The following is a 61,274-nucleotide window of genomic DNA, read 5'->3' as shown; positions in this document are numbered from 1 at the left end:
TGTATGTACTTATGGAACACACAGTAGAGATAGAGATACACAAAAATGTTTGCGTTACACAGTAAAAGAATGTCCTACGGGCACATCTCAACAACAGCTTTCTTTTCTCAGGTAGGATAGGACAATGTGAGGTGATACTACAACAGCATGGCGGAGCACATCCTGTGGCGTGCGTTTGCATGGACATTCAAGGGTCTGTTATGTACCTGCAGGTTCTTCTGGGTGAGTGTGTGTCCTACAGCCTGGTCACAGATCTGTTTGTGCAACACTTAGCCAAGCACGACAATGACCATAGGAGTTAACTATACAGCACAAACTGATCTAGGACCATGGGCTATGTGTCCTATCTGACAATTATATATTTGACAACCCTCTTGCTCTGGAAATGCTGTTTGACTGTCATTGATTTTTGATGCAGGTGAGCCCATACTACTCAATCAAATACATGCCCAATGAACCTCACAGAACAGGAAAGGATCACAGCCATCAAGTGAAACAAAAAACAGGTAACGATGAGGGTTGTCCTCAGTAAATAATGAAAACAGAACAAAATGTAGGCTACAGTGATACAGACTGGCATAGGATTGGTGTTCTGAAGGACTACTCTAATTATCTCATCTATGTGTGTTGTTGAATATAATAGAATAGCATGCTCTAATTCTGGTCTCTGTATGTGTTGGATGATGGATTTCCAGCCTCTGCGAGTCAGGAAATACCAGGAAGTCATTGTAGCAGTGCCATGCAGAGGAGACTGTCCAAAGCTGAGAGGGAGATTCAGGCCCTCAAGACCCAGATCACCTTTGAGAGGGCAACATGGGAGAGGAAGTTTGTGGAAACGCAGAGGAATCAGCAGGACCTCCGTTATCAGGTGTGTGTGTGTGTGTGTGTGTGTGTGTGTGTGTGTGTGTGTGTGGTGTGTGTGTGTGTGTGTGTGTGTGTGGTGTGTGTGTGTGTGTGTGTGTGTGTGTGTGTGTGTGTGTGTGTGTGTGTGTGTGTGTGTGTGTGTGTGTGTGTGTGTGTGTGTGTGTGTGTGTGTGTGTGTGTGTGTGTGTGTGTGTGTGTGTGTGTGTGTGTTGTGTTTGGTGGGTGCGGCGGTGTGTGTGTGTGTGTGTGTGTGTGTGTGTACCAAGCTTGAGTAAGCTACAGTAAGGAATCTGCTACCCTCCGCAAGCAATGGCGTGCATCACTCAAGGAAGTGCAAACAACCTTGCGTGCTCTGCAGAATGAATGGTAGACGACTAAGGCACAGGAAATCCAAATTTATGCCGACAAAAACGACATGCACAATTTCTCAGCTAAAGCTATCTATGTCCCTAGAAGTCGCTCCATCACCCCCCTGAAACAGCTGATGGTCTGACTCTCTTGAAGGACCAAAACCAGATCCTGATGATCTCCTACAGACCACTCCATCCTGGAAGAAGTGCCTGTCCGTCCACTCATTCAATACGTCAACCATTCACCAACCATCCACAAGGTGTTATTAGCTCTCTGTTCCCTCAAGAACAACAAGGCTCCTGTCACTGACAGCATCCCGGCAGAGCTCCATAAGAAGGGAGGTTACTCTGCACCAGAACGCTCCACCAGTACATCACTGAGGTTGGGACCGAGAGATTGTCCCCCAACAGTGGTGGGATGCAAACATTGTCACCATTTATAAGAACAAGGGTGACAAGTTAATCTGCAGCAACAGCCGAGGGATATCCCACTGGCTGTTACCGGCAAGGTCCTGGCCAAGGTGATGCTGCACAGGCTGATGAACAACATCACAGAGGAACTGTTGCCAGAGTCACAATGCGGCTTCAGAAAGAACAGGAGTACGGTCCACATGATATTCACGGCACGGCAACTCCAGGAGAAGTGCCGTGAAAAACATCAGGACTTTTTCATGGCCTTTGTCGACCTCTTCAAGGCCTTCGACACTGTGAGCAGGGAACTACTATGGGGCATTCTACTCAAATTTGTCTGTCCAGACAAATTTGTCAACATCCTTTGCCAGTTCCATGATCGGATGATGGCTCGGGTTGCCATAGGAGGGCAGGAGTCAGTGCCCTTTGGAGTAAGCATCGGTGTGAGGCAGGGGTGTGTGCTGGCACCTGTACTCTTTAACATCTTCCTCCTATGTGTCACCCAGCTTCTCCACAAGGGGCTTGCGGACTGCAGCGTGGTTGCGGTGGACTTCAGGCTGGATGGAAACCTATTCAACATCAAATCAAATCAAATGTATTTCTAAAGCCTTTCTTACATCAGCTGATATCTCAAAGTGCTGTACAGAAACCCAGCCAAAAACCCAAACAGCAAGCAATGCAGGTGTAGAAGCACAGTGGCTAGGAAAAACTCCCTAGAAAGGCCAGAACCTAGGAAGAAACCTAGAGAGGAACCAGGCTATGAGGGGTAGCCAGTCCTCTTCTGGCTGTGCCGGGTGGAGATTATAACAGAACATGGCCAAGATGTTCAAATGTTCATAGATGACCAGCAGGGTCAAATAATAATAATCACAGTGGTTGTCGAGGGTGCAACAGGTCAGCACCTCAGGAGTAAATGTCAGTTGGCTTTTCATGGCCGATCATTCAGAGTATCTCTACCGCTCCTGCTGTCTCTAGAGAGTTGAAAACAGCAGGTAGGGACAGGTAGCACGTCCGGTGAAAAGGTCAGGTTTCCATAGCCGCAGGCAGAACAGTTGAAACTGGAGCAGCAGCACGGCCAGGTGGACTGGGGACAGCAAGGAGTCATCAGGCCAGGTAGTCCTGAGGCATGGTCCTAGGGCTCAGGTCCTCAGAGAGAGAGAAAGAAAGAGAGAATTAGAGAGAGCATACTTAAATTCACACAGGACACCGGATAAGACAGGAGAAATACTCCAGATATAACAGACTGACCCTAGCCCCCCGACACATAAACTACTGCAGGATAAATACTGGAGGCTAAACATAACATCCTAAACATCAGGAGGCTCCAAGCAACCACCAAGGTTGTGTCGTAGCAGGTTCTTGAGCTGCAGTATGCTAATGACGGTGCTCTTGTGGCCCACACTCCAGAAGACCTTCAGTATGTCCTTGTAGCGGCTGTGAGGGTCTATAGCAGGATGGGACTGTCTATCAACACCACCAAGACAGAGGTGGTCTTCCAATGGAGAACCAGCTCTCCACCCACCATGCCTGTCTTCACCATTGAACACAAATCACTGGCAATAGTCACGTCCTTCAAATACCTGGGCAGCATCCTCTCGGAGGACTGCAGCATCGACCTCGAAATTCAAAATAGGATCAAGCAAACATCATCTGGCTTCGGGAAACTTAGACGCAGGGTCTTCAAAAACAGGGATCTCCACCTCCACATCAAAGTCGCCGTCTATCAAGCCGTCTGCATCACCACACTTCTTTACAGCTGTGAATCCTTGGTCACTTACAGTTGCCACAACAAGCAGCTCGAGCGATGCAGCGCATCCTGAGAATTACCTGGTGTGACCGTGTGCCCCATACAGAAATACTTGCTAAGACCATGCTATGGTCACCCAACACCAACTGCGCTGGCTTGGGCATGTCAATAGAATGTCTCAGGAGCGCTTGCAGCGGAAGATGCTGTATGGCCAGCTACATCTTGGCCGGCGGTCTGCAGGAGGGGCAGATGAAGCCCTACAAGGACCAGCTGAAAATGTTGCTGAAGAAGTGCAACATCAAACCCACAGACCTGGAGGATGCTGCTGCTGACCGTTCCACCTGGMGGCAGCTCTGCCAGAGCGGTGTACAGAGGTGGGARGAGRAGAGCACAAAGAGACAGCAAAAACAGTTCAGGAGACATACAACCATGCCTGCATATGCCGAACATATGCCAAACAGACTGCATATGCCCCACCTGCAATAAAGTTTCTGGATCTCGGATTGGACTCTACAGTCACCAAAGAATTCACCGTTAACTCAGAAGTGGAAGTCATCATCGGATACGATGGACTAACGTAACGTAACGTGTGTCTGAGTGTGTGTGTGTGTGTGTGTGTGTTTTTGCGCGCCTGTATGATTATGTGTGTGTGTGTGTTTCATCATTTAGTCATAATAATAATTTGATGACAACTTTGTTTTATTTTGATCAGCTGATCTCTGAGACTGTAGCCAGGCCTGGAAGTTTACTTCAGGTGGGCAGCTTCGAGGACCTTGGCGAGTCAGAGGTGAAGAACAGACATCCTTACGATGAAAAGGACCAGGACAGCTCAAGTAAATCACATGATCAACAGTACTTGATTTGCTGTAATCATCATATGGGATTTAAAGGGACATTGCACTCCAGCATAAAAGTTAGTCAGATGTTTCCATACATTTGTTGCGTAGATCAAGCTATATGCTTTAATCCCAAATGAATGGAAAAGATAAGCGTTTTCCTCTTTCCAGATTTTAGTTGGTGCTTATCTTTTCCATTCATTTGTGGATAAGGCATATACCTAGATCTACACACTCAAAGTCTTGGTACATGTATTCATCTTACCATTGGACTAGTTTTGAGGTCTGAAAACATCGGACAAATGTTTATTCTGAAGGGTAATCTCCCTTTAATATCTGTGTTTTGAATAGGAAAGAATAATCTTATCCATGACTTAAAATAACAGGCAGCTTGAGCCATTCCAACCAAAGCAGAGGGTCTGAGACGATGTCATCAACAGGCGACACATGCCAAAGCAGCTTGTCTGGCAGTCAGGTCTCATTGAACTCAACATTTGGCTCCAGACGCATTTCTGCTCTGTCTACAGCCACCAGGTAGAGCCATTTCTCTTCATCTGCTCCCAGCTGTGTCAAAAGGCCATTACACTTAAAAATGTTTGTCACTTGTATTCAGACCTTAAAATTGGTCCATGGAATGCAGCATGTACCTTCCAGATTTGCAGTGCTTTATCTTTTCCATTAATTTGGAGTTGAGGCATGTAGCTGTATCTACACAAACAATGACTACTTTTGAGATCTGTAAGGCTGTGTCTACACAGGCAGCCCAATTCTGATATTTTTTCCACTAATTGGTATTTTGACCAACATGAGATCTTTTTCGGAACTGATCTGATTGGTAAAAAGACCAATTAGTGAAACAAAGATCAGAATTGGGCTGCCTGTGTAAACATAGCCAAACAGACCTGGGTTAAAATACATGCGTAGTTTAAGTATTTGTAATTTAAATATTTATTTTATTTATTTGAGTGTTTTAAAATAATGTGTCTAAAATCAACCACTTTGAAGTATTTTAATATATTATTTTTTAAATAATCCTATAAATAGCCTACGATTTGAAACAGTTTTCTAATATTTGTTTACAAATACATAACTTCAAACACCCTTAGGATCAAACAGACCTGGGTTCAAATGCATGGAGTATTTAAATATTTGTATTTGAAAATACACTGCCTGTATATTATTCAAAAGAAAAATATCCAAATCCTTACTTCAAAATGTCTTTGAAAGTAATTGAAAAAACCCTAAATAGTATTTGAACCCAGGTCTGATCTGAAAACTTTGATTTTAGAGTGTAATGTCCCTTGAAATCCTATTCATTTTAAGCCATCTAAAAAGAGCAAACCTTCCGTCCCCCAGTGGGGGCTCCTGGAGGAGCCACATCGGTCCACACCGGGTCTTTGTGCCTCACTCCCCCCTAGACCTGCGGACGGGACACCGGGTTCGAGTCCTGCTGCCCTCGGGACGGATCAGCACAGGCACGGTTCGTTACCTGGGCCACCTGGACGGGGAGCCAGACTTCCAAATGGGAGTGGAGCTGGAAACACTTGAGCACGGGCAGCAAGATGGCACACACAGGGGACAGTGCTACTTTGAATGGTAAGTGCTCTCTTTATTTACCAAGAATTTGTAGCCTTAAATCAGTTATTCTGATTTTTACATTGGTAGAATTGCTATAGTTCTACTGTGGAGTATAAATATATCTCTATTTTTAGAGGTGACAGGAAAAGGTTCAACAGTGCTTCAGTTATAACTGAAGGGTTTATTTACTTTAAATAAGTTATCCACTGAATCCTGTTGTTTACAGTAGTAGGGCCTCCAGGCCCCTCACACACACAAGTAACAATTATGAACTTGAAACAATTGTTTATTGAAAAATATATTTATTTTATAAATGACATTGTGGACGTGGAAAGATGGAAAGTTATTTATTTTTGGAACATTGTTTAGAGCCTATGGTGATGTTTGTACAAATCATATGTATGCACAATTGCTGTCTGCTATATCCCCCCACATGTAAAGCTAAGATGAAGAAAGTAAGGCATAATTTAACTGTATGCCATCCTACTGTAAAAAACTAAAAAGGACACAAAAATCTAAAATCAACTCACTTTGAATTTCCATCACCTATCTGCAATTCCATATAAATTTCAAATGTATTGGGAAGATGTCTTTGACAACCCAATACCATGGAAGCAAGTCCTTAATGTCACATACAAAACACCAATAGATACTCAAGAGCCTTTCAGTTAGGGATTCTCTGGTACTTTTGGATTATTTTTAGCCAGTAGTTCTGAAAGTAGTGCCCACAAGCAAAAAGTGGTCCCCGAAAATTGTGTACAACATCACATATGTGCAGATATTCTCTCTCTCGCTCTGCTGTGTGTGGTTCTTTTTAGCTGTCAACAAAGAAAATGCTGTCCATTTGGTGTATTGAGCAAGACTCTAAATGAAGGTTCTGTAATGAAGAGGAGGAGGACATAACACATCTGTTTTGGTACTGTCAGACAGTGAGCTTGTTTTGGCTACAGGTTCAAGGCTGGCTTTCCCATCACTCCATCAAACTACTATTAACCCCAAACTCATCATCTTGGGTGACCTCAATGTCCATATCCCCTCAATTAATGACACAATACTTCTGCTTGGTAAAATATTAATATTCAAAACACAAAGTTCTACATCTCTAACACCCAACCTGTTTAAACAATTAATTAGCAATTCCCGGGGCCACCCACACATAAAATGAATGCACACATGTCTGTAAGTTGCTTTGGAAAAAAGTGTCTGCAATATTATATTATTTGGGTAGCCTGGCAATATTTATTTGAGAAAGTCCACAACATTGTTATTGAACAATATAAATTAAAATGAACATATGCTACCATAAGGGTAAAATGATCCATATGCAATAGAGTGTAAGCAAACAAAGTTTTTCCTTGTTTATTTTTGTATTAGGCTACTACACCATGGCATTACTGATAACTGTCTTGTCCAAATGTGTTGTATCATGTGTGTTTGTCGGTTTGAGTATCGTCATGTATTGTACATCGTCCTCAGTTTTTATGGTTGTCTTGTCACTGTCATTATCGACTTGTTTGTATTTTGTAAAAAAAAAAGAAGAATATAGCAAATATGGTTCCGTGCTCAAGACACACTTCAACTTGTGCTGCTGACATTGTCATTGGTTGACTTAACATGCAAATATCAACCTGAAATCAAACGTGAGTAGCACGTGTTTGTCAAAAGAGGAGAACAAAATGATATAAAATGCTATTTACAGTAGTATATACTGTACTTGTATACAATGGTATATGTGGGATGAACACTAACACTGTTTTCTTTGTGTTCTGAAATACAATAACAGTCTTGTAGCATCAAATAGTAATGGCTTATTATGCATTTCGATAAAAATACACTATAACATTATATATACAAACGTATGTGGACAGCCCTTCAAATTAGTGGATTCGGCAATTTCAGCCACTGAGAGGAAAATAAAATCGAGCACACAGCAATGCAATCTCCATAGACAAACATTGGCAGTGGAATGGCCTTACTGAAGAGCTTAGTGACTTTCAACGTGGCAATGTCATAGGATGCCACCTTCCAACAAGACAGTTCGTAAAATTTCTGCCCTGCTAAAGCTTCCCTTGTGGAAACGTCTAGGGAGCAACAACGGCTCAGCCGCCAAGTGGTAGCCCACACAAGCTCACAGAACGGGACCGCCGAGTGCTGAAGCACGTAACGTCTAAAAATCGTCTGTCCTCGGATGCAATACTCACTACCAAGTTCCAAACTGCCATTGGAAGCAACTGTTCATCGGGAACTGCTCGCTGCCATTGGACTCTGGAGCAGTGGAAATGCGTTCTCTGGAGTGATTGATCACACTGGGTTTGGTGGATTCCAGGAGAACGCTACCTGCCGCAATGCATAGTGCCAAATGTAAAGTTTGGTGGAGGAGGAATAATGGTCTGGGGCTGTTTTTCATGGCTCGGGCTAGGCCCTTTAGTTCCAGTGAATGGAAAACATAACGCTACATCATACAATGACATTCTAAACGATTCTGTAGTTTGTGGCAACAGTTTGGGGAAGGCCCTTTCTTGTTTCAGCATGACAATGCCCCTGTGCAAAAATCGAGAACCATACATAAATGGTTTGTTGAGATCTGTGTGGAAGAACTTGACTGGCCTGCACAGAGCCCTGACCTCAACCCCATCGAACACCTTTGAGATGAATTGGAATGCCGACTGCGAGCCAGGCCTAATCACCCAACATCAGTGCCCAACCTCACTAATGCTCTTGTGGCTGAATGGAAGCAAGTCCCTATAGCAATGTTCCAACATGAAAAGTGAAAAGCCTTCTCAGAAGAGTGGAGGCTGTTATAGCAGCACATGGGGGACCACTCCATACTAATGCCCATGATTTAGGAATGAGATGTTCAACGAGCATATACTTTTGGTCATGTAATGTATTTCTTTTCTTTATCGGGAAAGTGATATTTTGTAAGGATATTTTTATAACACTGTGTTGTATTACCTAATGGTCTGCCTCGTTTTTACTCTAATGTACTGAAATCTAACTGCCATGTGGTGACTGTCTGTTTCCCTTCCCTTGCAGCAAGGCTGGCCACGGTGCCTTTGTGCCATTCACCAAGCTGTTGATGGCCTGGGAGTGATGACATCACAGTCTCTATGGGGGAGGGTCACATCTGGATGAATCATTTGGACTCTTTGGCATCAATCACGAATGGTCTCTGAAAGCAAACTTACACTACCGGTTAAACGTTTTTGGACACTTTTTATTTATTTGACTATTTTCTACATTGTAGAATGATAGTGAAGACATCAAAACTATGAAATAACATGATGAACTTAACTCTAATGACTCTAATGAACTTATCCTCTGCAGCAGAGGTAACTCTGGGTCTTCCATTCCTGTGGCGGTCCTCATGAGAGCCAGTTTCATCATAGCGCTTGATGGTTTTTTGCGACTGCAGTAGAAGAAACTTTCAAAGTTCTTGAAATTTTACTGTATTGACTGACCTTCATGTCTTAATGTAATGATGGACTGTCGTTTCTCTTTGCTTAATTGAGCTGTTCTTGCCATAATATGAACTTGGTCTTTTACCAAATAGGGCTATCTTCTGTCTACCCCTCCTATCTTGTCACAACACAACTGGCTGGCTCAAATGCATTAAGAAGGAAATAAATTCCACAAATGAATTTTTAACAAGGCACACCTGTTAATTGAAATGCATTCCAGGTGACTACCTCATGAACCTGTTTGAGATAATGCCTAGTTTGTGCAAAGTTGTCATATATTTTGATTTGTTTAACACTTTTTTGGTTTTTACATGATTCCATATGTGTTATTTCATAGTTTTGATGTCTTCACTATCATTCTACAATGTAGATAATAGTAAAAATAAAGAAAAACCCTTGAATGAGTAGGTGTTCTAAAACTTTTGACCGGTAGTGTATATGCAGAAGTTTACTGGGCATATGGCACCCATTCAAAGATCATAGAATTGTCAATATCGGCCCTGTATTAAAGACCAACATTGGCGAAAGAAAAAGAGAACAAAATTATAAGAAATACTATATACAGTAGTATATACTGTACATGTATACAATGGTATATGTGGGATGAGCACTAACACTGTTTTCTTTGTGTTCAGAAATAAAATAACAGTCTTGTAGCCTCAAATAGTAATAGCTTATTATGCATTTCGATTAAAGTACACTATACAGTATATCTTGTTCATGACATGGCCGATAGAACCATTTGGTATTATGGATACCTCCCGGGTGGCGCAGTGGTCTAGGGCACTGCATCGCAGTGCTAGCTGCGCCACCAGAGTCTCTGGGTTCGCGCCCAGGCTGGGCTGGGTTCGCGCCCAGGCTCTGCCGCAACCGGGAGATCCGTGGGGCGACGCACAATTGGCATAGCGTCGTCCGGGTTAGGGAGGGTTTGGCCGGTAGGGATATCCTTGTCTCAGTATGTATAAAATAAAATGTATGCACTCTACTGTAAGTCGCTCTGGATAAGAGCATCTGCTAAATGACTAAAATGTAAATGTAAAAATGGATATGCAATGCACATTTAGAGTCTCTCAATGACTACTTGAACATACAGTGCTGTGAAAAAGTCTTTGCCCCCTTTCTGATTTGATTTGTTTTTGCATATTTTTGATCCTGCATACTATCAGATCTTCAACCAAAAGCTAATGTCAGATAAAGGGAACCTGAGTTTACAAATAACAGAAAAAATGTATACATATTTTATTTATTTAATTAACAATTTTATGGAACACCCAATTCCCCTGTGTGAAAAAGTAATTTCACTCAATAACTGGTTGTGCTACCTTTAGCTGCAATGACTGTAACCAAATGCTTCCTGTAGTTGTTGATCAGTCTCGCACATCGCTGTGGAGGAATTTTGGCCCACTCTTGCCTGCAGAACTGCTCTAACTCAGCAACATTTGTGGGTTTTCAAGCATGAACTGCTCATTTCAAGTCCTGTCACAACATCTCAATTGGGATTACTTTGACTAGGCCATTCGAAAACTTCAAATGTGTTGCTTTTTAGCCATTTTCATGTTGACTTGATTGTGTGTTTTGGATCATTGTCTTGCTGCATAACCCAGCTGCACTTCAGCTTCAGCTCACAGACGGATGGCCTGACATTTACCTGTAGAATTCTTTGATACAGAGCAGCATTCATGGTTCCTTCTATTAAGGCAAGTCGTCCAGGTCCTGAGGCAGCAACGCATCCCCAAACCATCACACTACCACCACCATGCTTGACCGTTAGTATAAGGTTCTTACTGTGGAATGCATTGTTTGGTTTTTGCCAGACATAATGGGACCCATGTCGTCATAGAAGTTATACTTTTGACTCATCTGTCCATATATCCTTCTTCCAAGAGACTTGATAATCATCCAGGTGCATCCAGGCAAACTTGAGTCAACTTTTTGGATAATACGGGTCCCATTATGTCTGGCGAAAACCAAACACATTTACATTTACATTTAAGTCATTTAGCAGACGCTCTTATCCAGAGCGACTTACAAATTGGTGCATTCACCTTATGATATCCAGTGGAACAACCACTTTACAATAGTGCATCTAACTCTTTTAAGGGGGGGGGGTTAAAAGGATTACTTTACCTATCCTAGGTATTCCTTAAAGAGTGGGGTTTCAGGTGTCTCCGGAAGGTGGTGATTGACTCCGCTGACCTGGCGTCGTGAGGGAGTTTGTTCCACCATTGGGGTGCCAGAGCAGCGAACAGTTTTGACTGGGCTGAGCGGGAACTGTACTTCCTCAGAGGTAGGGAGGCGAGCAGCCAGAGGTGGATGAACGCAGTGCCCTTGTTTGGGTGTAGGGCCTGAATCAGAGCCTGAAGGTACGGAGGTGCCGTTCCCCTCACAGCTCCGTAGGCAAGCACCATGGTCTTGTAGCGGATGCGAGCTTCAACTGGAAGCCAGTGGAGAGAGAGGAGGAGCGGGGTGACGTGAGAGGAACTTGGGAAAGTTGAACACCAGACGGGCTGCGGCGTTCTGGATGAGTTGTAGGGGTTTAATGGCACAGGCAGGGAGCCCAGCCAACAGCGAGTTGCAGTAATCCAGACGGGAGATGACAAGTGCCTGGATTAGGACCTGCGCCGCTTCCTGGCGTGAGGCAGGGTCGTACTCTCTGCGAATGTTGTAGAGCATGAACCTACAGGAACGGGTCCCGCCTTGATGTTAGTTGAGAACGACAGGGTGGTTGTCCAGGATCAACGCCAAGGTTCTTAGCACTCTGGAGGAGGACACAATGGAGTTGTCAACCGTGATGGCGAGATCATGGAACGGGCAGTACTTCCCCGGGAGGAAGAGCAGCTCCGTCTTGCCGAGGTTCAGCTTGAGGTGGTGATCCGTCATCCACACTGATATTTCTGCCAGACATGCAGAGATGCGATTCACCACCTGGTTATCAGAGGGGGGAAAGGAGAAGATTAATTGTGTGTCGTCTGCATAGCAATGATAGGAGAGACCATGTGAGGATATGACAGAGCCAAGTGACTTGGTGTATAGCGAGAATAGGAGAGGGCCTAGAACAGAGCCCTGGGGGACACCAGTGGTGAGAGCACGTGGTGCGGAGACAGATTCTCGCACGCCACCTGGTAGGAGCGACCTGTCAGGTAGGACCGCAATCCAAGCGTGGGCCGGGCCGGAGATGCCCAGCTCGGAGAGGGTGGAGAGGAGGATCTGATGGTTCACAGTATCAAAGCAGACCGATAGTCTAGAAGGATGAGAGCAGAGAGAGAGAGTTAGCTTTAGCAGTGCGGAGCGCCTCCGTGACACAGAGAAGAGCAGTCTCAGTTGAATGACTAGTCTTGAAACCTGACTGATTTGGATCAAGAAGGTCATTCTGAGAGAGATAGCAGGAGAGCTGGCCAAGGACGGCACGTTCAAGAGTTTTGAGAGAAAAAGAAAGAAGGGATACTGGTCTGTAGTTGTTGACATCGGAGGGATCGAGTGTAGGTTTTTTCAGAAGGGTGCAACTCTCGCTCTCATTGAAGACGGAAGGGACGTAGCCCAGCGGTCAAGGATGAGTTGATGAGCGAGGTGAGGTAAGGGAGAAGGTCTCCGGAAATGGTCTGGAGAAGAGAGGAGGGGATAGGGTCAAGCGGGCAGGTTGTTGGGGGGCGGCCGGCCGTCACAAGACGCGAGATTTCATCTGGAGAGAGAGGGGAGAAAGAGGTCAAAGCACAGGGTAGGGCAGTGTGAGCAGAACCAGCGGTGTCGTTTGACTTAGCAAACGAGGATCGGATGTCGTCGACCTTCTTTTAAAATGGTTGACGAAGTCATCAGCAGAGAGGGAGGAGGGGGGAGGAGGGGAGGAGGATTCAGGAGGGAGGAGAAGGTGGCAAAGAGCTTCCTAGGGTTAGAGGCAGATGCTTGGAATTTAGAGTGGTAGAAATTGGCTTTAGCAGCAGAGACAGAAGAGGAGAATGTAGAGAGGAGGGAGTGAAAGGATGCCAGGTCCGCAGGGAGGCGAGTTTTCCTCCATTTCCGCTCGGCTGCTGCCGGAGCCCTGTTCTGTGAGCTCGCAATGAGTCGTCGAGCCACGGAGCAGGAGGGGAGGACCGAGCCGGCCTGGAGGATAGGGACATAGAGAGTCAAAGATGCAGAAAGGGAGGAGAGGAGGGTTGAGGAGGCAGAATCAGGAGATAGGTTGGAGAAGGTTGAGCAGAGGGAGGAGATGATAGGATGGAAGAGGAGAGAGTAGCGGGGGAGAGAGAGCGAAGGTTGGGACGGCGCGATACCATCCGAGTAGGGGCAGTGTGGGAAGTGTTGGATGAGAGCGAGAGGGAAAAGGATACAAGGTAGTGGTCGGAGACTTGGAGGGAGTTGCAATGAGATTAGTGGAAGAACAGCATCTAGTAAGATGAGGTCAAGCGTATTGCCTGCCTTGTGAGTAGGGGGGAAGGTGAGAGGGTGAGGTCAAGAGGAGAGGAGTGGAAAGAAGGAGGCAGAGAGGAATGAGTCAAAGGTAGACGTGGGGAGGTTAAAGTCACCCAGAACTGTGAGAGGTGAGCCCATCCTCAGGAAAGGAACTTATCAGGGCGTCAAGCTCATTGATGAACTCTCCAAGGGAACCTGGAGGGCGATAAATGATAAGGATGTTAAGCTTGAAAGGGCTGGTAACTGTGACAGCATGGAATTCAAAGGAGGCGATAGACAGATGGGTCAGGGGAAGAAAGAGAGAATGTCCACTTGGGAGAGATGAGGATCCAGTGCCACCACCCCCGCTGACCAGAAGCTCTCGGGGTGTGCGAGAACACGTGGGCAGACGAGGAGAGAGCAGTAGGAGTAGCAGTGTTATCAGTGGTAATCCATGTTTCCGTCAGTGCCAAGAAGTCGAGGGACTGGAGGGAAGCATAGGCTGAGATGAACTCTGCCTTGTTGGCCGCAGATCGGCAGTTCCAGAGGCTGCCTGAGACCTGGAACTCCACGTGGGTCGTGCGCGCTGGGACCACCAGGTTAGAGTAGCAGCGGCCACGCGGTGTGAAGCGTTTGTATGGTCTGTGCAGAGAGGAGAGAACAGGGATAGACAGACACATAGTTGACAGGCTACAGAAGAGGCTACGCTAATGCAAAGGAGATTGGAATGACAAGTGGACTACACGTCTCGAATGTTCAGAAAGTTAAGCTTACGTTGCAAAAAATCTTATTGACTAAAATGATATAGTCTGCTGGCTGGTGAAATAGGCTAGCTAGCAGTGGCTGCGTTGTTGACTTTGTTTGAAAGTGTAGCTGGCTAGGTAACCTCTAACTGGCTAGGTAACCTCGACAATTACTCTAGACTACACAATTATCTTGGATACAAACGGCTATGTAGCCAGCTAAGATCAAACAAATCAAACTGTTGTACTGTAATGAAATGAAATGTAATACTACCTGTGGAGCAAAGCGGAATGCAACTACTCGCTCCAACCCGGAAGTGCGTATCGTAGAGGGAGAGGCAATAGAAGTGTTGTTTCTTGTATTATTGTCTTTTGTGTCTTTAGAGGACTGCTTCACCTTAATGTCCCTTTCCTTTTCTTCTGTCCTTATTTTGTCCCACTTTTGGTTCCCCTTCTTTGTCCCTTCTTCTCTTCTGCCAACTAGACACTCCTTGTTAGCTAGCTAGCTTCTTCCAGGAATGTCCCTAGCAACTGCCTAGCAACAGGTAAACAACTTAGCTAGCTAAGAAAACGGTATAATTTTATGAAAAATTGTTACTTTTTCAAAAGCCTTTCTTCTTTGTTTGCTGCTTGTTTGGTCTCCTATTCAGTTTGCAGTTTTCTTTTGATTTTTTTTCGATGTACTTTACTCTAAAAAAACATTTAAAGTTCAATATTTGTAGGAGCTCATCTTTTCAGCTGCTGCTGCTTAATTTGGAACTCCGGAACAATGCATTCCACAGTAAGAACCTCATACCAACGGTCAAGCATGGTGGTGGTAGTGTGGGCCAAAATTCCTCAACAGTGATGTGAGAGACTGATCAACTACAGGAAGCATTTGGTTGCAGTCATTGCAGTTAAAAGTGGCACAACCAGTTAATAAGTGTTACTTATTCACACAGGGGAATTGGGTGTTGCATAACTTTGTTAATTAAATAAATAAAACAAGTATACATTTTTGTTATTTGTAAACTCAGGTTCCCTTTATCTAATATTATGCTGTTAATTGATATCAGTTGACCTGTGAATGCTGTACAATGAGAGATTTATACTCATATATTAAAAATCATGATTTATGACACTGTCAAAACTGCTGAATCATGTGATTTGCATTTCTAATTCAGGACCCCAAAATAAAAGCTCACACTCATGAGGTGTCATAACATACATAGATTCTGGAGAAATCCAAGCACTCTCCTTAAAGTGATAATTTACTTTTTTGTTGAAGTTTTCATTTATTTTCGTGAACTATCACTTTAATGCTGATGTCAATGTGAGGACTTGAATGACCAAGATGAGTTTCATCAAGCTGCTGTTATTACTGGATTATTGGTTATTGTACTGTGCATTGTGCAAATGTTTGATAATAGGGATCGCCAAACAGAGTTCCCATGAAGTGTTTACACATGGAACAACAGGTGCAGTACTATAAAGAAGTGTCTCTGAACTAAGTTATGTGGTATGCTATGCATAATGCTCCATCTATTCATACCCAGCTTCCAACTAACTCATCCAACCCTTCTTCCCTGCAACTCTTCCCCAGGTTGTTGCTGCAAACGAGATTCTGGTAAAATAAAGGTAAAATATTTTTTGTTTTCAAAATGTGCATAGTGTGTACAAATTACTCCAATCTTGGGTTGTATTTGGATGAACGATGGGTCATTGCGAAATAAATCCTACCCATTTCCTCAAGCAGAGCATCGTTATGAAAAATAGTTCTCCTCATTTCCTGTAACTAGGTTGTGCAACTATTTATGAACTATCTTTATGAGTCACACCGTACCTTATCAATACTTATCTGTTCATCTTTAGTACCTTCGTAGGAGCATCGTTAAATCTACGAGCTGTTTCCCAAAACCATAATTACTAAACCTGCTCTTAAAAACAATTGTTATTTAATGATTACTTAGCTGTTCTAAGTGCATCTCCAGAGGCTTTTTTTGCCCTTCTGCGTCACCGTATTCACAGATCTACGCTAAACACAAAATCCAGATGTTTATCCGTCTTTCTGTGACCCCGATAACTTCAAAACGAATGTGACTCCTACAATTAAAAGTTTTGAATTTCTTTGCAATCGTTACTAACAAGCGAAGAATATAACGATGCTTCAAATGAGATGACTGTATTAAAAGATAAATACAGTAAAGGCTTTCAAGTTAATTTAATGTTCATTTAATCAAGTTTTATTTCGCTATTTGTATGCTACTGCCTGTAATTTTTGACACACTATATTTCATGATATGTAACCCTAACCTTAGATCCCAACTCTAACACTAATTCTAACCTTAACCCTTAACCTCCTACAAATAGCATTTGACCTTGAAGGGACCAACAAAATGTCCCCAGTTGGTCACATTTTTGTTTGTTTACTATTCTTGTGGTGACTTCTGCTCCCCACATGTAAAGTTAAACACGTCCCCCCACACACACACACACACACACAAACCCCATAGCTTTCCAGGGCTCCGATAGTTCCCCAGCTGATCTGAAGGCTCAGTAAAGTAGGCTGACTTTGATCCCAGACAAGTGAACACATTCAACTGTAAACAGTGGAGAGCTGTTCAGGTGTATAACATTAGTCCTCACATAAATGACGAGTCATAATGACTGTATTAATAATGCAGGAGTGAGACAGTAGAAGGACAATAGCACAGATAACATCGAGATAATATGAAATATGCCATTTAACAGACACTTTTATCCAAAGGGACTTACAGTTGTGCTTGTATACATTTTCACATGGATGGCCCCTGTGGGAATTGAACCCACAATCCTGGCATGTTGCGCTGCAGGAAGTGAGCCATTTTTTAATATTTCACATTCTATACATGTACAGTTGAAGTCGGAAGTTTACATACACCTTAGCCAAATACATTTAAACTCACTTTTTTCACAATTCCTGACATTTAATCCTAGTAAAAATTCCCTGTCCTAGGTCAGTTAGGATCACCACTTTATTTTAAGAATGTGAAATGTCAGAATAATAGTTGAGAGAATGATTTATTTCAGCATATATTTCTTTCAGCACATTCCCAGTGGGTAAGAAGTTTACATACACTCAATTAGTATTTGGTAGCATTGCCTTTAAATTGTTTAACTTAGGTCAAATGTTTTGGGTAGCCTTCCACAAGCTTTCCACAATAAGTTGGGTGAATTTTGGCCCATTCCTCCTGACAGAGCTGGTGTAACTGAGTCAGGTTTGTAAGGCCTCCTTGCTCGCACACGCTTTTTCAGTTCTGCCCACACATTTTCTATAGGATTGAGGTCAGGGCTTTGTGAAGGCCACTCCAATACCTTGACTTTGTTGTCCTTCGGCCATTTTTCCTCCAAACATAACGATGGTCATTATGGCCAAACAGTTATATTTTTGTTTCATCAGGCCAGAGGACTTTTCTCCAAAAAGTATGTTTTTTGTCCCCGTGTGCAGTTGCAAACCGTAGTCTGGCTTTTTTATGGCGGTTTTGGAGCAGTGGTTTCTACCTTGCTGAGCGGCCTTTCAGGTTATGTCGATATAGGACTCGTTTTACTGTGGATATAGATGCTTTTGTACCGGTTTTCTCCAGCATCTTCACAAGGTCCTTTGCTGCTGTTCTGGGATTGATTTGCACTTTTCGCACCAAATTACATTCATCTCTAGGAGACAGAACACGTCTCCTTCCTGAGCGCTATGACGGCTGCGTGGTCCCATGGTGTTTATACTATTGTTTGTACAGATGAACTTGGTACCTTCAGGCGTTTGGAAATTGCTCCCAAGGATGACTTGTGGAGGTCTACAATTTATTTTGTGTAGTCTTGGCTGATTTCTTTTGATTTTCCCATGATGTCAAGCAAAGAGGCACTGAGTTTGAAGGTAGGCCTTGAAATACATCCACAGGTACACCTCCAATTGACTCAAATGATGTCAATTAGCCTATAAGAAGCTTCTAAAGCCATGACATTATTTTCTGGAATTTTACAAGCTGTTTAAAGGCACAGTCAACTTAGTGTATGTAAACTTCTGACCCACTGGAATTGTGATACAATTCAGACTATAAGTGAAATAATCTGTCTGTAAACAATTGTTGTGTCATGCACAAAGTCGATGTCCTAACCGACTTGCCAAAACTATAGTTTGTTATCAAGAAATGTGTGGAGTGGTTGAAAAACGAGTTTTAATGACTCTGTATGTAAACTTCCGACTTCAACTGTAGTCAGAAATATCTGTTTGTTTCTACAAAGCCTTCACAGTCTGACAATAAAGCAGCCCATTGCCCTGAGACATGGCTGACTTCAGTAAGGTCTACATACATGTCTCAGGGCAAGGCAGCCCCCCATCTTGGTATCTCTATAACTCAGTGAACTCAGAATATGACATGAAAATGCACTACAGGCACATACCTGTACAGATCTGACAAGGGAATATTAGTGGGAGGTTTTCAAGTACCTGCAATAGCATTCCTTAAAATACAGGGCAAAGGGAAACTCATAGGTCTTGGGAGTTGGGTCTGCACCCACAAGATCTGAGGCTGCATGTCACAGGGAAAACTGTCTGGAATTCAGCTTGTGTGTTTTGATAAAGCTTGCAATGTGAGTCATAGTCGCACAAAGGTCAGATTTGAAATCCTATGCTGGATTTTCAAGGAGTACAGGGTGTGTGTATGGGATAGAGTGAGGAGGCTGATGTGCGGAAGAGCATGAGCATGATACATGTTAGCTTGGCATATTCAATAACTAGCCTCATCAAATCTGGCTTGAGTCTAAGCCTTAAAGGCCCAATCTTGCTACATCCATTTTTGGATTTATAAATTAATGATATATACACCCATTGATTCTTGAATAATATAATTTATTAATGTCTCATGAGTTCAACTGTACTACCCCATCAGAACTCAAAATAAAATATTATTTTACTCTAATGTTTGTAAACGAAGTCAATGTGTCACGTTCCTGACCTGTTTTCCTTTGTTTTGTATTTATTTTAGTTGGTCAGGGCGTGAGTTGGGTGGGTTGTCTATGGTTGATTTTCTATGTTGGGATTTTGTGTTCGGCCTGGTATGATTCTCAATCAGAGACAGCTGTCAATCGTTGTCCCTGATTGAGAATCATACTTAGGCAGCCAGGGTTTCACTTGTGTTTTGTGGGTGTTTGTTCCTGTGGAGGTTTTGTTGCCACACAGGACGGTTTCGGTTTTGTCACGTTGGTTGTTTTTTGTATTTTGAAGTGTTTTGTTGACTTTCATTAAAAGAATGAACACTAACCACTCTGCGTTTTGGTCCCCACCTTCTGTCAGCGAGGACAGCCGTAACACAATGTAAACAAACACTATATAGCCTCAACATGGTTGAAGCTATCATTTTGATATCATGGATGGTCAGTCCTTGCATCCATAGCTCTGTCTCTGAATTTGAATGGTGTTATATTTCTCCAGACCCATTGCTCAGCTTTTTATAGAAACAGGGGCTGGGAGCATGCTTTGTTATTGTTTCAACTGCTGATTGCCCCTTCAAATGACACTTAAGGCTCTATTCAATCAGATCTGCTTTAGCCGACATCTGCATAGCGGTTGTTTTGGCGGTGTCAAAGGTGGAACTGTGATAGAGCTGTAAAATCCACAAGCGGCTTCTGGCATTATACCTAAAGCAGACATTGCCATTGGTTGCACTGAGTCGCATTAAGAGAAATCCCATGCAGCCTTGTTTACAAGTTCGAACACTGGAACGTGATATGTAATCTACACCTCGATTAGGCTGATAGAAAATCATGAAACTAAATAATGAGGATTTCTAGTTGAGCGTCATTATTTCTATTTAGCCTACACTTTCTCATTCTGAACTTCTAACGCAAATGGAACATGTGTGGCTTCCTGACAATGATCAAGAGCAGCTGCTCACTGATTTGACAGCTCCAATGCAGTTACACCTCTGACACCGCCAAAATACCAGCCATGCGGATGTCGGCTATTGCCTGGTTAATGCTTGATCTGATTGAATCTAGGTCTCACACCACATTTTAACCTCCTGTTCAGCACCATAATGAACATGGTTAATAGAAAAAAAATGGTGGAATTACACTTAAGTTAACTGACATTCAATTAAATGAAGATTATTTGTTACACTGTGGGCCCATTTACAGAATGACAGGGACAGAATGGTCTTCTAATATGCCATCACAACATGTCTAAAATATCTACATGGCATATTTAAATGTTATTTAGCTAACCTATCGTAGCAGGCGTAAAATAAACGCCTGAGTGGGACACCCCACATTCGGGTCATGACGAGAAAAAAAACTGTTGGGAGAGGTTGTATTCTGCACAGTTCAACCAATCCAGTAAATGTGGAGGAGGAGTTAAGAGTCTGATTCTGATTGCTAATATTTTGGATGGAAACAACGTCAAAGAGCAAGCTAGCTAACAAACGTGCCGTAGCTAGCTGCTAGACAGATATTAGCTAGTGTTGTCTAGCGACAATGGAATAATCTGGGAAAGTTGTCACTAACAAAATTGGTATGTGGTTTCTGTCGATTTTGTGGCAAGAATTTAATCTCGCTGAAACCTACATGAGGGTGGCTCTCCAGGAACAGGGTTGGAGAGCCCTGAGCTATGGTCATCATCAGATCATCATGGAGCATATGACTGTCTACGCTCTGAGGCACTAAAACAATGAAAGCACCATATCATAGTACAGCAGCTTGAGACAAAATACAGAGACATGACATTAGAAAATAGACAGGTATATTTCAAACCTTTCATTTTTGTGTAATATGACTTCCCAACATTAAAAAGGCAGTGTTTAAGTGGTATATAAATTAATATAAAATGAGTGAGTAACCCTTTATTACAGTCGGGTAAGTACTAGGTACTGGTAAATACTTGGCAACAAATTGTACTATTTGGTATAGTAGCTATTGGTAGTCCGAAGAAACAAAGTAGTCTACTCTAAAAATACATAAAAATGGCTGAGAAATATAATGCCTAGTGTTCCCTGCTAATTATTTCAAGTACCATGAGGTTATGACTGCATTAACCTGATATGAAGCTGGTAATACTATATGATAACATAATAATAACAAAATTCTAACTTTAAATATCTAGCTAGTACTTACCGTGCTGTTAAATAAAGTTACCAAAATGGGTTTAAAATAAAAAAAGTTTAACAATTTGTTTAGACCTAGAACTCTACTCCAAATGTGCATTGTAATTGAATTATACATTTGACATGTTTAGGCACTTAAAAAAGAAACTACAAAGTGCTGTCTATCAGCATACAGCAAAGACAGACAACTATCATAGAAACATTGTTGAAGTAATTGTCCAGTGAAAATCTCACTTTTAAAAAGTTTATATTCTGTTAACTCACACGCAAAGAAATGAGTTGTTGACTCATATTTGTGGTCAAAGCATAAATTGAGAACACACAAAACCCCCCCCCCCCCCCCCCCCCCCTTAAACTCAAACAGACAGTTTAAAAAATGCTTGCTATTTCCACGTAGAGGATGAGGTCATCCTCATTGAGCTTGAGCTGGCCAATCAGCAGTCTATTCGCATGAATATTTTTTATACCGGTATACGCCCACACCATTCCAACACAGAAAAGCTGCTTTTTAACATACTTGAAAACATTTAAAGGAAAACAAAAATCACTCATACTGTATTGTAATTMATTTTTGGTCATATTTCATAGAAATCGGGAAACACTGGACAGTTACTTTAAAAGATCTATTGGATTTACCCAGTCTTTGGTGATTACAAGAGACCCTCACAGGACATACTGTACATATTACATATTACACATTTTTTATACATTATCTTGCTGAGAACATCACATTCTGGTCTATGGGGGAATTACAATATTTGGGTCAATGACAAGGTGCTTTTCCAACATTAATTCAGTTTCTTTGGCAGCTTCTTCCACAGATTCTCTTGGTTAGAAGGATACTGTATAGTATTTGGGGCTCTTTGGGCGTAGCTTTATACACGGAAAAAATGTATACCATTGTATTCCACACTGCATAAAGAGATGGAATACCAAATATATTGGTCTATGAGACAGGAAATACATTATGGCCATCAGAACCACAATATACAAAAAACATAATAGTAAAAGGTGCAATTTCAGACAAGGACATTATTTGAGACAATTCTTATTGCATGAGAGCTGAATTTCAGACAAACGAGAGATCACATACGGTATATCCCAAATGATACAATATGCATCAACAGTCAAACACTCTAGATTCACGTTTGCCGTGGTATTGAGTCTAGAGGCAARATTTGACTACACTGTTATAAATGTATACAAATTTCAATACATTTCAAATAATCCAGTTAAACACGACAGGGGATTCATCCCAATTCTCCACACTTCTCCCAAACTGTGCACACACAACCTGTCATGGATTTAACATAAGCTATGCAAGCACATGACTGCTAAGGAAGGACAACATCAACAATWAAACGTTGCCCTTTCAATCAGTTACAGTAAATTACAAAGGAAAAGAACAAGAGAATAATTAACCAAGGCACATTTTCACACAAGTATCCCATTGAAATCAATKAATGATTTATGTGGAAGTTAGAGTTGTGCAAGCTTCTCAACCCTGAATTAACCCCTTAGACAAGATGCTTAGAGGCATCAGAAGGCCCCTCCATCAGATTTGAAATTGAGGATCTCCGCAGCCAGCTTCTGGGAGTCCATCAGGTGAGGGAACATCCCCATGACCGTATCTACTTGGTGGGGGTTGAAGATAGCCTGCAGTTTCTTACGGAGCTCCTCTCTGTCTGTGTCAAAGGCAGAAGGTGGAGGTGGCTGGGCCCAGGAGTTGAGTTCCTGCTGATTCCTGTAAGAGGAGCATGAGTGGGGGGCCCCATGCGGGGTAGGGGGGTGATGGAGGTGGGGGCTCGGGGTGAGGCTACACGATGCCCTAGCCTGGGGGACCCCGCCATGGAAGGGGTCTGACCAGTACTTCTGGGGGTGCTGATGGGGGTGGAAATTATGTGCCCCCACCCCGCCTTGCTGGAAGTTGCAGGGGAGGCTGTAGTGGTGCATGTTGGGTGGGAACAGAGAAGGCGAGTAGGTGTCATACCTTGGCTGGGATTGGGACTCGAGGTGTGGGTTGCTATGGTGCTGCTGCTGCTGGGGACCTGTGAAGGGAGCCAAATGGAAACAACACCTGCAGGGCTGGAGGCTGTCCTGGGCCAGCCTCTCTGGATGCATGCCTGGATGTCTGGAACCAGAGGGGAAGCCCTGCTGTTGCTGCTGCTGCCTGGGACTGAAGGACTTGCTGTGGCCTTGGGACATATCTGAGTACTGGCTCTCATAGGTGCCAAAACCAGAGTCCAGGCACTCATGGGAGATGCTGGCATAGGGGAGGTCAGTAGTAGCGTAGGGGGAGAGCATACTGGGCCAGTCCATTTGTCCTTGGCCTACTGCTGTGGGGCTGCGGGCCTGCTGGTTCCTACTGGAGTGTGGCCCATCCCAGGACAGCAACATGTTCTCAGTTACCTGGCTATTGGGACCCTCCCTCAGGGAACCGCGGTGCTCCAACGTCAGCCTGTGCTCCAGGTCATTCTCCAGAGAATAGGAGGGAAAGGGGCTCGGGTCGGACTGGGGGACCCTCAGGTGTGACATCATGTGATTCCGGTCCTCTTTTACTGAGGAGAGCCTTGCCTTCTCCCTGAGCTCATCAGCCAATGAGCAGTGGGATTGGTGAGTGCGCTCAGGGTGGTAGAACTTACACTTTACGCCGTACGTGCACTTTTTACCTGAAATAGAAAACATAAATGAGAGTTACTAAACATGACAGTTACAGTATTTCTACCTAAATCTAAAAAACAATTCTACAGGAGAAAGTATCTTGACTCTTCACAAAGAGTCTCAGATTAGARGAGCTGATATAAAATCAGTTATGCCTAATGGAAACCTGATCCTAGATTAGTACTTTGTGTTTCTCTTCTGCTTCAACAAGACAGGTTTTAAACTAAGCGTCAGTATTCAGACAATATAATTAGAACCCTATGGTATCTCACTCATATATCTCTATGGTTGAGATCTTACCATAAGGACAGAGTTGGCGTTTGTGTTCTGGTAGTAGAGGCTTCTTCCTCAGGAAGTTCTCCAGACTGGGACCATGACGACCAAGCGGGTCATCTGGGGGCATGAATCTGGGCCGGAAATGGGTAATATTGATCAGAAACCATACAGGCAGAGAAGTGATAGAGGATCGAATCTAATCGATTAGAACAATAAAACACAGAGCAGCCAGAGGGAATGTTTGCTTTTCATATCTGAAATAATTACATTAACACAGGTCTCATGAATCATCCTCTAACCATACAGGAGTGGTCACCAACCCTTTGAGTCAAGATCACTGAGTCAAAATGCAAGCGGAGATCTACCACAGATTTGTTTTAGAAGATTACATTTTAAAAAATGTAAGCCTATGCAACATTAACCTATTAAAAACAGTACTGAAACAATTAGGTTTATGCAGTAGGCTATAGGTCCAATACCTTATCACCGCATATTGGCTTTGCTTGAAATTGTCCTGCAAATGTATTGTTGTTCGCACCATTTTTATACATTTTAGGTAGGCTATACGGTCACACCGGTAATAGAGCAGATGTATTACTTGTGAGGCACAGCTGAGTGAGCTACATTTATATAATAATTTATTTTACTGGGCTGATGGTGCCTGCATCTGATGGTCAGTCTCAGTGGAGGGAGCGAGCAGCAGACTGAAGGTTCGCCTCTTAACGCCTCTTTCCATTTTCTACGCTGACCAAAAAGGGACACGTCTTCCAGCTGATGGCAAAACTCGAGTCGCACCACATTATTTCTGCCTCTGGACAAATACATGTTGTTACTCCTTTTATGGTGATTTTTCAGTAGCATATTGTGAAATATTAATGGAATAAAACAGAATCATTAAAAGCTTTAAAAGGATCCTGTAACCACACCTGTATAGCATAAGAAAAGCAAATATACAAAATAAATAGACACACATTGTAATCTAGATGCATGCCTGGATAAGAAGTGTCAAAATCAATATAATGAATGTATTTATGACTATAGCCTGGAGTGTGCTGATATAATCTACTTGTGACTGCAGCCTGGTAGGGGCCCCTATTACTTTTTAACCAAACTGTCACAGTTGCGCCACCAATATAATCKGTTCAGTGATTTGYAGAGTGTTAAATGATTTGTTGAGGTGGGAAAAAGTCTGCCTCAAAGAAAGAACTTAGGGTTGGAAACAATTGTGGCGCAATTYTTTTTACAGTCACTCCTCTCTATGTATGTAATGTAAGGATGAAACTGTATAAAAGGAGTGTGCTAAGGCTGGGAAAAACAGTTGATCCATGAACCAGCTCGGCTTTTTACTTTGTAATAAAGTTTACTTTGAATTCACAAGTTCTGATATCTGAGAAATATTATTGGACCAATATTTCTACRACACTTTCAACGGAGAAAGTGAAATATTCCTCTATATTAAAAAAGAACCAAGCCGCTAATAATAACCACGCAACCCACCGATGCACCTTTCCACTCATTCATTACAGCGGCAGTGCTGGTTGTAGCGCGAGTGGAAGTAGGATGAACGTGCACTTTATGACTTATAAAAGTGTAAAAATAAAAAATAAAATAAAAGAGTTGACAGTGCTGAGAAAGAACTTAAACATCAACAAGTTCATAAAAACACCAGCTGTTCGCTGTATTTGTTGAGTCATGTTTTAAAAGTTCTTAAATATCAACTTTTCTGTAGCTTTCTTTTATGCTTGCTACATTACTACAGACATGGTAATCTGAGCCATCTGATTGGTAGGCCTATAGTGCACTTGATTTACTCTCCGGGCCCGCCGGGAAGGCAGAGTTTGTACCTTCAGACACATGAAATGGTTTAAAAATGGAACACTTCACCTACCTGGCATGCAGGGCAGCTGAATCGGGTGCACCTGCCGCCAACAGCGCGAGACTAATAAAATAAAAATAGGAACGCAAGGCTTTGTCATTGAGTTTTTTACAGAAATGTTTGGCAATCGTCTAGGAATGCCTTGGAGATCAACCAGTTGGTGTTTTACACTGCTCTAAAAGGTGAAATCAGCTTTTCGGAACCAAGTTGCTCGCTATTTCTGGGCTGAATCCTGACTAGAGAACCATGTACATGACTCAAATTGTTCTACATATCTACCCTTGACATCAATGCATGATTAATACATGTTTTTTTTTTAAAGAGTTAAAAACCTGTTTTTATACATCTCTCCATCTCTCATGTTTCTGTCCAAAATCAGTATTTATGACATATGTTACCTGCTGAAACCCCCCATACCACATGTATGGTTCCCCTGCCTGCGTGGGATTGAATTCCGGCCCACTGGCCTCTTCACCATTGTATCTTCTCTCTATCAATCTCCCCTTAATGCAATGCCTGTCATCCCCCCCATTTTAAAAAGAAATAAATCCAGCACTCACTTGTCATTGACGAAAGAGTACATAAGCAGCCTCTCCTCGATACAGCGCTTCCACTCCGGACGCTCTCCCTGGAGGTCCCTATAGGTGTCGTTAGACACGATCACGCCGTCCGACTCGTAGGCCAGCTTCACAATAAAACGGTCGTCGTAGCAGACCACCCGTTTACCACCGACACGTCTCGAGGGAGTGAAGACAACTATCTTCTTCTTCTCTAGCTCCATTAGAATGTGTTGGTCTGGAAATAAACGTGCAGATGTTTCACCAAGTGTTTTATTATGTCCCAGTCAAGGGCCTTTATTCATAAAGCTTCTCAGAGTAGGAGTGCTGATTTCGGATCAGTTTTGCCGTATAGATAATAATGAATAAGATTACATGGACAGCTGTTGCTGGCGATGTAAGAAGCWGAGATGGTTCGCTTTATGTTTGGTCTTTCATCATATTGGAATTCTGTTTGACACAAATTATTCCACTGCCTTACCTTGTCTTCTTAGTACACATTAACATGACTAATATTTAAAAACAACATATTCTATACCTTTGCATGATGAACAAGCCAGGCGAAACTATGATAATAAAGGGTTGCATAACATTGCTTCAATCAAATATGGTATAGTGTACCAAATCAAACAGGGGACACGCAAAACACAAATCCATCAACTGTGGAGAAAAAAAATCCCTGAGACAAAACACACAGAGCACAAAGCCATCAATCGTTTATAACAAATATTACATGACTTTAATTATTACATAAGCTGTTCAAACATCACAACCCACATCCCCAATATCATATAACATGGAAACCTCCCAGCAGACTAAATTAAAGCATTGACAAATACATCCAAAATTAATGTTGAATAAATGCACCTGTGTGCACAGTGTTCAATATGACCTAAAAGTAATGTATTATTTCCTAGTGCTCCTAATGATACCCTTGAATATGGACCCTGACTTAAATAAGTGTGAGACAGAGCTCCATATTGAACAATTTTCTTGAGGTTTTTAGAGACTACTATTGACTAAAGCCTGAAATGCACTCACAAATGTCAACTGTCTGTGTCAAAAACGCTTTGATTGTTCAGGTAACAACAATCACTTGACATGTAAACCTTAACGCTCAATTAGAAACAGTTAAAAGACACAGTTTCAGACAGTAACCTGAGTGTGTGAGAAAAACAGTTTCACTTCCTGGTGGGGATTTCCAATTCCCAGGTAGGACTGACTGTTGCGGTTATTTTTACTTCCTGGTTACTGGGACTGAAAATATAACTTTTGGCATGCTTGCTCCACCTCAGACAAAGCCACTGAACCATGCAAGCAGTGGGCACCAAGTGATGATGCCTCAGCTTCAAATAGTGGTCCACCCTACTGCACACTGGCTTTGTTAGTGGTTACGCTAGGTTAACACAAACACCTCCTAAAAGATAGCCTTCAGATACATGGACAAGAGTCACTGCTGTGTTCGACAACATGATGTGGGTTGAAGCAATCCCAAATTGGGAACATTTATTTMGAATTTTTTTCAGAAAGCCTAGAGTATGACGTCAGGCAGTATTTCTTGATTTCAGCATTTCAACATTTGTCCAATAATACCCTCTGGTGGAGTTTCCCAATGCCTTTTGCCTCAGTCTCATATTACAGACACATCATATGACTGGAAACATACCGTAGGTGCAGTGAGTGTACTTACCAAAACCCCTGCATATAAACGAGATAAGGGAATGTATTGCATTATTTTAAAGAGATAGTCACAATGAATACTGTATTGTACTTTATTCTATTGTGTTGATTATCTGTGTCTAGTATTTTTATGTATTGCTGACCTCACAAAATTAATTTCCATAGACAAACCTAATCCTGGCCTAAAAAGAGAGATTAATCTCCGTCCCGGAAACTGTCCGTAAAAGCATTGTTTCATGTTGTACATGAACATAGTTTGTGTTTTCAAAATCCCCTGGTATTAAAGTATTAATATTCAGAAACAGAGTCTAATTTAAACTACAGTGCATTCAGAAAGTATTCAGGCCCCTTGACTTTTTCCACATTTTTACGTTACAGCCTTTTCTAAAGTGGATTAAATAGTTTAATTTTTCTTCTCATCAATCTACACACAATACAACATAATGAAAAAGAAAAAACAAGTTGAGAAATGTTGGCAAATGTATAATTTTTAAAATAAGTATTCAGACCCTTTACTCAGTACTTTATTGAAGTACCTTTGGCAGCGATTACAGTCTCGAGTCTTCTTGGGTATGACGCTACAAGCTTGACACACCTGTATTTGGGGAGWTTCTCCTATTTTTCACTGCAGATCCTCTCAAGCTCTGTCAAGTTGGATGGGGAGCGTCGCTGCACAGCTATTTTCAGGTCTCTCCACAGATGTTCGATCGGGTTCAAGTCTGGGCTATGATCGGGTTCAAGTCTGGGCTATACCACAACTTGACTCCAATCAAGTTGTAGAAACATCTCAAGGTTGATCAATGGAACCAGGATGCACCTGAGCTCAATTTCATGTCTCATAGCAAAGTGCCTGAATACTTATGTAAATAAGGTATTTCAGTTTTTTATTTTTAATACATTTGCAAAAAAATTGGGTATTGTGTGTAAATTGATGAGGATTTTAATTTATTTCATCCATTTTAGAATAAGGCTGTAATGTAACAATGTGGAAAAGTCAAGGGTTCTTAATACTTTCTGAATGCACTGTATTTGTGAATCTCACCTGTGATGGGGACATCAGGCCTGGGCTGCTCCTTGCGCCAGGAGGGCACAAACACAATGACAGTTGAGTGACCTCTATCCAGGAAATAGATCACTGCCAACTCAATTCCCCTACAGGAGAACACTTCCTTGTTACCATGACTGGAAGGGAGACAAGAGAGCAGGAAATGGGATAAATAAATATGTCATTACTTTCTATGAATCAACAAACCTTTCTAGTGAAGAGGGCAGATTTAAAAGGAAGGAGAAAGTTATGTCGATCTCTGATTGTTTCATTGTTAAAAAGGTAGAGAAAAGTTAATCTGACCAAATMATTTCTCCTCTGTCTACAATGCATTCGCTTCAGTGGCAATGCAAGTGAATGACAAGAATTGCATAGTTAAAAAAATACAGGAACACAGGCATGCAGCTCAAACAGTACTCTTTCTGAGGAGTAAAGTAGCACGACATCATTAAAGTAAAAGTAGCTGTTATAAGATAATAACATGTGACAGAATGACAGCTATACTGTACATCAAGGTCCTATTTTACGTACATTACCGTTCAAAAGTTCGGGGTCACATAGAACTGTCCTTGTTTTTGGAAGAAAAGCCATTTTTTTGTCCATTAAAATAACATCAAATTGATCAGAAATACAGTGTAGACATTGTTAATGTCRTAAATGACCATTGTAGCTGGATAGCTGATTTTTAATGGAATATCTACATAGGCATATAGAGGCCTATTATCAGCAACCATCACTCCTGTGTTCCAATGGCACGTTGTGTTAGCTAATCCAAGTTTGTCATTTTAAAAGGCTAATTGATCATTAGAAAACAATTTTGTGATTGTTAGCACAGCTGAAAACTGTTGTCCTGATTAAAGAAGCGTTTTTTTTTTGGTGAAATCTTCAAAATGTAACAGGAAAATGTAACATGTCATGTCTCAAAATTKATATCTATCTTACCTCTACTATTTTATGTCCTCCGGATTAGAGAAGWARGATGACGAGTTCAACTTTGAGCAGGTCAGTTTGCCTCAATTCTCGCACAGCATCCAGCCTAGCTGACACAATGCTATTTTCCAGATTTTTGAACCCCCCCTTTTTTTATTATATAAAAAAAAACACATCTGGCTTCCATTGATTTAGTCACCCTAATCTTGGCCATCCTACAAGGGCAATAAACTGAACGGATTATTATAGATACATGGGGTTTGGACCATTGGTTTTCTTAGAGAAGTGTCTACACAATTAACATATTATTTTATCCATTGGTAAAAAATATATTTTTGATTGGACACCCTACATTTTTTTGGTCATTTAGCAGACGCTCTTATCCAGATAAATCAGGGTCAAGTGCCTTGCTCAAGGGTACATCAACAGATTTGTCACCCAGTCRGCTTGGAGATTTGAACCAGCAATCTTTTGTTTACTGGCCCAATGGTTTTAACTGCTTTAACCTGCTGTCACTTGTGAATCTGACATTCCTTTGAACATACACGTGGGTTGTGTTTCCTTATTGGTTTATGATTTGAATCGAGTCCAAACATACACTGTATACTCAAATAGCTAGGTAATCAAACTGTAATAATGGAAGTTCTAAAATGTTGGCTTGGCTCCATACATGTAATAAGGAGACAAGTTAAAATGGTTGTAATTACAAACACTTGAACTAAAAAGACATAAGACTGAGTGACAATGTCGTCTGGCCTGTTCAATATGAACTCTATCCTGACAATATAAACACCGCCTTGACACATAGCTATCACTGGGAGCCAGTGCGAGGCAGAGACTTGCGTAGGAGATTTGCATATAGTGCAGCATTAACCTTAGCAAAGGCATGCACAGGCATGGATAACTACCTCTTCAAACCCAGCTGACAAAATTATTAAGGTGTATGAGAAGAGCTCGTGGTTCTTGTGATGCAGGGTCATAGTTCAACTGCTGATAATGAGTAGTTGTACACCTGTAGTTTACAGGTATTTTTGCATAGCTGGCTGTCATTTTCATTGTGATCTACAACCAACCACGTGAGGATAACATAATACAGTACATCCGCTTCATCTAATTTCTCAACCACAATAACACCTTAACCCTTACAGGGCAGGACTGTCATGACCATGACATACAGGCGCGCATGCACAGAGCTGAACTCATTGAAACACTTCAATTGAATGCTAGCTCTTACAAACAAAACAAGAATAATCCCTTCCTCTCTTCTCGCTCACCTCATGGCCACATTGCTGCCGTCAATGACGATAGGTTTCAGTCCACTGTCTGTGTCCCTCCTGTCTTCCAGTAATGAGACTGGTCTGTCTCCTTGGGAGCCATGGGTCCTAGAGGAGGCCATGCTGGAGCCTGTGTGGCTTTTGGGGCCAGTAGTATCTTCACCACTCTCAGGAATGGTGGAGTTAGAAGTACCAGTGCTGGCTCCGCTACGGACCAACTCCCCCAGTACAGAGTTGGTGTCTGTACTCAGGCCTAGCTTAAGCAGGGCGGCCCGAACCTCCATGGGGGAGTAGCCCAACTTTCTGAAGAAGTCCACCCTGAGTTGGAGCTCAGTGGCTGGGGTCTGGAGACTGGGAAAGGCCTGGTCCATCTTCTACTACTGTCAGTCTGGGCTTTCCTGTGCAGCTGTTCAGCTTGGGAGGGTTATGGCTTATTTTTCATGTTGATACGGTTGCCTGGATTGAACAGAGAGAGACTTTAGTTAAATTCAAGACAATGTTATGCAAATATACTGAACAAAAGTAGTCCAAAGAACATTCTTTTTGATGATCATCCAGGTGCTTTTCGGCAAACCTGAGTCAACTTTATAGATAGCAGTTCTCCCATTATGCCTGGCGAAAACCAAACACTGCCTTCCACAGTAAGAACCTCATACCAACTGTCAAGCATTGTGGTGGTAGTGTGATGGTTTGGGGATGCTTTGCTGCCCAAAGACCTGGACGACTTGCCTTAATAGAAGGAAAAATGAATTCTGCTCAGTATCAGAGAATGTCAGGTCATCCGTCTGTGAGCTGAAGCTAAAGCGCAGCTGGGTCATGCAGCAAGACAATGATCCAAAATACACAATCAGGTCTACATGAAAATGGCTAAAAAGGAACGAATTTAAAGTTTTGAAATGGCCTAGTCAAATCCCAATTGAGATGTTGTGGCTGGACTTGAAACGAGCAGTTTATGCTTGAAAACCCACAAATGTCGCTGAGTTAAAGCAGTTCTGCAGGCAAGAGTGGGCCACAATTCCTCCACAGCGATGTGAGAGACTGATCAACAACTACAGGAAGCATTTGGTTGCAGTCATTGCAGCTAAAGGTAGCACAACCAGTTATTGAATGTAAGGGGGCAGTTACTTATTCACACAACGGAATTGGGTGTTACATAACTTTGTTATTAAAAAAATAAATCCATGTTTTGTTATTTGTAAACTCAGGTTCCCTTTATCTAATATTAGGTTTTGCATCAGCATCAAAAATAGAGAAAATCAGAAAGGGGGCAAATACTTTTTCACGGCACTGTATAAAATGCGACAATTTCTAATATCTTACTGAGTTACAGTTCACATAAGGAAATCAGTCAATTGAAATAAATAAATTAGGCCCTAATCTATGGATTTCACAAGACTTGGAATATAGATATGCATCTGCTGGTCACAAATAACCCACCCCAAAAAAGGTAGGGGCGATAATCCGAAAACCAGTCAGTATCTGGTGTGACCACCATTCGCCTCATGCCGCGCGACAGATCTCCTTCGCATAGAGTTGATCAAGCGGTTGATTGTGGCCTGTGGAATGTTGTCCCACTCCTCTTCAATGGCTGTGCGAAGTTGCTGGATATTGGCGAGAACTGGAGCACGCTGTCATACGCGTCGCTCCAGAGCGTTCCAAACATGTTCAATGGGCGACATGTCTGGTGAGTATGCAGGCCATGGAAGAACTGGGACAATTTCAGCTTCCGGGAATTGTGTACAGATCCTTGCAATATGGGGCTGTGCATTATCATGCTGAAACATGAGGTGATGGCGGCGGATGAATAGCACGACGATGAGCATCAGGATCTCATCACTGTATATCAGTGCATTCAAATTGCCATCAATAAAATGCAATTGTATTTGTTGTCTGTAGCTAATGCCTGCCCATACCATAACCCCACCGGTACCATGGGGCACTCTGTTCACAACGTTGACATCAGCAAACTGCTCGCCCACACGTTTGCCATCTACCCGGTACAGTTGAAACCGAGATCCATCCGTGAAGAGCACACTTCTCCAGCGTGCCAGCGGCAATCGAAGGTGAGCATTTGCCCACTGGAGTCAGTTACGATGCCGAACTGCAGTCAGGTCAAGACCCTGTTGAGGACGACGAGCATGCAAATGAGCTTCCCTGAGACAATTTCTGACAGTTTGTGCAGAAATTCTACGGTTGTGCAAACCCAGTTTCATCAGCTGGCTGATCTCAGACGATCCCGCAGGTGAAGAAACCGGATGTGGAGATCATTGGCTGGTCTGCGTTTGTGAGGCCGGTTGGAAGTACTGCCAAATTCTGTAAAACGACATTGTAGTAGAGAAATGAACATTCAATTCAGCTCTGATGGACATTCCTGCTGTCAGCATGCCAGTTGCACACGGCCTCAGAACTTGAGACATCTGTGGCATTGTGATGCACATTTTAGAGTGTCCTTTTATTGTCCCCAGCACAAGGTGCACCTGTGTAATGCTCATGCTGCTTAATCAGCTTCTTGATATGCCACACTTGTCAGGTGGATGGATTATCTTGGCAAAGGAGAAATGCTCACTAACATTTTTACATACAATATTATGGTTAAGCGCCCTGCTCAAGGCACATCGACAAATTCTTCACCTAGTCGGCTCAGGGATTTGAACCAGCAACTCTTAACCGCTAGGCTACCTGCCGTCCACTAACAGAGAAGTAAACAAATGTGTCAACAAAATTTGAGAGAAATAAGCTTTTAGTGCATATGAAACATTTCTGGGATCTTTAATTTCAGCTCATGAAACCAACACTTTATAGTTTTGTTCTGTGTAGTTTGGCTGACATACTGTATTATGTTAGAGTAATATGCAAATAATTCAGTTGACAACTTGACATATTGACTGTACTGCATTACATTTGTATTACGTTGTAGGCCTAATATCTTTGTATTCACATTAGGCTAACGTGTCATAGGTCTACAGCAATTGCAMACCGTTTTTAGTTTATTGCAATGTATCACTGAAACTACACAATTAAACTGGTAAACCTATTGTAAACTTCCCAAATGTTATTCAACATTACCATAGCCTGAAGCACCCTAGACGAATCATGAAAGCAAATAACTAGATTAATCCCAAACCAATATAAAATGATTTACCCATGTAAATAATAAAATAGCATATACAAAAACTACGTTACATTACAAAGGCCGACAATGCAGAGGCAGACAACGGATTAGTGTATTCGTTTGTACAGGAGAGCCTGGCGCCGTGTTTTTCTCACGACAGTGGAATACAAGTACAGGTGACACGTAAATCAGAGTCATATGACGTTTGAGTGAAACTAATATAGTAAATCATTAGCTTTGTACAAATACACAACGTTGACAATGGCTTTTAGAATTTACCTTAACTTTCAAGTAGTGGTGCTCCATTTTCATCTCGACCATACATTTTGCATTTCTGATGTACGCTATGGTTATGACTTCGCAACCGCAGCACCTCCCTCTCTCGTGCTCAACAGTGTCCTTCCTTTATTCCTGTGTGGCCACGGCCCCAACTTGTTAAAGTCCTCCCAAATTGCTTTCAAATTACAGCCTACGTTACTGTAGAGCTACATTTTCTCAGTCCTAGCGGAGAAGTCAAATTCAATTCTTGAATTTCTGAAACTGAAACTAACCCTGCCCTTATGCTTTTACTAAGTCTTCTAAATAAATTCACCAAAATTATGGACATGTTATACCTATAGGTATAGCAATAGGAAGTAGGGGTGCTGAGGGTGCAGAATAAAAAAATATAATAATTGAAAAAAATTGGGCCTTAACTAGTCCTGTGGACCAGCTACACCCCCCCTCCCAAACATCTTCCTGCAGCTATGCCTGTAGGCCTTTTTCATTGTCTTACTGGAATTGCTCTCCATGAAAACTTTAGAAGCTTCTAGACATTAACAATAGGCTACAGTGATGATATAGGCTTAASCTACAGTGTAAATGTTTTTATACAGTGATAAGTATCTGGCCTCGTGAAATGTAGGCTCTAGTTCACTATAATTGATATATTCTATGGTACAGAACAGTTTTTCCCACTAGATGTCACCCTTTACATTGTCTCATGCTGGGTTGATGCACTCGTAGGCCTACCTTGCAAGGAAATATCAAGCCAAAGCTATCTTCATGTGTGTGTTTTGAGTATGTCAATACTCATGTGGGTTTCAAGATTGGGGGAAGCAATTTTTTTCACAAAAATATGCACCTTTTATGATGAGGCATTGCACGGATCAGACTAATATAAAACAGGCAAAAATATAACTCACTGTTCACAAAAAAATACCTGCTTTTCTTCTCCTTTCTTTGCTCACATCCAGAGCTCAGCCCCAGCTAGAGGAACATTCTTTAGCAGGACACGAGAAAAATGTAGAGTTTTATAAACACATTTCGTGCAATTCTACAACACTTTACTTGCCATGACTGGAGACATTAGCATAATCTTTAATACCACAAAATGACAGGGTAGGCTGATTTGCTGAAAATGACAMACTGAGATCAATAAAAACAACATCTAATTGAGGCCTATGAAAAGGGGAGACATTGTAGGCTATGTAGTCTATCTAGCCTGGATGAGAAAATTATTGTCCCAAAATAACTTGCCACGATAAAGACAGTGAATATGCGCACTCGCCGGGGATATGTCAAAAATCAGCTCTGATATTYGCTGCATGCTTGCCCAAACTGCACGCTTCCTAAATTGCGAGCTTCCCAGCTGGATGTGCTGGTAATTTAAAACAATCCACCACWATTTTTTWWAAAACAAGCTAATAATCCTCTGTGGCTAAATCATGCTCTCTGGTGTAGTGTTTTGAAGGATTACATTTTTTTGTGTATAGACAGGAGTATATCATTATGGCAAGTTCCATTCAAGTTACTTTAAGGGAAGCTTAGCTTATTGGACACGCCGCCTATGAATATGTGTAAGGCTAAGGGAGTAGCATTAAGGCTGGCTTGAGTCAAAAACAAATGTGTATTGTATGTGTGTGATTTGTTACTTCACGGGTTAGGAGAGGTTAGGCAAGTGTGTGGATGTGGCCAGTTTGTCTGTGCATTTCAGGTGAATCAATTTGTTTGGTAGGTACCAGGGTGGTAGCACTTTAGTTTAGAGTGCTAAAACAACAGGGTAACATCYGGAAAGTAATATGAAACAACAGCGAAACAAGACTGCAACGACCAGGTACAAACRAGGTAATAACCTGTTAATAGTTACTATTTAGCCGCTAAATACTGATGTAAAGTTACAGTTGAAGTCGGAGGTTTACATACACTTAGGTTGGAGTCATTAAAACTCGTTTTTCAACCACTCCACAAATTTCTTGTTAACAAACTATAGTTTTGGCAAGTCGGTTAGGGACATCTACTTTGTGCATGACACAAGTACGTTTTCCAACAATTGTTTACAGACAGGTTATTTCACAGGTTATTTTATAATTCACTCTATCACAATTCCAGTGGGTCAGAAGTTTACATACACTAAGTTGACTGTGCCTTTAAACAGCTTGGAAAATTCCAGTAAATKATGTCATGGCTTTAGAAGCTTCATATAGGCTAATTTACATACTTTGAGTCAATTGGAGGTGTACCTGTGGATGTATTTCAAGGCCTACCTTCAAACTCAGTGCCTCTTTGCTTGACATCATGGGAAAATCCAAAGAAATCAGCCAAGACCTCAGAAAAAAAAATTGTAGACCTCCACAAGTCTGGTTCATCATTGGGAGCAATTTCTGCACGCCTGAAGGTACCACATTCATCTGTACAAACAATAGTAGGCAAGTATAAACACCATAGGACCACGCAGCTGTCATACCGCTCAGGAAGGAGACGCGTTCTGTCTCCTAGAGATGAACGTACTTTGGTGCTAAAAGTGCAAATCAAACCCAGAACAACAGCAAAGGACCTTGTGAAGACGCTGGAGGAAACAGGTACAAAAGTATCTACTGTATATCCACAGTAAAACGAGTCCTATATCGACATAACCTGAAAGGCCGCTCAGCAAGGAAGAAGCCACTGCTCCAAAACCACCATAAAAAAAGCCAGACTACGGTTTGCAACTGCACATGGGGACAAAGATCGTACTTTATGTAGAAATGTCCTCTGGTCTGATGAAACAAAAATAGAACTGTTTGGCCATAATGACCATCGTTATGTTTGGAGGAGAAAAGGGGAGGCTTGCAAGCCGAAGAACACCATCCCAACCGTGAAGCACGGGGGTGGCAGCATCATGTTGTGCGGGTGCTTTGCTGCAGGAGGGACTGGTGCACTTCACAAAATATATGGCATCATGAGGGAGGAAAATTATTGGATATATTGAAGCAACATCTCAAGACATCAGTCAGGAAGTGAAAGCTTGGTCGCAAATGGGTCTTCCAAATGGACAATGACCCCAAGCATAATGGCTTAAGGACAACAAAGTCAAGGTATCGGAGTCGCACACAAAAGCCCTGACCTCCATTCTATAGAAAATTTGTGGGCAGAACTGAAAAAGCGTGTGCGAGCAAGGAGGCCTACAAATTTGACTCAGTACACCAGCTCTGTCAGGAGGATTGGGCCAAAATTCACCAAAATTTAAAGGCAATGCTACCAAATACTAATTGAGTTATATAAACTTCTGACCCACTGGAATGTGATGAAAAAATAAAAGCTGAAATAAATCCTTCTCTCTACTATTTTCTGACATTTCACATTCTTAAAATATCCTAACGACCTAAAACAGGGCATTTTTACTAGGATTAAATGTCAGAATTGTGAAAAACTGAGTTAAATGTATTGGCTAAGGTGATGTTAAACTTCCGACTCAACTGTATATACATTTCTCTGGTTGTTATGTAGAAACAATTATTCTTTACTGAAGAACTATCAATAATAGAGGCAAATTAGCAAAAGTTATATAGTAAGTCTTTCAGACATTTTCCATCTTCTCAGCAGCACTGTTTATACTTATAAGAATGTACTTGAACTTTCGTAGAAAGACTGTTTATCTAACAGAATCGTTTGAGAAACGACATCATACATGTACTGTATGTGGTCCAACCTCAAAACGTACCTTTTGTGTCTTTGGTTATAGCTGGGTAGTTACCTTGTTGTTGCCGTCATGTTTCGCTGTTGTTTCCTATTACTTTCCGTGCATCACCAAGTTATTTCGGCACTGTACTTAAGTAACTATTATGTAACTTACTGGTCATTTCTTTATAGTTTCACCATAGTTTCAGTATACAGTGGGTTAAAGTATTGAGACGCCTTCCCTTTTTCCACATTTTGTTACATTACAGACTTATTCTAAAATTGATTAAATTACTTTTGTTCTTCATCAATCTACACACAATACCCCATAATACCCCATATTTAAAAATACAAATCTGAAATACCTAATTTACATAAGTATTCAGACCCTTTGCTATTGTAACGGATGTGAAATGGCTAGCTAGTTAGCGGGTACGCGCTAATAGCGTTTCAATCAGTTACGTCACTTGCTCTGAAACCTAGAAGAAGTGTTGCCCCTTGCTCTGCAAGAGCCGCGGCTTTTGTGGAGCGATGGGTTACGACGCTTCGTGGGTGTCAGTTGTTGATGTGTGCAGAGGATCCCTGGTTCGCGCCCGTGTCGGGGCGAGGGGACGGTCTAAAGTTATACTGTTACACTATGAGACATGAAATTGAGGTCAGGTGCCTCCTGTTTCCATTGATCATCCTTGATATGTCTCTACAACTTGATTGGAGTCAACTTGTGGTAAATTTAATTGATTGGACATGATTTGGAAAGGCACACACTTGTCTATATAAGGTCCCACAGTTGACAGTGCATGTCAGAGCAAAAACCAAGCCATGGTCAAAAAAATTGTCCGTAGAGCTCCGAGACAGGATTGTGTTGAGGCACAGACCTGGGGAAGGATACCAAAACATTTCTGCAGCGTTGAAGGTCCCTAAGAACACAGTGGCCTCCATCATTCTTAAATGGAAGAAGTTTGGAAACACCAAGACTCTTCCTAGAGCTGGCTGCCCTGCCAAACTGAGACATCGGAGGAGAAGGGCCTTGGTCAGGGAGGTGACCAAGAACCCGATGGTCACTCTGACAGAACTCCAGAGTTCCTCTGTGGAGATGGGAGAACCTTCCAGAAGGACAACCATCTCTGCAGCACTCCACCAATCAGGCCTTAATGGCAGAGTGGCCAGACGGGAACCACTACTTAGCAAAAGGCCCATGACAGCCTGTTTGGAGTTTGCCAAAAGGCACCTAAAGGACCCCCAGACCATGAKAAAAACGATTCTCTGGTCTAATGAAACCAAGATTGAACACTGAAATAACAAAAATAACAAAGATAACGACCGAAACAGTTCTGGCTGGTGCAGACACACAAAACAGGAAACAACTACCCACAAAACACAGGTGGGATGAGGCTACCTAAGTATGGTTCTCAATCAGAGACAACGATAGACCGCTGCCTCTGATTGAGAACCACACTCGGCCAAACACATAGAAATATAAAACACAGAACAAAAACATAGAATGCCCACCCCAACTCACGCCCTGACCAAACCAAAATAGAGACATAACAAAGGAACTAAGGTCAGGGTGTGACAGTCTCATGTAAGTGTGTGTGTATCCTGTGTTATTATTTAGTTAGTTAATAAATGATTAAATACATTTGTGTAGTACTGAATAAGGCTCAAGGTTGGGGTTCTTGCGGATCCAAAAATGTTGCGACTGCTCAGAATGAGACTGATATGAGGTAATGATTAATAAGTGACTGTTATCGATATATAACTTATATATCTTCTAGAGTTTAATTCGGGAGATGGTAAACAACTTATYCTGTGGTGCCCCAAATTCCTACTGAGTTAATTGTTACATGATTAATTTAATTGGGTAAYAATTAAACATAGTTAGTGGATTAAATATGTAACAGTCATCAGATTAATTAAAGTCATGTCACTACAGACCTGTATTGTTGTCTGCTTCCCATTTTTTCCTGTTCTAGAATAGAGGCTGCTTGAGCTGAAACTGTCTTGGGTGTGACACGAGTGAAACCCGGTGGCCTGCGAGCGAACTGCAAAGCATAGCCCTTCCGAATTGTATTCAGTACCCAAAGGGGAGCTGTGCATGCATGTTTCCACACACTCAGTCTGCTGGACAGGTCTGCTCTTTCTATTACAAAAGGCAAGGCTGTCGTTTGATTGGGAATATCTAACTGGGGTACAGGCAAAGGCTGCTGTGCAGTTTGACAAGTTAGATTTTGACTGTTTACCGAGTCATATGCAGAGGCTGCTGCATGACTGTAATTAAACTGTGTGTCTCGGTGAAACCTAACTGTCCCAGCCTTATGTTTGGCCTTGGGCTCATGGAATCTTTCTCTAAGGCCATGACGCTCATAAGAATAGGGGCAGGAGAATAGGTGGGAAACACAGGAGTGTGTACACTTAGTGTGTGTTGGAGGGATGTGTGGAAGTGTGTGTCTTGTGTGCACATATACCGGGCAGCTTTTTCTGGCATTGGGCACTGTGTATCTAGTCTTCTCTTTCGTGTTSCTACCATGCATGGAGCGGATTTGACTAACTCTAGGATACAAAGCGAAGTCCCTCCCAGGAAGGCTCTCAGGTCCTCCGTGGTTTCTTTCCTCTGTACACCTGGGCAGTGGGCTGCTGCTGAGGGCATATAGGATTGAGGTTCCAGCCTCTTGCAACTGCTAATGGAGAAGCATGGGACATCTCCGATGTCGGAGTGGGTCTGTCCTGTGTTCGGGAAGCACTCGAATACGCTTAGTACTCCGTTGACATTTACAAGGATACACTTGTTTTTGTGGGAACAGGAATTTCAAATGAATATGAAAAGTGTATACTAAAATATGAAAATACATGTACTACATGTCATGTCTCAAAATCGATATCCATTTTATCTCTATATTGTTTTATGTCCTGCGGATTTGAGTAGAAAGATGTTGAGGTCAACGGAAAAGTGAGCCTGTCAGGTAACCAGTAGCCTTAATTCTTGCACAGAATCCAGCCTAGCTGACACAATGCAATTTTTATGATTTTTTACCACTGTAAATCTCTCTAGGACAAGGTGACTTTTATCAATATATTATCCTGAATTTACCCCCTAAAATGAAATGATAATTAGCTGCCAATCTGGCTATCATAAAGAACTACAAATGCCATAATGATCTGGACAAGAGTTTCAAAATCGAAGCAAAGGTATGAATCTCTGGGTTAACTATCTAATGTTAGCTAAATGTAGTAATGAGTAAATAGGATACATTTCTTTAAATGGACAATTCTGTGAACTGTCTTGTTCAAGTTTTAAATTGACACAATACCCGTTAACAAAGGTGTCAGCTAGAGATGGAGTGCAGGTTCTTGCAGAGATTTGTAGTTTTGCATGATGATGCTAATTAGCATTTTTGAAACAGACGAATAGAGCCGAATATATTGATAAAAGAGTGAATCCGAGAGAAATTTACTTGGTTATCAAAACGACGCGCCAGGTAAGCCTACACGAAACGCAGCACTTATTAAGGATCAGGCCCTTTTTTTCTATTTTTGCCTAAAATGACATAACCAAATATAACTGCCTGTAGCTCAGGACCTGAAGCAAGGATATGCATATTCTTGATTCCATTTGAAAGGAAATACTTTGAAATTTGTGGAAATGTGAAATTAATGTAGGAGAATATAACACATTGATCTGGTAAAAGATAATACAAACGAAAAAACATGCGTTTTCTATTTTGTTATTTCTTTCCATCATCTTTGAAATGCAAGAGAAAGGCCATAATATAATATTGCAGTTTAGGCACAATTTTGATTTTGGCCACTAGATGGCAACAGTGTGTGTGCAAAGAGTTCAGATTGATCCAGTGAAGCATTGCAACACTGCACAGTATTTTGTATCAAGTCTGCCCAAATGTGCCAAATTGGTAAATTGATAYATTTTCAAGTATATAACTATAGAGAACATACAAAATGATATGGTGATACAACATTTTAGTTTACACACTCCCAGGAATGTCATACATGATGGATAATTAGCTTACATACTAACTTTCATGAATCTAGATGGCCGGGCAGGGTGGATGTGGAGCCAGAGACAGCAGGGGTTCAAACTGTAGAACCCAGTTCCTACATTTGAATATAACAATGGATTTTATCAAACAAAACTATGCTACATTTCTATCTCTGGGACCCTCAGGATGACAAATCAGAGCAAGATTACWGAATGCAAGTACATTATTTACCTTCAGAGGAGAATGTATCAAACCAGTTGCTGTGATAAAAGTGTTTTGTTGTTGTGCACTCTCCTAAACAATAGCATGTTATTTTTTCACTGTAATAGCTACTGTAAATTGGACAGTGCAGTTAGATTAACACCAATTTAAGCTTTCTGCCCATATAAGTCATGTCTATGTCCTGGAAAGTTTGCTGTTACTTACAACATAATTCCAGTCACATTAGCGCACGTTAACTCACGTTAGCATCAACCGTCCCAGTATAGGGACACCAATCACGTAGAGGTTTTAAGTGTATCTAAAATACCCTTTGTGAAAAATGAGTGGTGGAATAACTATTGTTTGACCACTAGGTTTATTGTGTATTATGACACCTCCACTGTGTCTCTATTGATTTAGTCACCCTATTTTTGGCCATCCTACAAGGGTAAAAACTATTTTGAACGAATTATGATAGAGACATAAGGTTTGGACCATTCRTTTTCTGGGAGGATTATCTACACAATTAACTTAGTATTTTACCCATTGGTTAAAATATGTGTTTTTGATTGGACACCCTATATAATACASCAGAGCACTTGTAAATACACACCTCCCTTCTGTAAGCATCAAAGCAGAGCAGGAGAAAGAATGCATGCTGGTCTGATATATATATATTTATTTATTTTACCTTTTTTTAACTAGGCAAGTCAGTTAAGAACAAATTCTTATTTATAATTGTGTATAATAGGACTCCCGATCACGGCCAGTTGTGACACAGCCTGGGAACAAACCAGGGTCTGTAGTGACACCTCTAGCACTGCAATACAGTGCCTTAGACTCCTGCGCCACACGGGAGGCCAATATTACTCCAGACCAAAGCAATCCATCACAGAGTGATTCTCAATTGCAAAAGGCAGACATGAAATTCACAGCACTTGAATGCTGTAAATTCACAGCATTGATGAGAATCTGATGGATTGCATTGGTCTGGAGTAAGGTCAGACAAGCATGCACTCTGAACCCTAACTTTAAGCACAATGCTAATCTTAACCTTAAATCAATGTTCCAACATCTAGTGGAAAGACTTCCCAGAAGAGTGGAGGCTGTTATAGCAGCAAAGGGGGGACCATATTAATGACCATATCCATATTAATGCACATGATTTTGGAATGAGATGTTCAACGAGCAGGTGTCCACATACGTTTGGTCATGTACTGTTSTCTATCAAATCTGTTATATGAGTCTGCCTTGATGCTTGCTGAGGAGAGGTGTGTACAGCATAGAGAGGCTCGCCATTGTATGTAATTGCTTTGCATTGCATGTATTCACTGCAGTTATTCAATCTCATCCAGTAATAAAATACCCTAACCGGCGGCAGTGTGCCCTGTGTCCAGAAAATCTACATGCACAATGCAGAACCGAAGCCAGAGAGCAGTAGCCAGCGCATTCACATGTAGGCCCAGACCGGCTACACTAACAATAAATGAAGTTCCATTCATGAACATAGCAGCTTAATAACTTGTGCTTGTGTTCATCTGTCTGTGGAGTAATTGCATGAAATTAAATCTGATGTACCTAAAAGTAAAGTTATAAAGAAAGTAACAGTAAAGTACATGATTTGCTTTAGAATAGTGGGTACACTGGAACTACAGTATAAAGAAATGACCAGTTCCTCAAACGTTTCTGTTAAATAAACAATCCTTCTAGAAAAATTCCAAGTACATTCTTAATAAGTATAGACGGTGCTGCTGAGAAGATGGGAAATGGCCTAAATTACTTACTATATAACTTTTGCTTATTACCCTCTATTATTGATAGTTCTTCAGTAASAAATKATAGTTTCTTCATAACAATCAGGAACATTCATATAACTTTATGCCAGAATGTAGCAGCTACATACTAACTACGAACAGGTTATTACGGCGTTCGTTGCCGTCTTATTTCCCTGTTGTTTCCTATTAACTTCTGGACGTTACCCTGTTGTTTTAACACTGTAAACTAGGTGTTACCGGTAGGGGTATAGTTGTTTACGTATGTGTGCATGTGTGTCTGCACACACATACATAGGGTTAATGGCACGGTCTGGTTGGAGGTCATTCTGTCGTGTCCTAGGTTAATGSCGTGTACTGAGAGGAGTTCCGGAGACTGGAGAAACTAATCAGGGCCAGTTGCCAGGCCAATGCCTTTATAGAGGTCCCATACCACTGGTCCCACGTCTCTGCAGGGAGGGTTGATATTACTGCAGAGCAATGAGCTATAACCAGACAGGATGACTTCCCCCAGCCTCCACCCCTCCACCCAGCACCACTGTCTGACCCAGCCTCCAGCCCCTCTACTCAACTAAGCCCCTCTCTATCCCTCAACTAACCTGGCAACCACAGGGAGAGTGCAGGCTTTTTAGTATGTTTCATGAGCAGGAGAGATAATATAATGATACAATGTTAGAGAGTAACACACTTGTAGGAAGCCTATGCAATACCTTAAACATATTTGTGAAGCATGTAGAGACTAAACTTTTTGGAATATCTCCTGTATTGCATCCGAYGATTCTAGATATTCAATGTATTGGCCTGTAAAAATATAGTAACGTAAGGGCAGGATATTTATCAGCAGAAGTCAAGGCAGGTTGAAGTGCTCAAAGTGTAGATTTATTTATGTGATCCAATTGTGAAGATAATACAGTACAAAATATACAGCACATCTTCATCTTAGATTTACAATATAAAACACTGGCAACAGCAAAAATAAATAGCCTCTGAATCAGGGTTAACCTGTCCTAAACAGAAAGGACACCGTGTATGGGTAATACTGCATAGCCTCCCCTTAAGAAACCAAATCAGATCTGCCTTACAGGTACACAAACAGGTAGGCCTAAAAACCGACACATGCTCAACTATGGGGTAAAACGTAACGATTTGGCTTAGATTGTTGACAACATGTRAACTATATTTGGTCTCCCAATGTTTAATGGAAAAATAAATACATTTGCACAATGAGCTCTTGTTGTCTCTCAAATACGTTGTTACAGTTGTTGGTTAGCTAGCTAGTGCATTTTTGCCATATTAGCATAGACATGACATGAGTCAAACCACTTCAAAACAAGACATGGTATCAATAACTAGATACAACGAGCTGAAACGATTCCCCACATGACAGCTTTGTTGATAGCTATCTGACCATTCAGATTAACACCACAAGGCCTTCATCGTTGCGCAAGCATAATTTTTGTGACGTTATCAGACTACCCATCCACTACATGCCCGACCCAGGACCATACCATAATTGGCATCAACCAATAAGCTGGTGTTAAAGGACATTTCCAATTCTTCATTACATTTGKAAATTAGTGTAGCCCTTTCCTGCAGTCAAATGACCAAGTGGCCTCATGGGTGGAATGTTATTAATCTTTTCTGAATTTCACATTTAATAAACAATAAACGCAGAAAATCCGGTGTTTCTACATCAAACAGTTTTGTTATATTCCAGTCTTCTGTGATGTATATAAAGTGCAATATTGGGATGCAAACTCAAAATGTTAAACATTTCAACTCTATATCTGACATGGTACCCATGTCTTCTTTTTTTTAAGCACATAACCATGTGTGTACTTTTGTTTCAAAGTAGATTTGTTTAAGACTACCAATAAACACTCTATGTGACCCTGATTTAGCCCACTGCAGTAACAGGTTCAATCATAATATTTAATCAGAGTTCACACACCGAGGATTTTTCATAATTTTCTCTCTACACAATTAACTTAGTATTTTACCCATTGGTTAAAAGATGCGTTTTTGATTGGACACCCTATAATACACCAGAGCACTTGTAAATACACACCTCTCCTCTGTAAGTATCAATGCAGAGCAGGAGAAAGAGTGCATGCTGGTCTGATATTACTTACTGGTTTCAAAGTAGATTTGTTTAAGACTACCAAGAAACACTCTGTGTGACCCTGATTTATTCCACTGCAGTAAAAGGTTCAATCATAATATTTAATCAGAGTTCACACACCGAGGACTTTTCATAATTTCTAAACTCAAATTAGTAGACTGAAAATTTGACGCTCAGGCCTTATATCAGGTATTTCTATGCATGCCGTACTTAAAGGAAAACTCCAGCCAAAAACTATATTTTCGTATTTGTTTCATTAGTCCATTGTTGATATAGTCCCAAAATGTTCCTTAAGTTTTCAAGATATGTAACTTTCAAAATACAGAAATCTGGCCAGTATGATGCAACATTATCATATGCAACATGCATCATACGGCCAGATTTCTGTATTTTGAAAGTTACATATCTTGAAAACTTGATTGCTGACATGCAAAACATTTTGGGACTATATCAACAATGGACTAATGAAACAAATACCAAAAGATAGTTTTGGGGTGGAGTTTTCCTTAAATACAAGACAGAAACAGAAACCAGACAGAAATTGAATATCTAAAACATACAACATACTTGCAGTGAAGCCGCTCAACAACTACACCACACCAGTCATCCAACAGATTCCCATTCAGAGCAACACACAGAAGCATCCAGGGTCAACGCCCTGCTCAAGGGCACGTCGACAGATCTCCAACAAGACCCCCCAAAAACGGGGACGCGAACCCTACAAGATCCCCCCACAGTTCCCCATAGCTGTCCCTCAACCATCCAAGACCCCTCCCACAGTCATCCCCCCCCCCCAAAATGAATAAAAAAAAATAATAAAAAAATAAAATGAATTCCATTCCCCACCTCCAAGAACAACCAAAAAAACTATGCAAAAAAAAAGGACAAAAAGGACAAAAAAAAGGACATCAATGACAACTAAAATCATAACAGCAAGGCCAACTGTATATGTTTGAGTTCATGTCTGGCACTATTACATGTGTGTGTCCCCGTGTATGTGTGTATTTGAATGAGAATGTGTTATGTCGTGTCTTTGGCTATGCCAGATTAATTTCTATGACATGCTATTCTATAAATAATTTCTCCGTAATTAATATTACCTGATTGAACTAATCAGGTAAATGTAATTAACTAGAGAGGGACACCACGAAATAAATATTTATAGACGTTTATCTTCCGAATAAACTCTTAAAGATTTAGTAATATTTTACATCCATAGCAGTCACATTAATCGTCATTTATTCAGTCTCATCTGAAAGTGGTAAATCCTTGGTTATCTGCAAGAATCCTGGCTAACAAGTTGAATCAGCAATACAAAATTGGGTTTAATTATTTATTTACTGAATACCTAACTAATCACACAGAAACACACATACACAATTAAATCATAACTTGATTACAAAGTGCCGTCATAAAGAAAAACGTCCCTATCGGGCGGAATAGATATGACAGCTTGTAACACAAAGAAAAGGGGCTGAGTTTTAGTGAAAGGGCGGGAGACTGGACAGGGCCGAAGCTTGATATCGTAAATACAGTATCTTATGCATTCTAAATTACCGCCCATTTGAAAAAGGAAAATGCAATAAATATTTACTCTGAGCTGCGCTTCAGTAGGTTGGTGGTAGATGGAAGACCGTATCGCCAACCCGAGTCCTCTGTCCTTTGAAGAATGTCTCTGGTGGTCACTGGATACGTTGGAGTAACGTCGTGTTGTAGTAGACGGGATACTCTGACTGTCCTTCCTAACCTRCGTTTGTAGCAGCTGTTGCTAACTCAACGGCTAGGAGGTATCACTTCTGTAGTGAATACGAGTTCAAAGTTCATACCATTTACAACCAAAGTCCATGCTGATGTTGGCTTAGTTCTGTAGTTATTATCTGAACCATTCTGACATCGGATCGTCATCCTAAATGTACCCGGAACAGGAAGTTATATTTTTGTCAATGGCTTTTATAGTGGAGGGAGAGGGGTGTGTCTGAAAGGTTTATTACCCATGTCTCTTCACAGGGGCRGGCCCCTAGTTGAGCAGAAGCCCAAATTTATGAAAATCCAAATCTCTCATTTGGAAGCTAAAATTACATTTAATCTCTTCACAAATAATTTCATATTCAAACATTTGAATTAAACAACAATTCCATGTGAATCCGATACCTCTGACGTTTAGACTTTCCACAGTAGAGTTTATGTCATTCTATCATTGATGAGAATGTGTCAGAGGGCAACCGAACTGACATAATATACCTTAAGTACCACCGCATATGTTCAGTTGGTCGGATTACCAGAATATAGTTCATTTCCCCCCACTTCTGATGTTCCCAGAATCTCTATGTTAACCAAGGGGTTTTCTTATGTCACATCAGTTATAGTAGGGAGAGGGAAAAGGGGGAAAAGAGGTATTTATGACTGTCATAAACCTACCCCTAGGCCAACGTCATGAYAGTTATATGCATGTGTACAAACACCTGCACGGCATCAGCATCAGGCAAACCGGCATTAGYTGTAAAAACACTGCCCCTTAGTGTCATTCAAACATACTTTTTTTATGCTTTATTTTGACTTAATTTTTTAATACTTTATCTTTGATCATCATTCTATCTCCTGCCCAGCAACTCCACTCCCACTTGTCTCCAATTCCACATCCCAACCCTCAGCTTCCCTCAGCCCATCCCACCTATCTCTGCAACATATATCTTTCAACTATGCTGTGATGTTTAACGTACAATTTGAATCTATCTAATCGAATAGAATCCACAGATTGTGAGTTGAAGATACATTTTTTTACTAAGAGTATTAGTATATTAGTAATTGACTGACCCGGTCTCTCCAGATCTCCTAACAGTACTATTTCTAGGGTCAATTTTAGATCATTGTTATGCATTTTCAGCCATTCCTGAACCTGAGGGCAATACCCCAAAAATGGTCTATTGATTCTGTACCTCACAACAAATACTGCAGAGCTTCGATGATTTTATGCCCCAAATAATCAAATTTTGTTGGTGGCAAGAATTCTATATAATAATTTTAGCTGAAAAGCACGAAGTATTGAATCTTGCTTCGTTTTATATATAAACTCATACACCCTGTACCAAGGAATCGGTACATCAAAAATCTCTTCCCAACTATTTTGCAATCTGTATGGCACAGTTGTCAACATACTGGTCCTCAAATGAAACTTGTATACTTTCTATAAATGCTATTTTTATGCCTCTGCCAGTTTTGATCCTTTATATTGGGCAGATAGACCAGTTCCCTACCTCCTTCTGCTGYCATCTGCCTCCTCCATTTTTGGGGTAATGCTGTAATCAATTGGTTGTACTCTTGGATTGAGCAGACCTTCCCGTACAATTCTGATAACTCAATGAAAGACATAACTCTACCATTTCAATTTACAATATCATTTAAGAGCAAAATACCCTTTTCAAACATCTTTCCGATACATATAGGTATTTTATCAACCAGCACATTTGAGTTCAGCCGTAATATTTGTTGTAATATTTGTTCTATCTTTTCAGGGGGATGAAATTGAAATTGTAGCCAGCYMTGCAATCCTTGTTTGAAAAAGAGAGATACTTTGAAAAATGTATAATTTTCCATGAATCAAAAATGAGACATTGCAATCTGCACAAAGGCAAAAAGGACATTTTTAAACAATTGAGAGCTTTTGTTAGTAATCTACTTGAGAACCATTTAGGGTTCAAGTAAAACTTTTGAATAAGTGAAGCTTTTAGAGAGAGGTTTAGTGCTTTTATATGTAATCATCTCAACCCACCCAATTCATATTCATTATATAGATGGGCATGCTTTATTTTGTCTGGTTTGAAGCCAAAGATAAAGCAAAATATATATTTTTTGCTCATATGATTTGAAAAACGAATCATCAGGAGTAGGCAGCTCCATAAGTAAGTGAGTAAACTGAGATTAACTCCTTAGTCATATCAGGGCAATTTTTCCATAAATAGACAGGTATTTACCTCTCCATGGTTGCAGGATCTTGTCTATTTTTACAAGTTTTCTATTGAAATTAATTGTGGAGAGCTTAATAATATTTTTTTTGTGATATGAATACCAAGTATGTCTACTTCACCGCTAGCCCATTTTATAGGTAAACTGCAGGGTAATGTAAAAGTTGTATTTTTTAAAGAACCAATACTTAATATTGTACACTTATCATAATTAGGTTTTAGTCCAGAGAATCCAGAAAAGTTATCTAGATCTTCAGTTAGACATGGCAGGGATCTAGCTTGCGGACTTAATATAAAACTTGAGTCATAAGCATACATGGACACCTTTGTTTTTAAGCCTTGGATTTCTAATCCTCTAATGTTGTTATTGGATCTGATTTTAATAGCTAGCATTTCGATGGCCATGACGAATAGATATGGTGACAGCGAACACCCTTGTTTAACTCCTCTTGACAATTCAAAACTCTGAGAAGTAGCCGTTATTTACTATTTTACACCTGGGGTTGCTATACATTACTTTTACCCATTTAATAAGAGAATCACCAAAATTGAAAAAATTCAGGCATTCATAAATCAAATCCAGTCTTACTTTATTAAATGCCTTTTCAAAATCAACTATAAATACCAGGCCTGGCATCTTAGATGTTTCATGATGTTCTATTATTTCTAGTAGTTGTCGTATATTATCTGCAATGTACCGTCCATGTAAAAAACCTGGTAAAACCCTTTTAATTCTGAGTGCTATGTATTTCACTAGTATTTTTGCATCACAACATTGAAGTGTAAGGGGCCTCCAGTTTTTTAGATAGACTGGATATTTATATTTGCCATCTGGGTCTTGTTTTAATAATAGTGAAACCAGACCTTCCTGCTGAGTACCTGACAGACTACCATTTCTATAGGAGTAGTTAAATTAAAACAATCTAACAATGGAGCTTTTAGTATATAAAACTTGCTATACTTCTACGGGTATGCCATCAAGCCCTGGGATTTTTCCAGACTGAAAAGATTTAATAGCCTCAAAAAAGTTATTCCTTTGTAATTTGGCCTTTGCACTGATCTCTCTGTACATTTGTTAATTTAAWTTTTTTTGTATTATTTGGAAAGAATTCCTTACAGTAATCTTCATTCAGTGGGAGAGGATGAGACGGAAAAGAGAACATCTGCTTAAAATATTTAGCTTCGTCTTTTAGTCTTTTAAAATATAATTTGGAGAATCATAGAGGACTGTCTTCAGTAACGAGTTTCTGCAAATTATTTTTGTTAGCATTCCTGTGTTGGAGATTCAGGAAGAATTTTGTGCATTTTTCTCCATATTCCATCCAGTTTGCTTTATATTTGTAATAGATTACATTAGATCGTTCTTGAATAAGTTCCTCAAGTTCTTTATGTTTTTCCTGTAACTTATTTTGTATCTCAGTAGTATTGTTTTTATTGCTATCCTCCTGTACTATTAGTTAATGTATTTCCTATGTTAGTCTTGTCYCTTTAGCAAGAAACTGCTTTTTTTATTTTTTATTATTGATGAATATTGAATTGAATGCCCTCTGAAGGTACATTTAAAGGTATTCCAAACAACAAGTGGATTTGCTGTTCCTATATTATACTGGAAAAATTCAGTTATAAATGATTTTGTCTTAGTTAAAAATAAGTTGTCCTCCTTTAAACTTTGATTAAATTTTCAATATCCCTGTCACACCCTGACCTTAGAGATCCTTTTTGTGTCTCTATTTGGTTTAGTCAGGGTGTGATTTGGGGTGGGTATTCTATGTTCTATTATTTGTATTTCTATGTTTTGTCCCACCTGTCTTTGTGGGAGGTTGTCTTTGTTTGTTGGCACTGTAGCCTTTAGCTTCACAGTTGTTTTGGATTGTTTATTGTTTTTGTCGGCGTCATATGAAATAAAGGAATATGTACGCTTACCACGCTGCACCTTGGTCCTCTTCATTCAACGACCGTGACAATCCGCGTCCACATGGAAATTCTATAAGAGTTATGTGAAGTCCAATTAGATGATGATCCGATCGCATTCTGTTTCCTATTGAAACGTTTTTAACCTTTGATGCAAGAGAAAAAGAGACAAGAAAGTAGTCAAGACAACTAGCTTGATTAAGTCTCCTCTTGAGTTTTTAGTCTCCAAATATCCACTATTCCTAATGTGTCCATAATATTTGTGATTTCCTTAACCTGTCTAGCCCCGGGGTTCCGCTAGCGGAACTCCTCCCACATTCCACTGAAAAGGCAGAGCGCGAAATTCAAAACATATTTTTGAGAAATATTTGACTTTCACACATTAACAAGTCCAATACAGCAAATGAAAGACAAACATCTTGTGAATCCAGTCAACATGTCCGATTTTTAAAATGTTTTACAGCGAAAACACCACGTATATTTATGTTAGCTCACCACCAAATACAAAAAAGCACAGACATTTCTTTCACAGCACAGGTAGCATGCACAAAACCAACCTAACTAACCAAGAACCAACCAAACTAACCAAGAAACAACTTCATCAGATGACAGTCTTATAACATGTTACACAATAAATCTATGTTTTGTTCGAAAAATGTGCATATTTGAGCTATAAATCAGTTTTACATTGCAGCTACCATCACAGCTACCGTCACAAATAGCCAGAAACACAAGCCATTTACCAGCAGCAAAAGTTAGCGATCGTAACAAACCAGCAAAAGATATATAATTTTTGACTAACCTTGATAAGCTTCATCAGATGACAGTCCTATAACATCAGGTTATACATACACTTATATTTTGTTCGAAAATGTGCATATTTAGAGCTGAAATCAGTGGTTATACATTGTGCTAACGTAGCATCTTTTTCCCAGAATGTGCGGATATTTTTCTAAAACTCACCTATTCTGACCAAATAACTCTTCATAAACGTTACTAAAAAATACATGTTGTATAGGAAATGATAGATACACTAGTTCTTAATGCAATCGCCGTGTTAGAATTCTAAAAATAACTTCATTACGACATCCAGCTTACGTTATAGCGAGAGCGTGCCCAAAATCTGGGCGCTACCTAATAGTACACATGTTCGACAGATATATGAAATAGCATCATAAAATGGGTCCTACTTTTGATGATCTTCCATCAGAATGTTGTACAAGGGGTCCTTTGTCGGGAACAATCGTTGTTTGGTTTTAGAATGGCCTTTTTCCCTTGCGAATTAGCAAGCAAAACTAGCCAAGTGGCGCTAAGCTGTCCATCTTCACCAAACGCAAAGAACGCAACACATCTAACRTCCCGAAAAAATTTCAATAATCTAATAAAACTATATTGAAAAAACATACTTTACGATGATATCTTCACATTTATCAAATAAAATCAAAGCCGGAGATATAAGACGTCTATAACGATTGCTTTTCAGAAGCCAATACTGGTGACCTTTATGCGCTTCCTGAACAAACGAATTCTGGGGTCATGTCATTCCAAGCTGTCTCTTTTGACCATAGAAAGAGATTGAGACCCCATTTCACCTCTCACAGCCTATTGACATCTAGTGGAAGGCGTATGAAGTGCATGTATAGTCACAAATCTCAAGCAAAATGATAGGGAGGCCCTGGAACAGAGCCTCGATTTGAAATTTTTCACTTTCTGACAGGAAGTWTGCTGCAAAATRAGTTCTGTTTTACTCACATATATAATTCAAACGGTTTTAGAAACTTGAGAGTGTTTTCTATCCAATAGTAATAATAATATGCATATTGTACGAGCAAGAATAGAGTACGAGGTCATTGAGGTAGTTAACACTGTGTTATCCTCTCTGGGATAGCGGGACGCTTGCGTCCCACCTGACCAATAGCCATTGAAAATGTAGAGCGCCAGATTCAAAAAATTATATAAAATCTAACTTTCATTAAATCACACATATAAGATACCAAATTAAAGCTACACTYGTTGTGAATCCAGCCAACATGTCAGATTTCAAAAAGGCTTTTCGGCGAAAGCATAAGATGCTATTATCTGATGATAGCACAATGTCAACAAAGAGAGTGTAGCCTATTTCAACCATGCCGGCGCTACTCAAAACGCAGATATAAAATATAAAACATGCATTACCTTTGACGAGATTCTTTTGTTGGCACTCCAATATGTCCCATAAACATCACAAATGGTCCTTTTGTTCGATTAATTCCGTCCATATATATCCAAATTGTCCATTTATTTGGCGCCGTTGTACCAGAAAAAAACAGCGTCCAATTTGCGCAAAGTCACGACAAAATATCTAACAAATTACCTCTAAACTTTGCCAAAACATTTCAAAGTACTTTTGTAATACAACTTAAGGTATTTGTAAACGTTAATAATCGATCAAATTGAAGACGTGTCAATCTGTTTTCAATACAGGAGATCAACAAACTGACGCTACTTTTCAAGTCTTGCGCAACTCTCAAACAAAACACAAGACGTTACTCTGCTTCCTGGTGTTTTTCTTCTTCATTGCACAAACGAATAACCTCAACCTATTTCCATACAYGGGTGACATCCAGTGGAAGCAGTAGGAACTGAGAGTAGAGTGATTAGAAATCTGGCCTGCCCATAATAACTCATTGAACAGACAGTGACTTAAAAAAGAAAATGGTTAGTCCTCAGGGTTTTGCCTGCTACATAAGTTGTGTTATACTTACAGATATGATTCAAACAGTTTTAGAAACTTCAGAGTGTTTTCTATCTATACTAATTATATGCATATCCTATATTCTGGGGATGAGTAGAACGAAGTTGAAATTGGGCACCCTATTTTTCCCTAAGTGAAAACTCTGCCCCCTATCCTAGAGAAGTTATAGTCTCCTACCATAATGATTTGATATTTTGTTGCCTGTAGGTTCAATAAATTGGTATAAATATTTTCGAAGAAGTATGGATCATCCTGATTTGGACTATATAGATCAATGAGCCAAATCTCTTTTTCATCCACTTTCATATTCAAAAAGATCCACCTTCCTTGCAAATCATTCCTAACTATTTGCACAAATTTTTTGTTAATAAATATCATCACACCTTTTGAGTTCCTTTGTCCATGACAGAAAATAATTTCACCACCCCATTCCTTTTCCCACGCAACTTCATCTAAGGATGTAGATTGAGTTTCCTCTAAACAGTATATGTTATATTCCTTTTCTTGTAGCTAAGTAAAGACTGAATTTCTTTTTTTAATAATCTGCTAATCCGTTACAATTATAACTGGCTATACTTATTTCACCCCTTACCATAACTAGATACTATTCTCAGTCTAAATTGACCATAATTAGTGCTTGTAAAGTTACTGCCATCAGAGGTATTATGAAGGTCAAAACTAGTGCTTTCAAATGTCTGATATTTAGAATTCAAGAAATAGGTTCTGGCATTATATGTTTTATTCCCTTGCCTGTTTGGCTGTGAGTCAATGCCACAGATGTTAGAAAATTGAGACAATAAATGATGTGTGTCATATATCTGAGTAAGTTGATGTGAATGATATTGGATGTGATTTAGTGAGAGTGTGTACGATGTCTGTATAAGARTAAGACTATAATGTGTGATGTCCAAATAAATTATAACTCCGCCAATTTGCACGGTTGAGTGTCTATGTGTGTAACATGTAGTGCATATAGCCTTAATATTCATGATGATAATTGTGCTCCATATTGTATCACCATCATAGTTCCRTCATAATTACCTTTAACATCATTGAAAAACACATCCCAGCATTTCCATAGCAATTGGCGTTTCACATGATCATGAAAGAGATCTTGCATTACAATAGAGATGGCTTCACTACAGTACCAATGTATCCCGTACAATATGTTATTATTCCCCAATGTGTATGTTTACATGCACACTAATAATTCAACATTAAACTGCTTATGGCAGTAGGCCGAGTATGGCAATAGTCATGTAAACACTTTACTCTGCTTATCTTAATTGGCGTAAGTTCAAAATCGAAGTAAGCATCTGCCGATTAAAACACCTGGTATTCTGAACAATCTTTTGAATTATTAGGACATGCAATTAGCTGAATCGGCATTCCAGAAGTGCATTTGATCGGCACATGTGCCAGCACCGTTAGCGCAACCCTCCTTCTTATGCAAGCAAGTGAAAACTGAAAGTATGCATCTTAAAAATAGTTTTCACATACAAACTTTCTATGTCCAAACTCAGAATCAATTTGGCTTTGCAAAAATAACATGGTTGCTGTGGTAGAACGTTTCCTTTGATTGCCAATTTTCTGCATTTTTTTTTACCTTTAGGGATCTGTGCCCCTAAACCGGGACGGTTTTTGCTCAATATGCGATAATGTGACTAGAAAACGTTCTATACACCAGCCAACTTTCCGGGACATAGACATGTCTTATATGGGCAGAAAGCTTAAATTCTTCTTAATCTAACTGCAGTGTCCAATTTACAGTATATCATACTATTGTTTTAGGATAGTGCACAACAACAAAACACTTTTATCACAGCAACTGGTTTGATACATTCACCTCTGAAGTTAAATAACGTATTTAAATTCAGTAATCTTTCTCTGATTTGTCATCCTGAGAGTCCCAGAGATAAAATGCCGCATAGTTTTGCTTGATGTGTGAAAGTTAGTGTATTTTCTGTAGGGAAGCTAATGATTCATCATGTATGACATTCCTGGGAGTGTGTAAACATTTTTTTTATTACCATAGCATATTTGTATGTTCTCTGTAGTTATGTTCTTGAAAATKTGTAAATTGACCAATTCGGCACATTTGGGCAAACTCCTGGCAGACAAAATATTGTGTAGTGATGTAATTATTCACTGGATCAGTCTGAAACTTTGCACACACATTRCTGCCATCTTGTTGACAAAATCTAAGTTACACCAAGCATCCTAACTCAATATGTGGCCKTTCTCTTGCATTTCAAAGATTATGGARCAATTTMTTTTTGAAAAGGATCTAATGTGTTATATTCTCCTACRTTRATTTCACATTTCCACAAACTTCAAAGTGTTTCCTTTCAAATGGAATCAAGAATATGCATATCCTTGCTTCAGGTCCTGAGCTACAGGCAGTTAGATTTGGGTATGTCATTTTAGGCGAAAATTGAAAGAAAGGGTCCGATCCTTAAGAGGTCCACCAGGTAGCCTAATTTCAAACTATTATATTAATCTGACTATCCACAATAATCGAAGTGTCCACTACGAGAATGAGAACAGTACATTTATGTGATAATTGTAAGGTTCTGCTTTTCTTTTCTTTGTCAACCTTGTGTTCTTTTTCTTTGTGTTCCTGAACGTAGCCCTGTCTTACATTTTTGTTCATTGATTTCACCTGTGTTCGTTTCTCACCTGGTCTCATCAGCTCCCTATTTAGTTCAGTACTTTCTGTTTGGATGGTTGTGAGGTATTGTTTGTTTTTGACTACCTACCTGTGTTTGACCATTGCCTGCGACCACGATTCCTGCGTTCTGCGAAGGTTTAATTAACATTTGCCGCGCTCTGCGCCTTTTCCTCCCTGAGTATTCATTACAATAATATTTTCATGAACAGAAATTACCGATGTAATAAAACACTAACATTCTAGATTAGGTTCCTGCTAATGCAGAGATTTAACGGTAAATTCAATACTGGTGATATAGTTAGTGGGGAATTAATCAATATTTAACAAACAAATTGGAAATAATTCACACAATGAAACAATGAAAGTGTGCCCCAGAATTGGCGGGAGGCAGCTAGAGAGTGGACTACATTTGTGGTGAGATGCCCAGCACTCACTTCATCACAAGGCCTTTATGCTCAATGTTGATTAAATGTTGTCCAGAACTTTCGATCAATTATCAAATTGGATTTCCATTGAAAAAACAAGTTAGGGATCCCTCTGTGAGTTTGGATCACTTTCAATTCCCAGTATGCCTAAACTAGCCTTGATCGTCTAGCTGACAGTAATCTTATAGCAAAGTCCTACCATTTTGATTCTTTGCATAAGTATGGATGAGGCCCGTGAGAGTATTCTGATGAAATACACCATCTCTAATAAGCTGCTTATTTAGATATTAGACTAATGCAATTGCATACACTACAATGTCAAACCAGTACAAAGCATTGTAGGCCTATATGGATTTCTTGGATGCAAATTGGCCTCAAGTGCTTTTAATCCTRGGCCATTGTTCATTATGAATAATAAAGAGGTACATTGAAATAAGTTGTATTTATCATGTAGTTTACTAACAACCAATAGTTTCAGTAGGCCACTTCTGTTAGGAAATGGTAGTTTAGAGTATTTATTTAGTGAGACAGCAGTACCACATAATAACATTTCTGCCACCAGATTGTTATTGAGAGTGTGAGGTGGCTCGCTGATTGAGATGAGGTCGCTGATGTTGTGGGGCTCAAKCCATTCAAGGCTTTAAATACAATCATGAGTATTTTGAAGTCGATCCTGTAGTTRACCGGTAGCCAGTGGAGTTGGGCCAGGATTGGAGTGATGTGGTCTGAATTCTTGGTCCTGGTCAGGACCCTGGCAGCACTGTTCTGGATTAGTTGGAGCCTCTGTAGTGATTTGGCTGGGAGGACCCCAAACAGCGCATTGCCATAGTTGATCAGTGAGAAGTTGAAGGCATGGATGAGTTTCTCTGCATCTGGCAGGGGAGAGTGATGGTATGACCCGGGCAATGTTTTTAAGATGTAAAAATTATGTTATACATATTTGYTTTATGTGGGCATCAAAGGATAGAGAAGGATCAAACTTGACTCATAGGTTGGAGATGACAAAGGACAGKTGGATGGCCTGGCCATTGATTGTAGGGCAGATGTTTCCAGCACTGGTGACCTGCTTGGGTGTCCCAATAAACATAGCCAAAGTCTTGCTACTGTTCAACTAGATGAAGTTCTCTTTCATTCATGCACTGATGTCCTCTAGGCAGCTAATGAGTGATTTTATGTGCATTATTATCAACTTTTAGTTTTTTTGAAAGCTAATCAAGTACTGAATACAAAAATKTAGTTATTTAAACTGAAAACATTAAACTAGACAACATATTAGCTTACTTCTACAATCAACTAGCTATAGTGCCTTGCAAAAGTATTAATCCCCCTTTGCATTTCTCCTATTTTGTTGCATTACAACCTGTAATTTAAATGTATTTTTATTTGGATTTCATGTAATGGACATACACAAAATAGTCTAAATTGGTGAAGTGAAAAAAAAAWAAWAAWACGTATTTTGAAAAATGCAATTTTMTTTTTTTACAGARAAGTGGTGCATGCATATGTATTCACCCCCTTTGCTACGAAGCCCCTAAATAAGATCTGGTGCAACCAATTACCTCCAGAAGTGACATAATTAGTTCAATAAAGTCCACTTGTGTGCAATCTAAGTGTCACATGATCTGTCACATGATCTCAGTATATATACACCTGTTCTGAAAGGCCCCAGTCTGCAACACCATTAAGCAAAGGGCACCACCAAGCAAGCGGCACCATGACGACCAAGGAGCTCTCCAAACAGGCCAGGGACAAAGTTGTGGAGAAGTACAGATCAGKGTTGGGTTATAAAAAAMTCWGAAACTTTGACATCCCACAGAGCACCATTAAATCCATTATTAAAAAATKGAAAGAATATGGCACCACAACAAACCTGCCAAGAGAGGGCCGCCCACCAAAACTCAGAGACCAGGCAAGGAGGGCACCAATCAGAGAGGCAACAAAGAGACCAAAGAGAACCCTGAAGGAGCTGCAAAGCTCCACAGCGGAGATTGGAGAATCTGTCCATAGGATCACTTTAAGCCGTACACTCCACAGWGCTGGGCTTTACGGAAGAGTGGCCAGAAGAAAGCCATTGCTTAAAACTTCKTATGGCTGCAATCCCGCTACCGGGATMKATATGACAACAGCCAGTGATAGTGCAGGGCGCCAAATTCAAACAACAGAAATCTCATAATTAAAATTCCTCAGACATTCATGTGTCATATCATTTTAAAGGTAATCTTGTTGTTAATCCCACCAAAGTGTCCGATTTCAAATATRCTTTTCAGCGAAAGCACTACAAACGATTATGTTAGGTCACCACAAAACCACAATAAGCACAGCCATTTTTCCAGCGAAAGATAGCTTTCACAAAAACCAGAAATAGAGATAAAATGAATCACTAACCTTTGATTATAAAACGCTATGTCTGGCGCAAAACCAACACCCCCATCACCCCGAGAACACCATCCCCATAGTGAAGCATGGTGGTGGTAGCATCATGCTTTGGGGATGTTTTTCATGGGCAGGGACTGGAAAACTGGTCAGAATTGAAGGAATGATGGATGGCGTTAAATACAGAGAAATTTTGAGGGAAATCTGTTTCAGTCTTCCATAGATTTGAAACAGGGACAGAGAGTTCACCTTCCTGCAGGACAATGACCTGCTAAAGCAACACTTGAGTGC

General features: G+C 40.6%; 2 protein-coding genes across 2 annotated transcripts in view; one reads left to right on the top strand and one right to left on the bottom strand.

Moving 5' to 3' along the window:
• The window catches only part of LOC111964681 (uncharacterized), a 10,547-nt gene extending 676 nt beyond the window's left edge, over positions 1 to 9,871 (top strand). The window contains exons 2-5 of the mRNA XM_070443832.1: positions 696 to 868; positions 4,085 to 4,224; positions 5,532 to 5,804; positions 8,823 to 9,871. Of these exons, the coding sequence (XP_070299933.1) occupies positions 696 to 868; positions 4,085 to 4,224; positions 5,532 to 5,804; positions 8,823 to 8,880 (644 nt within the window). The 3' untranslated portion in view covers positions 8,881 to 9,871. The remainder of the gene's footprint in view (positions 1 to 695; positions 869 to 4,084; positions 4,225 to 5,531; positions 5,805 to 8,822) is intronic.
• Positions 9,872 to 22,014: 12,143 nt separating this feature from the next.
• LOC111965205 (endoribonuclease ZC3H12A) lies at positions 22,015 to 35,377 on the bottom strand. Its single transcript, XM_023989239.2, has 6 exons — positions 35,179 to 35,377; positions 31,788 to 32,243; positions 29,581 to 29,720; positions 26,862 to 27,096; positions 24,450 to 24,556; positions 22,015 to 24,157 (listed from the first exon to the last, which is right to left on the bottom strand). The coding sequence occupies exons 2-6, from the start codon at positions 32,156 to 32,158 to the stop codon at positions 23,028 to 23,030; spliced, it is 1,983 nt and encodes a 660-aa protein (XP_023845007.1). The 5' UTR covers positions 32,159 to 32,243; positions 35,179 to 35,377; the 3' UTR covers positions 22,015 to 23,027.
• Between the last annotated feature and the right edge of the window lie 25,897 nt (positions 35,378 to 61,274).

This window comes from Salvelinus sp. IW2-2015, linkage group LG6.1 (genome assembly GCF_002910315.2).
Source record: "Salvelinus sp. IW2-2015 linkage group LG6.1, ASM291031v2, whole genome shotgun sequence".
Taxonomy (NCBI): Eukaryota; Metazoa; Chordata; class Actinopteri; order Salmoniformes; family Salmonidae; genus Salvelinus; species Salvelinus sp. IW2-2015.
Note: the sequence above shows the minus strand (reverse complement) of the source record. Positions and strands in the feature narration are given on the sequence as shown.

Bases quoted from the DNA above. Each gene is read 5' to 3' on its own strand.
- LOC111965205 (XM_023989239.2), bottom strand. From the start codon at position 32,158: ATGGACCAGGCCTTTCCCAGTCTCCAGACCCCAGCCACTGAGCTCCAA. The intron at 29,721-31,787 runs GTGAGCGAGAAG...TCTCCCTTCCAG, and splicing joins GGCAGCAATGTGGCCATGAG to TCATGGTAACAAGGAAGTGT. The intron at 24,557-26,861 runs GTGAGTGCTGGA...TTTCCGGCCCAG, and splicing joins TACTCTTTCGTCAATGACAA to ATTCATGCCCCCAGATGACC.